Here is a 72,089-nt window from a genome sequence, read left to right as displayed (position 1 = left end):
CGCTCTCACACACCTCGGTTAATTAGCCGTGACCTCTTCTGCCAGAATACCATTGAAATTACCGTGGGCGATTCAACTTTCTGATATAATTATAAATTTTGCTTAGAAATTTGAGCCACTTCAAGTTGAATATCCACCAAATGTTTCACAACAATGGCATGTGTTCTTGCACAGTGAATCACAATCATTATGTACACCGTGTTCATCCTTGTATGGTTTGTAGCACCTTGCGCCTTGTATGCCCAGCACAGTGTGTGTGACACCTTCCACACGAGTATGAATTAGCAACACCTTAAGAGCATGGTATGAGTTTTTTAACTCTCGAAGTATTCTATGTGATAAAAATCGATTAATTCCTCGTTCTATGTTCCCCTTGTTTACGTTTTGCAGGTTTTTATCAGGCAAACAATGGTAGTCCTGATGATGATCCGTTATCTATGAAAGGATCGAAACGCCGTCGACAGTATATGTGGGCTTAACATTAGTTCACTATTATGTGCATAGTTTGTTTTGTTCCCCACATTTGTGAAGCAAGTATATTACAGAGTCCCTCTCTTGCTCCATTTTTTCGTTTACATGCCTGATGTATTTTGTATATGTTTGTATTGTCTCTGAGTCTGTGTAAGCACTGAGGATACAGGACTGTGTCCCACTGTTTTATTGTTTCCTCTCAACTGGTTATATGAACTAATTAATAAATCTTGCAAGTCCGGCTGGACTTTGTTTACTATTATAGTGCACATTGTGGCCTATAATTATTATTTCCACACATCCTTTTGTCAAGGACCATTGTTTTTCGCTAAATTGATACCCCAGGTCCTTGCCTACCTAGTGGGTTCCCTTGTTGTTTATAGTAGGGGGAAGAGGCACCAGCTGTGGGCTGTGTTGAATGCTGGGCCTCGCAGTCCCCCAGTAAGGCGCCCTGACGTTTGGGTCTCGAGAACCACTGGGAGCGTTCAGGAATCCGCCGACTGCGGACAAGCTCCCACCAGTGGCCAGACCACGTCGCCCGAAACAAGCAGCAATTGAAACCCTCCTGGGCTCGGTGAAACCTCCGTGACAGCAGCAAGGTAGAGTTGTAAGTGAGCGATATAAACGATGAACCCCATGAAATTTGCTGTCCTGAAGAAGGTGTTAATACATCAGTGAGACAACACCAAAACGCGTCGACGCACAGATAAATAGAACCCAACAGAAACTCAACTAGATAGCAGATATACCTTGATTTTGGATACTGTGATCTTTATCCCCCTTTTTTTCAAAATCGTATGAGGATATTGGGTCAGGATAATACAGTAGTAGGGAATACTTTTCACCTACAGGTTGTAGGGGTTGTTTTTGTGATTTATTATGCACTATGAAATTGTGGTAACTGAATGGTTATAACTTTTATAATTTATTTGTCTTTTTATTATTGTATATTTGAATGTAACATTGTAATTAATTTGCTCAAATTTGATAACACTGTATAAGTTTTTAATGATGCCTTTCAGACAGTGATCTGAATTTTAACCCAAGAAAAAATATCTTAATAAAACACGAAGAGTGTAAACGTCATATTTCTGTGTTGGCCTGATACATAATGATAATTGTGTTGCTTTAAAGATCGTTGTGTACGAGAAATAAGAGTGTGGAGAAAAGTGTGTGTAGTCCAGGGATTTCCCTTTGACTTAAAAAGGATCCATGCAAGCCACACCGCTAGCCAAGAGTCAGTACACGCACACCACCATCCACGCACACCGCCAGCCAAGCGCCATCCATGCACACTGCCAGCCCCTTGCGCCATACACGTACACCTCCAGTCAAATGCTATCAATGCACACAGTCAGCCAAGCAATATCCATGCACACTGCCAGGCAAGCGCCACCCACACACTCCACCAGCCAAGCGCCATCCCCACACACCGCCCGCCATGCACGGCCTGACTGGGAACTGCAACCAGCCCTGGCAGATTGCTGCTCGATCGGCCTTGGGAGGGGGGGAGGCATGCTAGTAAAAAGCACCCCTCCTGCTTTTGTTACTGGGTTCAATATAGCAGCTCTGCTGCAAAGCCAGTACTCACTGACAAAACCGCCCCCCACGGCCAGAAAACTGGACCCCACCCCTCCGGCCCACTGGGGAAACGCCCAGTGCCTGCTACAGCCAATCCGGCCCTGCAGCCAAGCACCATCCATGCACACAGCCAGCCAAGCACCAGTCCACGTACACTGCCAGACAAACTCCCCGCACATCACCAGACAAGCGCCGATCCACATATATATATATATATATATATATTGACTAACTTCAGTTTAGCCAATACAGGCTGATTACACAGAATAGTAGATCGCAAGGATTTATGACAGGGGTCAGTTGCTGCAAATGTAATGTATGCTGATGATATTTGATTGAGTAATGCTGCTAGAGTTATGCCCGTCATATACATGATTGAAGGTTGTAACATATCATGATACGTATTTGTACATTTGCACATGACCTGAGTCACTTATATTTATGATATTTCATGCTTTTATTATAGTTTTTAGGAGCGTTGTTGTATCAACAATAATGAAATGATTTTATCATTGGTCATCACATATTGTGAAATGAACTTTACGCAAAAACCGTCTCAATCCCAAATTGCGATCTTTTTATGTGTACATAGTCTGTTGTCAGTGGTATTTGACCTCTATTTGTTTAACCAATTGTAAACCATGTTAAATTAGTATCTGCACTTTAAATAGTAACCCCTCCCAGGCTGGCGTCATGTGACCAAGGCCTCTGGGCAGGCCGAAACGTTATGCTGGCAGGGCGAGCTTCACTAATAATAAATTACTAATTGCTCACTTGCAATTTTGGGTCGGCTCCTCTTTCCTACATCGTCGGCAAGCTCCGAGCAACTGGGAGTTCGTTGGTGTGGATGGAGTGTGCAGCATATATATATATATATATATATATATATATATATATATATATATATATATATATATATATATATATATATATATATATATATATATATATGAGACAATCCCTGCTTGCTCTCGCCTGGAGCCCAATCCTGGATACCACAGCGCAGAAGAAGAGAGGAGACCCGAGTGCAGGTGAGCAGTGTATTTTATTTTATCGGGAAGACGGCACACCTCAGCATGACGTTTCGGCCTTCACAGAGGCCTTGATCACATGACGCATGCGAGGGAGGAGGCAACATTTAAAGTACAAATGCCGGTCAGAATGTATGGTCATTGGTGGAACATGGTCACATGCAAAATGCCTTGTATCATAGACATAGACAACATTTCAGTGCTGACTGCTAGCCACATCACGGGATAATCCCTGATTTTAAATTTCATCGCAATGTGCAAACAGCTGTAAATAAAGTGCTAATGCAATACTGTCATTTTTAAACAATACAAGGTTCAAATCATGGGATAATCCCGAATTAAAAGATTTCCAAATGCAGTGCAAAATTGGCAATGTGCAACACGTCAGTAAAGTGCAAATAGTGTTATATGAATAATTGTAATCCCAATAAATAACAATTACATACATGATCAACAATACCATGATAAAATCAAGTGTAGAAAAATATATATATATATATATATATAAACATGAATGTACAAGAATATTCATAATTAATATATATACACAAAACATACACTATTTACACAAGATGAGACCTCAGGTGATCAGATTGTATGGCTGCATAAATGCATTAGCCTGTACACCGAGATCGCAGCATCCTGACTCCATTTTACGCACTAGCCAATCATATGTCTATGTTCTGCTAGAGGATAGAGAAGAGAGGAGATATAATCCAACCGCTAGGTTTGGAGAACATCGCAACCTCACTTCCCATACTAAGGCAAGTAACCATAAGTTGATCAACACCATTCCAGCATTTGACATAAGAGTGAGTAGTGTAATCAATTTTTTTGTGTGTTTTTTTCTCTCTCCATAACATTTTGAAAAGTTTTTTATGTATATTTTTATTTTTTGTGTTATTATACTTCTATCATTGTAGATGTTATACTTGGCGTTTGATATACCATCATGTAGCCTAAGCCTAGGCTACACTACACACTGAAACCATACGCAACACTAGACATGTACTGAACATCAAATTGGACCGAGAGTGTCATATTCTCATATCCAGTTGAACACCTTGGCAGAAAAACTTGATGGATAGATTTAGGGTGGATAGTTCAGAACCACTAAATACTCTATGTTGGTAATTCAGAGACAAGTGTAAAAGTCTTCCGTGGAATTTAATCCCCCCGGGGCTCGACTATCCATTTCTAGTATGTACCTAGTCTCCAGTTTTCTAAGGGCACCTTCCCTGTCTCCTCCTCTTCTTAATGGGCCCACACAATCTACAGCATAGTAACGTAGAAGGGTGCTATCATAGAATCAGAATCAGATAAGCTTTATTCGATTTTAGTTTAAAAATCATAAAAGCATCAACAGTGCATAAATAGAAAACGTAACATTTCATAAACACAGTAACAGATCATTGCAAAATTATTAAAACAAGATTAAATAAATATAACGAATAAGCTAATCAATGTGCGAGGGTTTCGTTGTCAATGCAACGACTCTAAGACAATATATTTATCAGTTACATCCTACCCTGTCAGTTTACCTCAAACTTATGAGTGACCTCATAATGGTGGGGTCTTAAAATACGATTTTTTTGACAAAAGTTCAGAACCATTAAAGGCCAAAAAGTTGGTTCTATGTAATATGTGGGGAGCACGGGTAAAAATCGTACAGATCCCAAATGCGGATGGTGCCGTGTCTTTCTTTGGGGGGGCAAAATCGTAAATAGGGGACAACATTCCTGTTTTTGAATTTGATTAGCACCAAGTCACCAGCGATGTCTTTGGGCAGCGTGCCTAACCATCCCACCCTCCTGACACTCAGGATACCACCATCTAATTCAGGTGGCAAAGGTCTATTGTTTTGTAGCCAGAAAATGACCTTATTTAACAGATCCTGCTGGGATTCGTGTGTTCCCTGGGTGAGGGCAGGAACCCCGGAGAGGACGGAGACATATGGGGCGGCTTCAGGAGGTAGGTTGATGCGTGGCATTCTTACCGGAGCGGGTCTAGCCACTGTATGAGTTTTTACCGCAGATTTTAAGATTACTTTGGGGCGTGTTGGGGTAGGCATACAGGGGGGCTGTATTTGAGTTACACCCTTTTTACTAATACCAGACTTATACTTTTCGGGGGCAAGGGGAGGGTTAGGGCAGACGGATATAGCCATTGTATTAGTTGGCGGAGGATACTTTCCGATTACTGCCTCAATGCTAATCAGCCTTTCCCCCAAGTCGTTGATTTTTATGATCAAGGGTGAGATGACAGCTGAAAACAGTTGCTCAATTTGGGCCAATAAAGTCAATTGGGGAGACAAAACAGGGTCATCTAATTTGTCCGCGGCCGGGTCCTCCATTAATGCTGTTGGGTTAGAGGGAGATAATGTTGCGCAGGTGCACAGATTTTGAGTACTAGCATAGTTCCCATTGTCAATTTCGATGTCGTGATTCCCTCTAATGTTGAGACCCAGGGGCGAAGCATTTGCTTGGTTGTGGACTTTATTTACGGGAAGAGCAGAGTGCCATGGGGATCCATTAGAATTTACACAATAAGTGCCCACGGTAGGAGAGGTTATGACATCAGGGACGTACTTTGTACCACACAGGGAGTTGAGTTCTTCCCAAATGGACATAATGTTTGTGATAGTAGTAAATACGCCAAAACAGTCAATGAAATGGAAGCAGCACAGTACTTCCTCCTGTGGCAGATCAAATGGGGTGGCCCGTCCCGTCCTCCTCGGGCCTCAGAGGGCCCGCCCTTTGCCCGGGCTTAGCCCCGGTCGCCCTCCCGCGCGCGATCCAGCGACGCGGGGGCTGCTGTCCTTTTCAGGCGCCTCCTGGCGCGCTGGTCCCGTGTGTGGCGAGAAGCGCCGCTGGGGCGTCTGGGGATTGTGGTTTCCACCCCCCGCGCTCCGGCCGCTGTTGTGCTATCATTGTTGTGGTGCTCCTTAAAATGGCGGGCCACCGGATACGCCGAGTCATTGGTATTGATGGCCCTTATGTGCCGGAGTATCCTCTTGTGCACCTGCAGCTTGGTGCTACCCACATACCGCAGGGCACACGGACACTCCAGCACATAAACCACATATTCACTCTTGCAAGTCACTGTTTCTTGATCTTGCGTGCACTAGGGCTGAATGGGACTGCATATTCTGTTTTATTAAGCCCGTGCTGGCATGCCTTCCAGGACGAGCACTTCCTGAAGCCTTTACTCTTATCAAGCCAGTTCTTCCGTGATAAAACCTCTGGGCTCGATTTGACTAATGCATCTTGCATTGAATATGCTTTCCTATAGGTGATTGATGGTGTGGCTGGAATTTTGTCACCTATAACGGGATCACATTTGATTAGGCCCCAGTGTTTAGAGATGATTTTACTAAGCGCCCTATGTTTCCTGTTGTAGGCCCAGATCAGTCTCACTTTCTGATCCTGGGAGGTAGTTGGCACGACAGTGACCTTGCGTTGCAAGGCTTCACCTCGTGACAGAGCATTTGCTTTGGTTATAGCCTTATCAACCACTGCAGTATTATACCCTCTCGCCAGAAATCTGGTCCTACTAGCTTGCTGAGCTAGATGGCATTGAGCTTCAGTGCTGCTCAGTCGTCTAATACGCAGCATCTCGCCATACGGGATACTACGTATGAGGTGGCAGGGTGATGGCTACTGGCATGGAGTATTGTATTTCCTGCCGTTGGCTTTCGGTACAACCTAGTTTCAAGTTTATCTCGTCCAGGTGAAACTGTCATGTCTAGAAAATGTACCTGTTCCCTACTAATTGTCGAGGTAAACTTCAAGTTATAATCGTTACAGTTCAAAATTTCAACAAAATGCTCAGCTTCTAGACGAGTGCCCTTCCAAACTAGGAACACATCGTCTATAAAACGATACCAACGTATAATAGACCGCCTAGCAATGTCAGAGTGTTCGCCAAAGAGGACCTGTCTCTCCCAGTAGCCCATATGGAGACAGGCATAACTGGGAGAGAAACAGGCCCCCATGGCTACACCCCTGACTTGCTGGTAGTATCTGTTGTTAAACATAAAGAAATTATGATGTAAACAGAATGAAATCATAGATAACAACATACGATTGTGATCCGCCATGTATATATATATATACTCAGATTTGTAATGCGCATGGCTACCCCAGTGACGCGCCGAGAAGAGCCAGGTCTTTATGGCTTTATGAAATGCAAAGTGATTCTGGATCCCTCTGATAGAAACAGGGAACTAATTCCAGAGTTTTGCCGCAAGCCTGCGGAAAGAGCGACCTCCGGCTCTAGCGCTCGAGACTCGAGGAATACTGACCAAGGCTTGGTCAGCAGACCTTAAGGTGCGCTGTGGCACAAAGAACTCTAGCAAATTAGCCAGCCCCAAAGGTACTTGTTGAGTCCGAACCCTGTGAGAAACACAAAGTGTTTTGAACTGGATTAGCTTTTCGACTGCCAAACATATACAGTTATCAAGCATGAGTCCACCCACACCATAAACCAATTGCAGGTTCACACACACCGCCAGCAAAATACCAGCCTAAGGTCAGTACCAGCAGACCATCAGCCAAACTCCAGTTTGCACACACGAATATATGGCGTTACAACGCAAACAATTACAACGCATGCCTTTACAATGCAGGTTTTACATCGCAGCTACCTCTACAATGCATGATTTTACAACGCAAGCCATTTGATCGCATATTTAGAAACTACCTTTACAACGCATTCCATTACAACGCATGCCATTACAACACATACCATTACAACACATGATACTTTTAGGGTAACAGTGGGGTAAGTGTAGGATAGTGTAGGGGTAAAAATTACTATTCCCACTCCAGTGAGTGCAACAGTAGGGTAAGTATTAGATAGTGTAGGGGTAAAAATGACTATTCCCACTCCAGTGAGTGCAATAGTAGGGTAAGTGTTGGATAGTGTAGGAGTAAAAATTACTATTCCCACTCCAGTGAGTGCAACAGTAGGGTAAGTGTTGGATAGTGTAGGGGTAAAAATTACTATTCCCACTCCAGTGAGTGCATCAGTAGGGTAAGTGTTGGCTAGTGTAGGGGTAAAAATTACTATTCCCCTGTACCCCCAAACCCATACCCACCCTAAAACAAGAAAGAAACTCCATTACTTACCTTATAATGCGTTGTAATGGCATGCGTTGTACTGGCATGCGGTGTAATATCTGCGTTGTAATGGCATGCGATGTAAATGCAGTAGCGTTGTAACCGTCGCATTGTAAAGGTAGTGCGTTGTAATGGTTGTTTTCCACACACACAAACTCTCCATGGTTTCTAGTGGTTTTCTGCCCCCGCTTGGGTGCAGATGAAAATAAAAATATCACTGAAACAGCTAAAATGTGTGCCTAAAAAAGGGCTGCGACCATTGCCTATGGGGCTTCTCACTGGCATACTGATATACATATCTCTGGTGCCTGGTGGGCTTTCTGCCCCCCCACAGGGGGCTGTTAAGGGGCTATTGCCCCAATCTGCCTTATCTGCCTTCTGGGGGGACAGAAAGCCTTATTTGGTGGTGGGGCATTAACATGTCCATTCTTGGCAGCCCCCACTCCTACGTATAAAAAAACAACCAAATCCCAGGTGCCAAGTGGGCTTTCTGCCTCCCCGAGGGCAGATTAGGGACTATTGCCCCCATCTTCCTCCTGGGGATGGCAGAAAGGCTGTGGCAATTTGTCTTTGGGAAGTGCTCAGGACGACCTGGGAGAGCTCCGGCTGTAAATAACACGCCTTCACAAAACTATAAGATCTAGGACAGCGGGGTCATCAGGCACCGCCCGCCTGACTCCGGCCCGGGGGTCCCCCGCATCACACATTATGCTGTTGACCCGTCTGAAACAGATCCCATAGAAGTGTCGCCAAAATGGGAGCTGGTGAGCGCTGAATCTGAACATAACCAGGTGGGGATCAGGGTGCGAGTACACACATTTCGCACTGCGGAGCTCTGCCGGCATCAAGCGGCCATTTTGTACTCAAGAGGAAGCCTAAGATGTAATAGGCTTACCATCTGGTTTACCTTCCACCTACTCTACCCGGTGAAAGGGGCTGTAGACACAAATATATTGGAACTGGCACAGCCTGGCGCTCCTGTGATAGTTCAGCATTTGCATCGCACCCATTGCGACCCAGCTAGCCGGGGCTGCCCTTTCCTTCAGTCATGGGGAAAACGGACATGAAGTAGTCCAAGCTGCAATTGAAAATAAGAGCCTTACCAGGCACACTGACTCGGAGCCAGACCTAGACACTGAAAAAGAGAGGGAACAGCTGAGAAAGGCTGCACCCCAGAGCCAGTACGGCTCTCAATACACTTATACAGGAAAATGGGCTAGTAGATATCTGGAGGCAGTGGAATCCCGGTAGAGCAGAAGGCACTTGCATAACTTCGCAGCATAATGCCTGGTCCAGATTGGACTACTGGCTGATCTCCCGAGATTTGGCAGCATGGACGACCGATGTTCGTCTGTTGCCCCAAACACTCTCTGATCACTCCCCCTGCCTGCTGCAACTCAAAATTCCAACGTCGTATAGACATGCGTTCACATTGAGGCTTCCCCCCACGCTCTATCAGACTCAGCCTTTCTTGAGGAAATAAAGAAAGATATAACTGACTACTTTGCGGTGAATGAGGGATCGGTATCTTCGGCGGGAACACTCTGAGAGCCCTTCAAGGTGGTTATTTGGGGGAACTGCATAGCTAAACAGACATGTCATCAGATCTGCAAACATATCTGGATTCACTAGAACTATTATGGATAGGTACACAGGGACTACCTGGACGAACCTTATACTGTAGATTATATTCTACAGATCATCAATAGCCTCCCTAATGACAAAGACCCAGGTCCGGATGGCATGATCACATCTTTCTATGAAACGTTTGGCACTTTACTAGCCCCATGTCTACTGGATGTCTACCAGGAATCGCTTGCCTTCCACCCACTATGCATGAGGCAGTGATATTAATGCTCTTAAAACCTGGCAAAGACCCAACGAGTCGTGACTCCAATCGCGCACTGTCTCTCATAAATGTAGACAATAAGACAGATATGCCAAACTCATATCCCAAAGACTGCAGCCTCTCCTCCCTCTTATTGCCAGACCAGACCAGTCCGGCTTCATCCCCGGCAGGTCAACGTCGCATAATTTTCAAACATTCTTTGTCCTGCTTCATTACCCCATCCCCAAACGCCAGCAGTGGCCGCGTTGCTAGATGCAACTAAAGCATTCGACTCTCTCGAATGGAGGTAAATGTTCACCATATTGTCTAGATTAGGCATTAGTCCTGCTTTCATTAAACAAATAAAACTCCTGTTTTCCGAGCCCACTGCCAGACTGCGTGTAAACAGTCTTCTGTCCGAGAGCTTCCCCATCACATTGGGCACGAAACAAGGATGTCCACTGTCCTCACTCCTTTTTGCCATAGCTATGGAGCCCTTGGCCACTCGACTCTGGCAACATCATGCTGATAGAGGGGTGGGATTCACAACTAGGGGCCTGATAGTCTTGCTATATGCAGACGATGTGACACTATATATCAGCAACCTGACAGAAAACACACTCCCTATACTTCGCGAACTGACCAGGTTCGGGGGTCTATCTGGTGTTCAAATTAACTGGTCAACAATGTTCCCCCTGACAGACAGACTGTACTGATCCCTTTACTCTTGATTACCCTCTAAAATGGGCTTATTGTCCGGTCAAGTATCTGAGGGTTTGGCTTAGCCGTGGTGTACAGGAGCTCTGGGAGATGAACTACGGTCGAACGATCAATTGACTGGAGGAGAGGATTAACGCCTGGTCTCACCTGCCGTTGTCACTGGCAGGCAGAATTGCCATAGCTACGTTGATAGTCCTGCCTAAACTACTATACTTATTTGTCAACCTCCCTCTCACTCAGTCATTCTTAAACGCTGTGAGATCCCTGATGATTAAACTGGTCTGGGCTGGGAAACAGGTGAGGATCTCTTGGGAACTACTCTCGCTGCCACTCAGGAAAGGAGGATTGGGCGCACCAGACATTCCCTTATATGCTTACTGTGCCCAGGCCCAGTTCCTACATTATTGGATACACCCTACTCCATTTCAGCCGCATGTGGCAATAGAACTAGATAGAGCTGCTCCTACCCCTCTGAATGTGGCGATATTCGCCAAATTCAAAAGACCCAAAATGAAATTGATACCACTGAAACGTTGAGATGGGTATGGGACAGACTTCACACCAGAGCAGGCCTGGAGCTGCTATACGCCCCTGCTGCCCTGCTGGCGTACAACCCCCAGATGCCAGCGCTGGCGGACCGGGGCGAGATGTCAAGAGCTGGGAGACGTGGCCTGATTACATTCGCTAATATATATCCAAATGACACCTTTGTATCACAGCCGTCGCAGAATGGGGAAACCAGTTCCCACTTCTCTGATTTGTTGTTGTATTACCGCATAAGGGCGTCCTGCCGCCAGACAAATAGTTCCTTTCCTGCTCCTCTACCCACATTAACTGCCTTAGAGCAAAGTTTAAGTAATTCATCCCTGTGCAGGCTGATAACACGCTTATATAATACGATGCAATGTACGGCCCGATCACGCAACAAAGGCCTTAGCCGGCTGGAATGAGGAGTTACCCACACCTTTGACTGAGGAGCAATGGGGTTTCTGTTGTGGTCAACTGGAGGCGTTATCTCCGAATTATAAACTCCGCCTGATCCACTTTAAGTTTTTGCATATGAATTATAGAACGCCTATCCAGCTCCATCGCATGGGGCTTCAGGAAGACAGAAACTGCTGGAGATGCCACTCTGCTCAGGCATCCTTCCTTCACTTAGCCTGGTCCTGCCCCCCGATTGCACAATTTTGGTCAGAAATATTCAATATGGTCAGTAAAATACTTGAGATACAGATGGAATCATCGGATCACTGACAAAATATCGAATACACAAATATAGAATTCAAACATATAGAATGCAAAAATATTGAATTCCTACCTACAAACAGGTAAGTACAAAAATATCGAATCAAAAATATAGTTTTACAAAATATAGTTAGTCAAAATATCGAATTTTTTTAAATGTCTTAAAAGTAATTTAAAATTAATTAAATAATAAATATAACATTTACTATTACCACTCCAGTGAGTGCAACAGCAGGGAAAGCGTTGGATAGCGTAGGGGTAAAAATTACTATTCACACTCCAGAGAGTGCAACAGTAGGGAAAGCGTTGGATAGCGTAGGGGTAAAAATTACTATTCGATAATAAACTACTTACCTTCAATTCGATATTTTTCACCACAATATTCTATCCATTCGATATTTTGTCCATTCTATATTTTGACTTCGATAATTTGGTAATTCTATATTTTGAATTTGATATTTTGTCTTGTTACTGGAATCATCACCTCTGCTGGGGTTCCTGGGCTACACGGAAGATGCCCCAACAGAAATTAGACGTCTTCTAGCTAAGTTACTCTTGTTGGCCAAGAAACGTGTAGCTATCAACTGGGGTAGGTCAAGGGTCCCAAAGGCCAAGACTTGGATTGTAGATGTCACATTCTGTCAAGAGCAGCTTAGCACCTTCTGGGCATTATTGCCGGAGGCTTCTAGGCCACGCAACATTTGGGGCTCTTTTCTGACATAGATCAGGGCACAGGTAACGGAAAACACGTTGCCACCTATGCCTCTTTGGTAAACAGGGCCGGTCCTAGCCATGGACGGTATGGGCAGCTGCCCAGGGCCTCGCGATCAGGGGGCCCCGCCGCCGGCCCTGCAGAGTAGACCGCACTGAGCATGTCAGGCCTGACATGAAAATGCGAAGCGCGGCTGCACGCACTAGCGCAGGAGGCATTTAAAGTGCACCATCACCACCACCACCTAGCTTAGGGCATCAAGCACTAAGGGGGGAGACCAGGAATAACCTGAGCGACGAAATGAACCTGTCCCTTTGGTTTAACATGACTTCTCTGAAAATTGATTTTAAAAACACAGAAACAACAAAGGAACTTACTTAAAAAAACATAAAGAAAAAAAGTTCAGTCAGCAACACTTCACTATAAGAAACAAATATTTGCTGAGCGCGCCAACCGGCAGCACTCAAAGTACTTTATTCAGTAGCTCTGAGAGAGGTCCCTCCATGCGCACTACCCACCGGACACATAACTTATATAAGTGACCCTCATTTCACTTATACACCGTGTGGTAGAGGCAGGCACACCAGCACATTTGCAGAGCCAGGAGCCTGGCTTGGCCATCACATCTATGGTTAACGCCTTCGTGAGTGGGGCAAGTCACATTCGCAAAGAACTGCAGAGCAAGCCCCAGCTTCCAGGCTGAGCACAGGCGCCCATTTTAGGTATTTTATTTAAAGGACTTTCATTTTAATATGTGCTTTCTGTCCATTTCAAAGCACTCTCATTCCTCCCCCTAATCTTGCCAGAAAATGGAAACAGAGGCAAAATATAGGGTAAAGTGAATATCCGGCCATTTTCATTTAGGGGAGGGGAGAGGCCATGATTCAAATGTCTGTCTTAGTTCGAGTCGAGATCCACCTTCTGCTCCATACGAAAAGCGCCCGATGCTCCAATGGCACACTGATGGGAAAAGTACATTTTCACAGATACCATTACACAAGACCTCCAGTAGCGCAAAAATAATCTACTCTGTCATTGTTCGGTACTCTGCCTGAACTTCCTCCTCAACTGAGACTTCGGCAGGTTGGATGTTTAGGAAGCTAACCTGCCCAAATTCTTCAGTTTATTGTCATGCGTACAGATTTGTGAGCAATCGTTCCACATTTTGGGGACGAGTAGTCTCTCCAGGTAGTTCAAGATCTTTGTTATTGACACTCCCATTGTAATTATGCGGCAGGGGAAGATCAATTTATGTAGCAGGGTTTACTAAAGTATGCACAAAAAAATGCATATTATGTGGCACAATGTAGCATATTTCGTAGCAGTATTGCTGTACAATTTTCCACTTTTTACACATGTTAACAGTGTATATGTTTCACCTAATTATTGTCAGTTTAAAACCAAAATACAACAATCGGCCATTGAAAAATGGCCATCCTGTGAGGCAAACAGCCTGTCGCTGTGCGGTAACACGTGGTAAAGTATTTAGTCATTTTTGATTGGTTCGAGCTAGGAACAATTTACTAGGTGACAGAGGGAGTAAAATCTTCAGAATGTGCAGAAGATGATGGATTGTGTGATAAATCCATAATGATGTGGAGAGCACAGCCGCCTCAGAATCGCATAATTCTAGATGTCCTGGCTATAGACTTACATCCGAGTAAGGGATCCGGCAAGTGTTACACTCATGGATATTTGCTCACCTGTTTTCCATCCCCTCCACTTTTTGTCCATGTTACTGATATCCACATTAGTTTGCTTCAGTGATGCCAAATAACTAAGATCAAAAGTCCTGCGAAGTCACTTTCTGTGATGTCACTTCTTGCTACACAATATGCAATTAGAGGGGCCTTGCATCTTCCCTTTCGCCCGGGGCCTCAGAAGGCCTAGGACCAGCTCTGTGGGTAAATATTACTAACACATGCAGATCTGGATGACAGGTGGAAAATTGGACAAGCTGGGCAGGCATTGGAACTAAGCCATATGCGCCATGGAAAGTTTTGACCAGGTGACAGAATGTATCCCCTATTAGCTTATGTAATCATTTATGCTGACTCTGAAGTGGTGTCAGAGGTTGTCATGTCTGGTGACCTCCATATGCTGCATTGGGTTTTTTCCCCTATGAAGTTGTTTATCTTTCTTCTTCTTTGTTTTCCTTTCTCGTCCTGATGTTCACGAATATGTATTCGCTATAAAATGTTGGTAATCCTTGCACTAACTTGCTGTTTCTGGCATTTGTATGCGCTATACTTAAATGCAAATAAACAAACTAAAAAACAAATTAAAAAAGTTTGTACGTGGACAATTAAATTAACAGGAATTAGGTGTAATTTTTATTGGGATTAGGGTATGTGAATTCATGCAAACGGTTAGAGTATCAATAGATACGGTTCCGGAGATTAGATACTGCTCGGGTACAGGGTTACGACTTTAAAGTAGAGGTGCTTTTTAAATAAGGTGTGGGTAATTTGCAGAAATATAATAATAGGGATTAAAGGCAAACATGCACGCAAATTCGACTAGGCTGTACTCAGAGAGAGGAGGCGTGCAGAGGATGCAAAGTAAGGAGAGGGGCATTTGCAAGAACAACAAAGGTAACAATTCAAAGTTTTAGTCCAATGTCAATTTTGATAGAAATTCAGAGGAGGCTTTTTTGAGGCTGGGTGCAACAATCTGAGGATGCAAAACTGTAGAGAGAAACAATAATATTTGCTTGTGAGATAGTGCTACAGTAGGTATTTTTGATTAGCAATAAAATCAGGCAAACGGTCTACCCCTGAAAGGCTACCGCTGGATCATGGCTTTAGCAAGGACAGCTGATCAGCTCAGGGCTAAAGACATAATGACCGGACGTAAGAATAGAGCAACACCGAGAGGTTTCAGTTGAGCTTAAAGGCAACAGTCACATGATCATAGCAAGGTGGAGAGAGTTTACGGGGTAAACAATGCAAACTTCGAAAAGGAGATTCTGCAGATGTTGGAGTGAATGTCTTCTGATGTGGGATCTTTATGTTGTGGAAACATCTGTTCAGATTTTCATGTCCTAATTTGAGCTTGATAAACTTTAAAATATTAATGGCCATATAATGAACAGTTGCACAGGTTGAGCGTCGAGCTGATCGCCTGTTTGTGCATTTGCAGTTCTAAACCGCATACATTTAACTCGGAACTTCTCCAGGTGAATGCAAGAGAAATAGACATCAAAGCTGGGGAACAGAGGGGCTTATTATGATGCCACCCGCCATCATAACGGTGATGGGACCGCCCGCCAGACGTTCGGCGGTCCCACCAGCCCAAATAGGATGCGCCCGCCATTTTACCATTGCGGATGGTGCTGCTGGCTGCATCACCTTCCGCAATGGTAAAAGAACATGCAGAGCATTTACCTGCATCATGTGGCAGGTACCACGTAGTGCCTGCCACTTGGTGCAGGGAACTGCAGGGGGTACCATGGGTGCCCCCCAGTGCACCCTCCCACCCCCCACAGAGGGGGCTCGCAACGGGCCCCCAAAGCGTATCCCCGCCAGCCTTTCCGCCTTGTCGCCATGGAAATGCCTGTCCAATGCCCTGATCCTAATACTGCGGACGGTGCCTGCTAGACACCGCTACCATATTAGTGGCCCAGCTCCGCCCGGCAGGCAATCGTAACGATTGCCACAGGCGTAAAAGTGCCGGACGGACTTTGCGATACCCACCGCCATCCTAATATGGCGGTGGGTAATTCTCATTACGATGGTGTAACAATGGCCACCGCCGGCCCGGTGGTGGCGATCGTTACACCATCATAATGAGCCCCAGAGGGAGGCAATCACTGCTCACTGTTTCTGAGCTGTAGTTTCGTTTCTACAGTTGGCGCACTAATTGGGAGATATTGTGAGTTAAATGCATGGACATTACACAAAGCAAAAGCATAAAAAGTGCCACATAGTTCTGCACTAAGGCCAGCGCAGCCATTCATGATAGGAAAACCTAACTACAGTAGAGCACACGTTTTAAACTGCTGGAACATTATCCGCAACAAAAAAAAATTCGATTTGTCCTTGCCCTTGCAAAAGTATTTCCTTCTTGTTCACAAATGTATATGAGTTCGGGCATGTATTTAATCTTATATCACCCGTGATTTTTAGAACGCAAACACTTGATGTCCTTGCAGTCAAAGTCACCTTAAGGAATTGTTGATTCTGATTACTTGGTCGAGATATGGCACATAAGTAGAAATGTACACATTCTGAGGAACCTCTGACGCACAAGACTTGATAAAGAAATGTATATAAATGTTTCCTCCCAGATTTAATAGTTCTAGAACCTTCCAAGAAGATGAGGCTCTTTCTCGTGCTGGTTCTGGCCGTCTGGCATGCAGGTAAACGAAGAGGGGGAGAGAGAGAGAGAGAGAGAAAGAGAGAGAGAGAGAGAGAGAGAGAGAGAGAGAGAGAGAGAGAGACATGTACATTGTCTGCATCACAGCATCTTGGAAATAAGGCATAAGGTTTATAAATGGCAACATTTGAGAACAGATAACGGGGTGATTTGAACACCAAAATGATGGGAAATGTATTGAAGATTTAAATAAAGCAATAATTAGCAAGAGTGTTGTGCTGGACTGTAGGGTGGGCTGGCATTCAGGCACCGCCAGAGGGCCTCCGTGGTAGAACCAGTGTGTGCTGTTTTGGTCCTGTTACCAAAGAAAAGGTAAACAAATTGCCCTATCAAACTGGCCTCTCTAGCAGTACCAGACTGATGACAGGCCAATCAGTGCTTAGCATCAGAAATCGAGAGTGGCCTTTCTAGACTGGAGTGTTGGCATGGGTGCAGGTCGGCTACACTTTCAGTGCATGCACCCATACAGGGCTGTAGGATAAATCTTGGGTGCTCCCTGTTTTGCTGGGAGGGTGTGACTGGAGGAGAGGTGTGAGGACTTCCAGCTGCAGAGTTAACAAGCATCTTTGAAGATTTTTTCAAAGTGGCAGGAGGTCTTGCAACCTATGAAAAGCCTTGTCACATCAGACCCTGAGGTCCAGAGGTGTGTCCCAGGAGAGCGAACTTTTACACTAAGTAAGTACAGCGGCGTAGGAAAGGGGGTGCAGTGGTTGCAGGCCGCCCCGGGTGTCATCACTGAGGGGGGTGACAAAATGCCAAAAATATGTGTTTTTAAAATACAAAAATTACACTTGCAACTGTAAGTATCTTATTTTTCCTACTGTCTTTAATAATTTCAATGTGGGGAGGGGGTGACAAGAAAGTTTCTGCACCGGGTACCACCTGGCCTTGCTACGAAGCATGCTTTGTGCCACTTTATTGTACTTTGAGTTTTGATTATTAATCTGCCCTCTTCTTTTCATTGACAGTCAATGGAGACGGCGCAGGGTTTAGATTAGAAATGTCTGAATGAAGGATCCTAGCCATGAAAGACACTAAAGCAGGGGTCTCCAAACCGGTCCTGGAGGGCCGGATCCATGCCAGATTTTTTGGATATCCCCATTGAGATACATGTAGTAATTTTAAAAATCTGGCATGGATCCGGCCCTCCAGGACCGGTTTGGAGACCCCTGCACTAAAGATTAGGGACCAAGTCGAGGGCAATAAATGCAGGTGTTTAATGCAAAAGTGGTGTGGTTGCCTGTCCACCTGTGAATGGGGCAAAGAACAGCATTCTGAACCAGGCTTGTAGCCCGGAGAGTATGTTGGCATGCCTGGCCACACTAATGATAACATAATAGAAAGATAATGGGCAGGGATTACTCCTAGAAATTGTCTGAAACAATCCTGCAAGGCGGTAAACCTTGCAATTCATTTTCCTTTGTGTTTTTTAGGATAGTATTTCCCTGAGCGTTCTTTCTGTAAAATATTTGAAACTGTGAATTTTAGGCAAATTGTGTCCACATCGTTGTTTGAAAGGGAACACAATCTTGGGGTTCGCCCAAATAATTTTAAGAAGCATTTGTGTTTTTTTGCTGTTCAAAAGCACATTGAATCAGTGACAGCAATACACAAGCACTGGCAACACCAATCAGTCTCGTTTGCTAAGGTTGAGATTGTGAGTGAGCAACAGGGTGAGCTTTGCCAGTGCCGACAGGCATGGTAAAGGTATATAAAATCAATTAAAATATAATTTTTAATATTTTCAATGAATTGCTTTCTAATCTTTTGAGATGGCTACATAAATTGACCCAATATAGAAAATGCCCTCAAGTGCTGCTGCAATATAACACATATATATATAGGATAGGATATGTGTTTGTAAAGCGCTCGATTGCTGTGGCGTCTTGGCGCTGGTTTGTATGGAAGTGGTACAGCCGATGTTACAGGGGCTAGATTGAGGTAAACAGCCAAGTTTTCAGTTCTTTCCTAAAGGATTGTCGATTTGACTGAAATCTCATGGCTGTTGGCATTTTGTTCCATAACTTTGCTGCACAGTTTGAAAAAGTTCTTCCACCCCATCTCACTCGCCTAATCCTATCAATCGGGAGAAGGCCCAGATTACTGGATTTTAGGGTGCGAGCGGGGGTTTACGGCAAAACATTTTTTGGATGTCCTTAGCCCCTACCCCGTACAATGCTTTTTGAACCAGGCATAGAGCCTTTAATTCCACACACTGCTGCACGGGGAGCCAATGCAGTGCTCTAATTCCTGCCGAGGTTGATTGACCTCTAGGTATATTTAAAAGCAGCCTCGCAGCAGCATTCTTTAATGACTGCAGCTTTCTCATCTGGGTTTTATCAATCCTTAACAGCAGAGCATTACAATAGTAAAGTTTAGATAGTAAAAGAGCCACCACCACTGTCTTTTGTAATTCCTGCGCAATGAAAGGGAATATCTTTCTCAAAGTTTTTATTAGAAAGAAGCAGGAAGAGGTAAGACTATTTACCTGAGTGGAGAAGTTTAGCTGGCTGTCAAAGATGACTTCGAGGTATCTGACCTTGGGCACGGGGCTGGGGCATTCCCCGGCTCTCACTGGCCACCAGGAGTCATTCCACAGGGATCGCCCCTTACCAAACTTAATAACCTCTGTCTTATCTGTGTTGGTTTTCAGGAAGCTATGGTTCATCCAGGTCATGATCTCAGTAAGGCACGCATGAAACCTAACATCTGTGTCTTCAGGTTGTTTGGCTATTGAGATTACAAGCATATGATACCATGGCGAAACTATGCTTCCTGACTAGTCTGGCCAGGGGAATGACATAAATATTAAACATTGTTGGTGATAGGGCTGATCCTTGTGGAACCCCACAGGGAAGATGGAAACTGTCTGACTGCATGCCATCCCAGTGCAAGCTCTGCTCCCTCCCCTCCAAAACGATGAGTGGAGGGTCAAAGCTGAGCCCTCGATCCCTACTTCCTGCAGCTGCTGCACTAACACTGTGTGGTTCACAGTGTCAAAGCTGCTGACAAATCTAATAGTACGAGGACTGCTCTGCACCCTCTATCAACTGTTCTGCGGATCTCCTCAGTTACTACAATCAGAGCAGATTCTGTAGAGTGGTACGACCGAAAGCAATGCTGATTAGAATCCAGCAGGTTGTTGGTGTCCAGGTACTCAGTCAGCACCTTATTCACAACATCTCCAAGATTTTAGCTGCAATGGGTAATCCGGCGATCGGGCGATAGTTCTTGGGCTCCAAGGGATCTAGGGTGGGTTTTTTCAGGATTGGCATATTCATTGCTTTCTTCCAACAGACTGGGTAGCTACCTGATATATAATATATACATGTATATTCATAGACAGATAGATAGATAGATAGATAGATAGATAGATAGATAGATAGATAGATAGATAGATAGATAGATAGATAGATAGATAGATAGATAGATAGATAGATAGATAGATAGATAGATAGATAGATAGATAGATAGGTAGGTAGGTAGATAGATAGATAGATAGATAGATAGATAGATAGATAGATAGATAGATAGATAGATAGATAGATAGATAGATAGATAGATAGATAGATAGATAGATAGATAGATAGATAGATAGATAGATAGATATCTTACATCACTTTTTCTCTACCAATGCCTGAACCAAAAGGAGCATTTACCTCCCTTTACCTCTACCCATCCCTGAACCATCAAGATTCCTTACCTCCCTTTACCTCTACCAGCCCCTGAACCCTAAAAACTCCTTGCCCCCTTTGCTTCTACTCACTCCTGAACAAATACCCTATCCTTTAACCATTAAACCATCCATTTTTATGTGACATACAAATTGTCATTTAAAAAAAATACTTACCTACCTTGTCAAGGTCTGTTTTGTAAATGGAGCTAGCCCTTTAAAAACGGGAAACATCCTAAACCACGATAATTGAACCAAGACTCACCTGAACAACGAGGAGAAAATAACGAAGACTGCTGAACAGCGTCAGCCGGAACTACGAAAGGCTGAACAACGAAGTATAACAAAAAGCTAATGGTATGTGTAATGATGTTCTTTTCCTTCCCCCAATAACTCTCGGAGTCGGGTATCAGCGTTACTCTCTTTATTCAGAAGTAACATACAAGGAGCGCATAGCATGTCCTTCGCCCAGCCTGCTCGCGCTCTAATGCCGCGCTACGCTCTCATGCCGCACTACGCGCCTCGCGCCCCTACGTTGCCATACGTCACGTAGCCACGTGACGAACCACGTTAGCGCGCTCACTACATATCTCCCCTTTTTCCAACAACTATATGTACAAGTCCTGGCTCATGTCATAGTCTCTGAACCTCGCTGGTGGGACCACCGCCCTGCCCCTTCTCGTCAGTCTTACCGGGGATGGGGCGGTAGTAGCTGCTTCTCCTTGACCACCACCTAGCGCAGCTGCGCTGGTCTCTCTCTGATCTCTGTCCTCTTCAATCTGCTGCTCCCCACTCGCCTCTTGATCCTCTTGCCTTCTCTCGCCAATGTCTAGATCCTCTCCCCCATACTCACGGGGGTTATCATTGCTGTTCTCTCCTCCTTCATTTCCATTACCTCTCCAGCGGAGTATTTTGTTGCACCTGGCCATGCGGTCCTGTGACCACACATTGCCGTCACTTAGCAAGGCCGCCCTGCCCTTGACTTCTACTACTTGTAGGGGCTTGCTGTATTTACTTTCCCCCTTTTTCTGCAATGTGGCCAGTCTTACTCTCACCCATTCTCCTTTTTCCAAAGCTGTGTCCTTCACATTCCTCCGTGCGTCATAATGTTTAGTGTACACCGCTTGTGCTCTCTCCAGGTTGGCTTGCACCACTGCCGGTGACCACTCACTCTTAATTACTCTTTCTTTCCATATTCTGTTGTCCTGAGTGAAAGGCTCCCGGCCTCTAAGGATCTGGAAGGGACTGTAACCAGTGTTCGTGGGCGTTATCCGGTACGCCCACACCATGTGCCAAATCTCTGCTTCCCAGTCTTTGTTGTCTGAAATCGCCGCTTGTATCGAGCCCATCACCACTCTATTAAAACGCTCCACCAAGCCATTGCCCGCTGGATGATATATGGACGTGTGTTTTGCCACAATTCCGTTTCTCTGCATGAACTGAGACCATTTCTCAGACCGGAACTGAGGTCCATTATCGCTGAGGACACACTTTGGGATGCCCTCTCTCACAAATGTCTCTGCCATGAAGCTCACTATCATTTCCGTGTCCATGGTTTCTTCAATCTTCAATTCCGGCCATTTGGAATAGCGATCCATCATTACACATATGTACTTCTGTATTCCCTGTGCGTTTAGCACCGGACCTAGTATGTCTATGGATAGTTCCTCCCACGGATTTTGTGGAGGATCTATTTTTCCCAGGGCAGGGCGTAATGGTTTCAGCGTTTTGTCTGCGCCCTGGCACCTTGGACATTCTCGAACGTGTCTTTCCGCCCTTAGGTCCATTCCGGGCCACCAATAATTCTGCTTGGCTCTTAGTTTCAACTTCCCCGCACCCAGGTGGCCTTCGTGTAACATGTCCATTAATCGGGCGATCATTTTTTCCGGAGGTATGACTCTCTCCCCTCTGTAAACAAATACGCCCTGGTCATCCATAGATAGTTCCTCTCTCACTTCGAAGTAGGGGACGAGACCTCGTCCCGTCTTGCTTTTGTCCGGCCACCCTCGTACAATGTGTGACTTCACTTCTTCTAGGACGGGGTCCTCTTCGTAGGCCAACTTCCATTCTTGCTTGCTTATGGACGTTTCTAGGTCTTCGGTGAGTGCAACCCACTCTTCCGCCGCCTCACCGCCTTCTACGCTGGTTTCCATTGCTGCCGCCCGGCTCAGGTAGTCTGCCACCTTGTTCTTATTCCCTGGGATGTGCTCCACATCATATCGGAATTCCATCAATTTGAGCGACATTTTCGAGATCCTCGGCGTTGCATCTGCGTGTCCGCTGGATGTGAGTACCTTTAGCAAGGGCTTGTGGTCGGTCCTCAACCGGAACCTGGTGCCCCACAGGAACTGCCGAAACCGGGACATGGCCCACACCACTGCTAACATTTCTTTTTCGATCACACTGTACTTTTTTTCAGTGTCATTAAGGGTGCGGGACGCAAAGCATATTGTTTCCACTCTCCCCTGGCCGCGGTCTTGCATGAGGACTGCGCCCAGTCCTTTATCACTGGCATCCGTTGTGAGTATTGTGCTGCCTTGGGGGTCAAACCCCTGTAGAGGGATCGCCCCTGCCACTTCTCTTTTTATCCCCTCAAATTCCTGCTGGGCTTCCTCTGACCACCGGAATTCACTGTTCTCTCTGGTTAGTAACCTCATGTGATGGGTCTTTGAGGCGAAATGTTCTATGAACTTCCCATAATATTCTGCCATGCCCAGGAACGACCTGACCTCTTCTTTGTTGGCCGGTGAGGGTGCGTCGCAGATTGCCTTCACGTTTTCCCTCTTGGGGGTCACTCCTCGTGCACTTATCTCGTGGCCCAAGTACGTCACTTTTTCCATTCCTATGCGGCACTTGGCCCACTCTGCCGTGAGGCCCTTCCTTTCCAGAATACTCAATACCGCGTCCAGTTTCTTGTCATGGTCGGCTTTGTCGCGACCCATCACCAATATGTCATCTTGGAAGTATTGAACTCCCCGGACGTCCTGGAACAACTGGTGCATTAGTTTTTGGAACACCGCAGCCGCCGAGGCTAGCCCGAACGGCATGCGGCGGAATCGATAGCAACCGAAGGGAGTTATGAATGATGTCAAACTGCGACTCTCCGGGTGTAGTGCGATCTGATGGTACGCCGATGTTAAGTCTATGGTGGAGTACCACTGAATGCCCCTTGTGCTGGCCAGCATTTCTTCTATCCGGGGGAGAGGGAACTTCTCTACCACTATGTTTTTGTTCAACTCGCGCAGGTCTACGCATAGACGGACCTTGCCGTTGGGTTTCTTCACCACCACCAACGGCGCCAGCCATTCGGCACAGGTGATCGGTTCGATGATTCCCCTCTTCTCTAGCTGCCGTAGCTCCTCTTTCACGTCTTCCTTCACTGCCAATGGAATGTTCCTCACCTTGTGGGCCACCGGCACTGCTCCTTCTCTCAGTATGATCTTGTGTGCGAATTTGTCGAGCCTTCCTACTGATCCGCCAAAGACCGTGGGGAACCCCTTCATCCACCTGTTCGTGTCCATCTCTTCCTCCGGCTCCGTCATCAATATCTGCTCCTTGCCACCTGGGTCCAGTTTGATCCCCAGGTCTCCTTGGTCGAGCCACCCCAGGACAGAAGGGCCTTTCTCGGAAACATATAGTTTACACCTGGCCGCCCTGCCCCTGAATTCGAAGTTCAGCTTTCTGCATCCGGCCATGGGGATTCGATCTCCATTATACGTGACGGGGCGTATGTCCAGCTTATCCAGCTCGGGGCCCAGTTGCGGAGCAAACTTCTCCTCCCATACTTTTCTTGGAATTATGGTGTAGGGTGACCCCGTGTCTGCCACCACTTGGACTTCCACACCCCCTATCTTCATGTCCATGATCGGCTTCATCGTCCTCTTTCCGTCGGTGCCTCGGCCTTGGTTGTTCACGCTCAGGATTTCATCGTAGATGCAGAGAACAGTGACCACCTCCTCTTCGGTCACCTCGTTTGGCTCCTCCGCTTCTTGGTCCACGTACTTGACTGCGTTTTTGGAGGCCTTCTTCCTGCACGCTTTTTCATAATGGCCGACGATTCCACAAAACATGCATTTGGCGCGAAGCGCTGGGCACTTCCGGTCGTGCGCCTCGTGTGTCCAACTGCCGCATCTGTAGCAAGGCCGTTTATTACTTCCGGCTGGTTTTCCGGAGTGGCTTGGGCTGTTTTGCCATTTGCTCGGGCCCTTATCTGGTTGTTTCCGCGCCTGGTGATCTTTGTGGGGTTCTTCATTGTCCACCTTGTTCACCACCCCGCTGGGCACGTTCTCTTTCTTCGTGGCCGCTGCACACCTTCGCGCCAGTTCGGCTCTCTTGACTATCACCAGTACGTCCTTGAGCGAGGTGTCTCCTGCAGCCCATAGCTTGTCCTGTACGTTCGTGCACGTGGTGTGCATCACCACTTGGTCTTTTATGAATTCGCTTTCCCAGTTTGCGTACTTGCATGGGGCCGCCAGTTTCCTTAACGCCGCTACATACTCTTCCACCGTTTCCCCTGGTAGTTGTTTCCTTTGTTGGAAGTTAAACCTGTCCACTGAGACGCATACCGAGGGTTTAAAGTGTTCCTCCAGGTCTTCCATTGCGTGAGCATACACGTCATCGTCGTCCGTCTCTCTCTTCTTAGGTACCAAGCTTTTGTAGATCCTCAGGCCTTCTGGGCCTAGGTTTAGCAGCAGTATGCGTTTCTTTCTCGGCGGTTTGAATTTCTCCTCACTTTCATCTTCCAGCACTTCTATGAAATTATCTATGTACTCTTTCCAGTCCTCCCATTTCATGAGTGGCTCCCCTGGCCTGGGAAGGAACTGGACTGGCGCTATCGCATAACCCGCTTGTGTGGTCATCTTTTCGCCCCTGGATGTGGGCAGCGCACTTTCCAGGCTTCTCGGGCTCCCTGGTGCACTGTCTTGTTCCTCCTTGTTGAGTAAGGGTGGAGGGCTGCTCCTTTCAGCCCTTTCCTGTTCAGGTGGGGTAGCCAGTGCGTTTGCCTGCGGGCCTTGACCGTGGCTGGTCTCCTGCTTCGGGTGTGTAGCAGTTCTCCGCCCTCTTGGTCACCGTGCGCCCACAGTGCTCGGCTCCTCGTGCTGTTGGCTGCGTCGCGCTCCTTGTGGTGCCCGGTCAGGGTGTGGTCGCTGTGCGTTCCCTCGGGCCTTCCTCGCTCCCTCAGAGACTCCGCTCCGTTCCGCCGTTCTCCGCGTAGTCTGCGCGGTGGGGGTCATGGGTCGTTATCCCACCCTCGTCGCCACTGTAATGATGTTCTTTTCCTTCCCCCAATAACTCTCGGAGTCGGGTATCAGCGTTACTCTCTTTATTCAGTAGTAACATACAAGGAGCGCATAGCATGTCCTTCGCCCAGCCTGCTCGCGCTCTAATGCCGCGCTACGCTCTCATGCCGCACTACGCGCCTCGCGCCCCTACGTTGCCATACGTCACGTAGCCACGTGACGTACCACGTTAGCGCGCTCACTACAGTATGCGTTGTCAAAACATACTAACGAGTGGTTCACGCAAAAAGTATTGTAAGTACAATGGTGCCATCTAACGGCCAAACACGAGATGTATCATTTTGTGGTTTAGGAAGTCGTGCTAAAAAAGGTAGTGGTTAAGAATAGCTCATGGTTAGGCTTTAGTGGTTAAGGCAGTCGTGGTTTAGGCAGTCGTGGTTTAGGCAGTCGTTGTTTAGACATACAACATATAAAAACATATACCAATTGAAACAGATAATTCAATCGATCTCTGATTGCTTAACGCATTCAATGCCTTTTCTTTCACAGTAATTATTGCCTGCTGATTATTTTAGGTTATTTATTTAGAGAGCCATCAACAGGAGAGTTTTGTCAGTCTGTGCTTCCAGAAGTTCCATTGGCCCGTCTCAGATTAATTCTACCTGCAGAGTCTGTTTTTGGACATTAGTTAAGTAATGTGATGCTGATTGTACAGCTTCTAAAGTGCCAAATGCTTCTCTGGGATCGCCTCAGAGTGCTGGGAAGGTGGAATCCAGTAGTAAAATGTAAAGTTTACGGGTTAACATATTCTAACTAAACCCCCCAAACCTAATTAGACATTTACCTATTTATTTAGGTGTTTAGTCTTCTTAAGATAATTTCAACGTGTTGATGTGAAGTCGAACAAATAACAAATCATTTTAGGTTAAACCACTGGCTGAATACACCACAACGCAGCGAATTACACTATCTGTTCTTCCATTGCACAGACTGCGTACCTTCTGTCTCCGAATGACCCACACCGAGACTGGTAGGTGATAAGTTTGTTCTTTTATTGGTATCTCCGTGCCCACTTGCATGTCTGTTCCCTCTGCCTTCGTCCAGTAAAGTTTCCCGCGCCACTCCCTGACCAGAAGTGGTGTCCTGTCTCTGTCCCCTCCCCTAGGTCCGAGTGCAGGGTCCTAGAGCCCCCGACGGATGTACCATGTTACAACGCATACCATTACGACTACCTACTGTTACAACGCGACCATTACAACGCATACCATTACAACGCATAGCGCTTTGAGGTGCTGGATAGTGGTAAGTATAATTTACTATTCTAACTCCAGTCCCCGTGGACACTAGGGAAGGTGTTGGATAGTAAATTATACTTATTCCCTATCCTAGAGCGCCCCCCAGCGCAATGCGTTGTAATGGTATGCGTTGTAAAAGTTGCGTTGTAACAGTAGGTAGTTGTAAAAGTTGCGTTGTAACAGGTGTATACCGCCCCTGACACGAGGTCACTACACCTTCCCTTTCCATTCTATGTCGCCCCCCCTTTAACCCACTCCTCTCCTCGACTCTCACTTCACCCCATGGCATTAGTGCAACTCGCGCTGTTTCACCTAAACTGCTCTTGTGTCTGCAGTGCTGGAGAAACATCGCATCACATGCTGGATGATTTCTGCATCACTGGAAGCACCTTGGCACACAATATTACAACTTCCTAGGGTATTCTGTTTTCAGGCACACTGAAGGCACCTTGCACAAAACATAAAACATTACCAGTTCAGATGTTATTCTATTTTCTGGCGCACCGACAGCACCTTGGCACAAAATATTACCAGTTGGGATATTATTCTGTTTTCTAGCACACTGACAGCATACTGGCATAACATATTACAAGTTCGGATGCTGTCCTGTTTTTCTGGCACACTGACAGCACCTTGGAACAAAATATTACCAGTTCGGATGCTGTCCTGTTTTTCTGGCACACTGACAGCAACTTGGAAATAATTATTACCAGTTTCGATGGTATTCTGTTTTCTTGCACACTGACAGAACCTTGACACAAAATATTACCAGTTCGGATGTTATTCTGTTTCCCGGCATACTGACAGAACATTGGCATAAAATATTACCAGTTCGGAAGTTCTTCTATTTTCTGCCACAGACATTTTGAAGTGCATTACCTGGCCTGGGATCAGTGGTGGACATTATGGGATTTTCAATATGAACTCATTTCCAGGTGCACTGTACGTAACAGACAGGTACAGCTGTGCCTGTACAGATGTCTTTCTAGTGTGCCCCATGTGTTTTGCTTTGCCACACAATTATTTATATGCACATAGATTGACTGCAGTACTTTGCACCTCTCCCTGAGTTCGTAGACCGACTGCTCGTCTCCTCTACTCTTTTTGCTTATTTGGCCTGTGTCACAAGTGTTTGATGCGCTGTATTCCTGGCTGTAATATGAGCTACTACTGAGTATTCAAGAGTAAGACACAGTGCATCGCCGAAAAAAGCTTTGTGAGTTACAGGCCCCTTGTGCTGGTGACTCTGCTTGCATTCAGCCCTGTATTCTCTTCTCTGTGCTCTCCCTTGTGCTCTTCTTTCAGTGGTGTGGGTGCAGCCGCCGTTGCCACTGCCAATGGGCATCTTTTTTATTTATTTTTTATTTCAAAGGATTTTATTAGAAGAAGTTTTTACAAAACAGTACAGAGTAAGCTGATCGAAGGCAACACTGGTAAATGTAAACATACGTATCGGTAATAATACATACCGGTTTGTTACGGCGCTTGTGTGCTGGTTATACATAGGTTGCTTGAGTTCTTGTTATTACATACCGGTCATATACTGGGAGATGTGTGGAGTGCTTGCGTTGATCACCTTGTAGACTATGCAGGATGTGTTGAAGGTGTTGCATGGTAGAGGGAGTCAATCAAGGGGGTTCTCGAAGGCTGCATGTGATTCACCTGTACCTCCAGAGACATCTGATGAAGTAGACCGTAGAATAGACAATGGTATTCAAGGAGGTCAAGTTTGATTTATGGATACCAATCAGCAGGACTGACGGAGCCTCCAGTGAGATGTGGCAGGACCAGTGTTTGAGGAGGTGTTCTCATTAGTGCAGGTAGAAAGACCTCAGCGCTCTACTCAAGAAACCCACAGCGGACCCCACCGAACTCAAGAATTACCGCCCCATCTCGCTCCTCCCGTTTCCAGCCAAAGTCATCGAGAAGACCGTCAACAGACAGCTTGCCGCCTTCCTCGAGACGAACGGATCCCTCGACCCCTCACAGTCTGGGTTCCGAGCGAACCACAGCACCGAGACCGCCCTCATCGCCGCCACCGACGACATCCGAGCCCTGAGGACAACGGAGAAACAGCGGCCCTCATCCTCCTAGACCTGTCCACAGCCTTCGACACTGTCTGCCACCGCACCCTAGTGCAGCGCCTCAGCAACGTCGGAATCCAGGAGAAGGCACTGGAATGGATCATCTCCTTCCTCGATGGAAGAACACAGAGAGTCCGCCTACCACCGTTCAAGTCAGAGGCCACCGAAGTCATCTGCGGCGTCCCCCAAGGATCCTGGCTGAGCCCCACCCTCTTCAACGTCTACATGAGCCCCCTCGCGGCCATCGCACGCCAACACAACCTCAACATAATCTCCTACGCCGACGACACCCAGCTGATCCTCTCCCTGACCAACGACCCCGCCGCCGCCAGAGCCAATCTGCACGAAGGGATGAAAGATGTAGCCGAGTGGATGACAACCAGCCGCCTGAAACTGAACTCAGACAAGACGGAGGTCCTCATCCTGGGCTCCTCGCCCTCCGCCTGGGACGACTCCTGGTGGCCCCCCGCCCTGGGCACCGCACCCAAACCGACGGACCACGCACGGAACCTGGGTTTCATCCTGGACTCCTCCCTCTTCATGACTAGGCAAGTCAACGCCATCTCCTCATCGTGCTTCAACATCCTACGCATGCTACGGAAGATCTTCTGGTGGATCCCCACCGAGACCAGGAAGACCGTCACCCAGGCCCTCGTCACCAGCCGACTGGACTACGGCAACGCCCTCTACGCCGGTACCACCGCCAAGCTCCAGAAGAGACTCCAGCGGATCCAGAACGCCTCAGCCAGACTCATCCTCGACATCCCACGAACCAGCCACAACTCCGGACATCTGGGAGACCTGCGCTGGCTTCCCGTCAACAAGAGAATCACCTTCCGTCTCCTCACCCACGCACACAGAGCCCTACACGATCAAGGCCCGAGCTACCTCAACAACCGAGTCAACTTCTACGCTCCCAAACGCCACCTCCGCTCGGCCAATCACGCCCTCGCCGCCGTCCCCCGCATCCGAAGAGCGACAACTGGAGGAAGGTCCTTCTCCTACCTGGCCGCCAAGACCTGGAACTCCCTCCCGACCGACCTGCGCCTGACCCAAGACCACCTCTCCTTCAGGAAGAAGCTCAAGACCTGGCTGTTCGAGCAGTAACGGCTCCCCCCCCCCAAGCGCCTTGAGACCCTACGGGTAAGTAGTGCGCTTTATAAATGTCTTTGATTGATTGATTGATTGACCTTCACTTTTACAGTTGGTCCCAAGAAGATTTTGGGGCAGATTTACAATAACATATCAGCAGGGATGCGCCAGTTATTGTGAGCCACGGCTCTGCCACCATGAATGCGCCGCATTTACAATGCGGTGCACCATGGGGCAAAAACGACACAGATGCGTAACGCATCTGTGCCGTAAAGGCGGCGCATTGCTGGAGTTGCGTCGCAAGCATGACGCAGCTCCAGCGATGCTCTGGAGAGCCCTATCTTTGCAATGCTGCATCAATCCTTACGCCTCCTTCAAGCAGGCGCAGGGTTTTGACGCAGCATGGGCTCAAAAGTGACTGAGTGAAATCTTGTAGATTTCACTCAGCCACTTTTAGGAGGCGTTCCTGCGCTGGAACGCCCGCCCCTGCGCAGGAACTCCTACTTCTGGCGCAGGGCTTTACAACGTGACGCATCTCCCAGATGTGTCACATTGTAAATACCCCGCACCATGGCACCTCTCTTGTGCCGCCGCAGCGTCACAAAAGTGACTCAACAGTGGGGTAAAAGAGGCGCAAGGGGCTTGTAAATCTGCCCCTTTGTCTTTTGGATGATGTGAGTCCTGAAGCTGAATTTGGTGTTGATAGTATCACCCGGACGGTGGTGATGGGACCATTTTTAGAGTGGGGAAGTGGCCAACGACAATACCTCACTTAAGGCATATGTGATCGTTTGTCTTTGAAAACACAACAAATGCTGACAGGATATTACATCGAAGGACCTTTTTAGTGTTCATTGTCCCTCTAAACTCTTTCAAGTTTTTATGGTGGTGATGCAGCATCAGTGCCACTGCACCAGGACAGTGATTCATGGGCTAGACAACTCAAGATTCAATGCTGAAAGCCAGCTTTGCAGTGGCTGCTACTCCCTGACACAGCTAATGAGTACACATTTTGTATTTGTTGAGTTAAGCTTCCGGTAGGCTTTTGCTATCCATGCTTGAACGTGGTTAGGAAGTCTTTCAGGCATGGAATGTTACTCCTTGAGGCTTCTACATGTGGCGCTTAGGATCTTCAATACCCTCATGGGATTTGGTGTCTTTGTTGGTGCATTGGAATCCCAAATGCCTCTTTGTACAGGGTAAGGATTCCAGGTGAGCTGATGTGGCCATGGTGGATACCACAGGATTAGGAGAAGACTCAGCTTTGGGGGAGCTCATCAAAGAGTTGGTTTCGGCAATCCAAGTATCTTTCTCTGTAAATAACATGAAGGAGTGCAGGGTTACCACAAGTCAGCTACTTTATTCTTAAAGAAGATCCCATCCACCCATTCACCAGCTTGCCTGGAGTAACTGTCACTGATTCCTCTACACATTCCATCACCTGGTTCTGATGTGCTAGGTGACATCATGGTGTTCCATCAATACCCAGGTCTGACAGCCATCAAGCTACACAGCTACCACACACCACCCTTTCCTTAATACATCAAACAGATTATAGTTCTCTTTTTTTAACTTTACACACAATTTAAAACTAAGAACAACACTTGTAAAGATACACAAAGTACCATAACACGAGGGTGTCTGTGTGCAGGGGAAGATTTTTTATGTACAGGAAAAGTCCCCCTTCCTGCACATAAACAATCTTTAAATGCTACTTTGTAACTTCTATGTGTGCTGCTTAATGCAGCACACATAGAAGTTGCAAAAGGGCATTTAAAAATAATTATTGTTTATGTGCAGGAAGGGGGACCTTCCTGCACATAAACAATCATTGGCCTTTTGCTGTTTTCATGTGTGCTGCACAACACAGTCCACATGAAAACACCAAAAACTAGGAGAAATGAAACATATCTCCTCGTTGCGCCAGGGTAAGACCAGGTTTTCCCGGGTCTTAAGTCTGCAACCTGCCTCCTATTTACACCTCCCTTGTAAATAGGGGGCAGCGTCAGAATCAATGGGTGTTGTGGTGGAACGCCTACAGCAACACCCATTACCCTCCCGTTTCACGCTAAGCATAGTGCGAAAGAGAGCCTTATATACAAGGCACGTTAAGCCCTGTTAAGTGGCTTAACGCTGCCTTGTAAATAAAGCGAAGCTCCTTTCGCCACAAGAACGTCGTACAAAGTGACGTTCTCGTGGCGATAGGGGCTTGTAAAAATGCCCCACAACTTCAGTGAGCCCAGATTATAAATAGAAATCTCTTAACATTTAAAAGATTTCTGCACATTAATTGGTCTGTGGTGTGTGCTCACTGTTGAATATATAGCATCTATTTGTTTCAATGGCTACAGAGTTGATTAGCCCAGAAGGTAGTCCTGAACTCAATGCCTAAGATTTTCAACAGGGTGCTGCTTTTTAGGGTCACATAAAAATATCTAGGTGGGCCCACCTAAATCTGTGAAAATAGTCAATTTCAATTTGATTGCCTAACAAGAGACTTGCAGACTGTCTGCTGCTGGTAAATCATGATTATTTTCTACAAGATTGGGCATTTACCCCCAGATATGCCAGCTTTTCCCTGACCTTCATTGAATTACGGTGCACAAAAAAGTGTTATAATTAAGACCTTTTAGAGCACCTACCCTAAATGCTTTTACATTTCTCTTGATTTGTGTTTTACAGGTGCATACCCAACAAAGGTAGAAGATGTCAATGATATAGTCAATGGCTTCAACTGTGCTAAGGGCAGTGTGCCCTGGCAGGCCTATCTGACATACAAGACAAACGATGGAGACAAATTTTGTGGAGGATCCCTGCTCAATCAGTGGTGGGTCATATCCGCTGCACATTGTATGGGGCTGTGAGTATCATTTATGGACATACGTTGAGCCTAAATGTGTTTAATAGAAGACATGAGATCCATTTATCTCAAGCACATTTTCCCCTCAGATCTTTTTACTTGCTCATGGCAATCTCAATGTGTAACATTTATAAAAGTACATACGTGGTCTGCAAAATCAGTACCTGAGTTAGTTGAACTGTTTTAATATTACTTTGATTTTCCAAAATTCATGATGAGAGATATTTTATGATTTGTAGATAACTGAAGTTTATCACAAGGTATACCATGCGGTGCACATTAGTTATGTCTATTACAAACTATCAATCAACAGCCTGAGAATTTGATATCCAACCACCACAACAAATGGAAAAATGTAATCAACCATCTATTATTTTTCCGACTGTCTTCTAGTTTAGATGGATTACCAACCTGGGTGGCATGCCGCAGGTGTATCTTTAAACATTTGTGACATCTAGCCTGCTAGTATAGGAGCCAATACACAAACATATTAGTAATCATGAACCAGTAAAAGCATGGATACTTACGGGTGAAGATGCATTACTTTGTGCTATTTGCGTAAATTACCACTAGTAATACTAGACAGCTGCACAAGGCACAAGTTTCCAGGCTCACTACTGGTAATACTGGTAATGTCATGTGACATCTCCCGCGGCCCACAGTTCCTGCTGTAGGTAACTCTACATAGCGTAGAACTACCCATTTCTTTTTCCTTTTTTTCTTTGCAAGGAAATCATTCTTCCTCTTAGAGAAAGTCCTTTTTGCAACCCTCTCACCAAGTCTGAAAGTGATCTGTTCCCCTTTCCAACCTGGAAGGAAAGTTGCCCCAATCCTTGGCTGCAGTGAACATTTACAAGACTAACCACATATTGTTCTGCCAAGTTCTCATCTTTTGCCATCCATTTACTACTGCAGATTTCTTCCCACTTGGGGCAGAGAAATTCACATTAAAAAAATCATTACACCTACCAGGAATCCTTTTGTGAATTTCTGGTAAATAGAAGCATTTTCAGCTACAATATATACACTTAAGACCGAAAAAGCCTTTAGGATTTTGCCTCATAGTGTGCTAATGATAGATTATGTGCACATATGTTTTACTAAGGAGCTGGACTGGAAGCAAGTGGGCCCACAGTGGGAATGACTGCAGGGCAAAGTTATTAAAGCAACGATTATGCGCCAAGGAAGAGAGAAAGCCAAAAGTTCTAATATGACAAGATGTTTAAGACATTGACACATGCATAAAATACCCAATATTTAATTGAAAAGTGCAAGAACACAACCTATAGCAGAGCCACGACCAAAACAGTTTGCCCGTGAGCAATGTGGATCAGCAAAATGTAAACTAAAGTTGTCAGAAAAATCAGGGCCCTAGCCAGTCTGGCTGTCCACCATGGATTCAGCTCTCTGGCCTGTGCTGCAGGGCTAACAAGCCTCTGCCCTACCAACAAAAACAGATGACCCCAAGTCATTCATGTCTCTATGAAACCCCAGTAGGATTGGGAAAGATGGGATTCTCATCTAGAATTTACCTTACCAATCTCAGGAATCCCAACTCAAGCCGGTGAGATCTTTTTACCTGCATAGAAGTGTGGAGGGAAGATTTCCAATTTTCATTACTACAACTTTACAAATCCAAATAACTTTCCGAATCAAAGAATCACTGAGTACGAACTGAAGCTTAAAGATGTATTACAAAGCCAAAAACAACTGGATGTACAAACATCTCAGCAAAAGATTTAGGAAATAAATCGGCACTAATACAAACATAATCCTACACAGAAGTCTCAAACGACTCAGGATGAAATTCAAAGTCAATTCAAGCCCTACTTAACATCCCTCCCAGGCAAGAGTAAAGATGTTAGCAGTGAAGACTTCCTAATAAGTACACTCACTCTCAGGTAAGTAGCCTAAGCTACAGAGCTCGTTCTAAGATGCACCTTCGTACAACCCACTCTGCCCTAAGTTCCTCCAAATCTACTCTAAGACTGCCTACATCCTGCTCTTGATCTGCTCAAGACTGCTCTCCAAGATGACTGCCTAAGACTGCCCTCAAAAGACTGCTCTCCACCCTCAGGGTGCGGTCCCTAATACAAAATCCCAAAACCAGCAAACACGCCCTAAAACACGCCCCTCTGGCATGTGTCGGTCTGTGGAGTTTTCCAACATGGCACTTCTCCATCAAAAGTCTGTTGAGGTGTCCTTGGGTCCCAGGCACCTTCTCCGCTAAATGTTTCACTCCCGCATTCTTGTAACCTCCTTTGCTTTCTCGCCTGCCGTCCTAACTCCTAAAACAATTAATTATTTCACCTAACAAGCTCCATGGCCTTGCACCTGCAGACCGAGCTACATAAGAAGCTGCTTTGCACACATTCTAAGTTTCATTTCAACATTGCTGAGGCAGCCTTTTCCAATGAGAGATCATTTCACTAGCAACTAAGGCTAAGCAAAGAAATTACAGTTAAGCCTCTACTGGCTTCTTAATGTCCCAGGCCTTTACACGTTTAAATGCATTTCTAATATAACATGAGCATTGCAATCCAAATTCATTTCTAAAACATTGTTAATTTCACCTCTAAAATAAAAGCATTTCCTAACGTTAGCATCACTCCTTTCTACATTAAGCAATTACACGTGCAACTTTAATATGGCACGTCTAACCAAATGCAACACTTTACATGTAGAACAATAATTTCTCGTCATTAACTAAGGCACATTCTTTAGTAAAGGCACTTTTTTAGTCTTCAATTAGCATAAGCACACAACTACATAGTGCACTGATTCCAGCCTAGTACTACATTACTAAAGTCGCACATTTAACAGGTTCCTCTAAATATGTGGGTGCTGACTAAGGACGGTTATAATGCACCCCTACGATTTTCAGATAACATGGCGCTCTCTCAGTTTGATGCTGTATATCTAAGAGTTGCTGAACCTTTCTCTGGTCCCTTAACAGCGCGTGTGATGAGGAGTATAATACCAGATCAGGTACCACAAGAGAAGGCTGGCTACATGGTAGATGTGGAGGTGCAACTAGGTGGAAACTCAAGTAAACATCTGTCGCCAATATATTTTGCATAAATAGAAGTGAGAGGTTTAAAAAAGTTTTTATTGAGAGATTTTTCAAACATTTGATCTGACCATTGACCTTTACTTAATAGTCGCATTGCTTCTCCAGACCAAGGCCAGAGTGAGTTGGCCACACTTTGACAGTCTATCACCTAATTAATCAACAAACCGACGATCAAATATTTTTTTTCACACATGCAATACAGAATTGTTTCACTTTCAACACTGACCTGAGACACTGCTGTTCTGGCTACATGAGAAACACTACAATAGCACCTACACTAACCATGGTGGTATCTTAATTAATCTACACAAGGACACTTGTAATAATGGACTCCTGTGTATGCTCTCATATTACTGAACTATACAGGTTAAGTTCACCTGCTGCTCAAACCTACAAACAAACTTATTATGAGAGGTCATACTACAGTCTGCCATGAATAGCAAGCAAGTCAATGTTGTTGACAGAAGCACTTACAGCCTCCAAACACACACTTAACATCACACACCCAAAAGTAAGAGATAACATTGGAATCCATAATAAAAGGAGTCTCATTGAAAAGTTTCCTAATCACTGGATTCTATAATATCAGAAGTATTACTAAAATCAAATCTATCAGAGCTGACTTTTCAACCTTCCACAAGTACCTGGATTTAACACAGAAACGTCTGGAAGTGGTAGAAGGCAGACTGGTTAGAAAGGTAGATTGCGACCAGGATATCTGCTACCTGCGACAGACGTGACAATGTTCAATATTCATGCTGCACTAGTTTATAAGGATAAGGGCCCTTCATTTTCTTAACATAAAGAAATCACACTTACCATTCCTGCAGGAACCCCACTTGTCAGAGATGGAATCCCTGGAATTAAAAAGTTGACATTGTCCCAAGGAACCATGTGAGAACACTAGCAATTATCCCCTGGCAGTACAGAAATCTATGGAGGCTTTGCTCCTTTCACTAGATGCTTAAACAGCTTTCAATTGGCTAGAGTTGACAATTATACTAATTTATGCGCTCTGTAGACAAAAGCTATTAAAACCCCAAAAGTAGGGGAAAACAATAATAGAGGTCTGGAGTGCAAAGTTAATCAGAGCAAAGAAATGAAGAGCAAAAAGAGAGAGTGAGAGATTTCTGAAATGTAGAGTGAAAAGAAGGACATAGTAATAGAAGGAAAAAACGGTGACAAGAAGCAAGAGTCAAAAGGATGAAAGGATGGATGCAAGAGTGAAAGGTTTGATGAATGGAAGGATAAAACTAAATTTGCATGAGTGGGTGAAAGAAAGTTATGTTATGTTATTACTATTTGTAAAGCGCAACTGTTACCAAAAAAGGTGTCCTGGCGCTAAGAGGGGGCCCAAAGAGGAATCAAGCCAGACAAAGAGATACGCACATCAGTTAGATCAATTTGTGAAAAGCCAGGTTTTTAATGTCTTCCTAAATGCAAGGAGGTTGGTCATGCTTCTTAGAGAAAGAGGAAGCGCATTCCAGGCCTTTGCTGCGTTAACTGTGAAACGTCTGCCCCCCCAATTGGCCTTCTTCCCCCTAGGTACTGTCACCAGTTTGGCATCAGAAGATCGTAATGTTCTAGTCGGGGTGTACCATTGGGTGAGTCGCTTAAGGAATTCAGGCCCTATTCCATGAAGTGGCTGGAATGATGAAAGGCTGGATAAATAGGTGGATAGATTACTGGATAGCTGGATGCAATTGTGAAAGGATGTGTTGGAGAATTAATAAATGAAGAGTGTGTTGGTGGAGGGAGGAAAAAAATAGATGGATGGATGGGTAAAAGGATGGATGAATGGTTGGAAGTGTAAATAGAAGGATGGATGGAAGACTGTAATGATGAAAGGGTGGATGATGGAATGGTGAATCGATGGATAGGTGGATAGAAGCATGAACAGATTGATAGATGGGCGCATGAAAGGCTTAAAGAATGGAAGAATGGAGAGATAGATGGATGGAAAGTGGGATGAAGGACCTCATCTAGAGTAGGTAGGGCTTACTCGCTTCACTCACCTGATAGCATTTGCGGCATGGATCAAAGTGGAGGGTATTTTGGTTTTATGCTACTACTCCATTGCCTGTTGTGCACATTAGAGGGATGGAGGGCGACTATGGTGTGACTTTGTTTGCAAGTATTTTCTCCATCAAGTCTCCCGCTCTGTCTCTTTCTTCCATGTCTGTCTCACACACTCTATGCCTTCCCCTTTAATATTTTTATCTGTTTTTCTTTGGTAGACCCGGTACCATGGTAGTCCACCTGGGTGAATATGTCCTATCTGCGTACGAAGGCATGGAACAACGAATCGCTGCTGCTAAACAAATCCAGCACGCAAACTACAATCCCCAAACTTTCAATAACGACATCATGCTGATCAAACTGGCTCAGCCGGCACAGTACAACCAGTATGTCTATCCGATTGCGCTGCCGACCAGCTGTGCGGCCACCGGCACCTCGTGCACTGTGTCTGGATGGGGAAACACTGTAACCAATGGAGGTAAAACTGAACGAGTCTTCTTGGTTGGAGTCATTATTAACAATTGCATGATGTTTGCTTTGTTCTTCTGCAGCAATATGGGCATTGCTTTTAAATATGTTTTCTATGTACTCTGCTGCCCATCTATCTATATATGTATGATCTTCAGTATCCAATTTCTGGTAGAAGAGTAGATGAAATTCCAAAAGTCCAAATTTTAACACTCGATAGATTTTAATATAGTGTTGCAAACCACACGTATGTTCCTTCTAAGCACTATTCAATGGCACTTAATTTACTGATCTCAGAAACAGGGAAGACTATGGCCTGATTACGAATTTGGTGGTGTGGAAGCCGGCTGCCACGCCGCCAAACCCGACTGCCTGATTACAGGTTTTTTTGTGGCCTGACGGGCAGGCAGCGTGGCGGTCCCACAGTGGTGCAGTTTAAAGGCTAATAAGTGAGCCTTAGAACTGCACCACAGCAGGACTGGCAATGCATGTTCCTGCAGTCCATGCCATGCAGGAACTGACGGGGTGCATGCATACAGGGAGGCACAACATGTGCCCCCCTGCATGCACCCCCATGTACAGGGGAACAGGAGGCCCGAAGGGCCCCCTTTTCGTGGCGGGCTCACCTCCATGAAAGACTGGCGGTGGGTAAACTAGTAAAATGCATGGCGGTGCCTCTGCGGCACCACAATGCATATTGCTTCCCCAGACAACCGCGCCACCACAAGGGTTCACGGATCCCTGGTGGTTGCGGTTGTCCCAAAGCACTCTGACCGCTGTACTCGTAATATGACAGTCAGACTGCTGGTGCGACAATTCCCGACTGCTACTGCACCTCTACCACAAGTTTGGCTGTTCTATGGACCGCAAAACTCGTAATCAGTCCCTAAGTCAGCCTTGCTACCATTTGGCCTCGTAACATGATTGTCACGACACACAACAGCAACAAGCCTTCTACTCACTGGGAGAACTTTAAAAATAATGACACCAGGCCAAGATAAAGCAAAGATTTCGGCATCTTCGTGCAAGAAAATGAGATCAAAGCCATTCCATGTATGGCTGGCTTCAAAAAACAGAGAAGCAGTGTATCAACTAGAAAAAAGCTTTCCCTTCCTAATCTTTAATGAAATATTCGCAGGAATCTCTTGCTATCTTCAACTTGAACTGCCACCTATTGGTAGCTGTGGGCACTAATATCCCAAGAGGCAGTTCAGTGTTTATGCTGTAAATCTGTCTCTAGCTAAGTGTGCATCATGCAGGCGTCAAAATGGAACCCCAAACTCCCTGAATAACGTGTGTCTACTTTCCTCATCACATTCTAGTTATGCCATCACTAGTCACTTGTGAGGTTGAAAATGTAATTACTACTATTTTATAATGATAAAAACATGCATCAAAGTTCTTTTTTTTTTTTTTCAAACCCGTTTAACCACAATGGCATATGTAGGTACAGCATTAGTGCACCAAACATATTTCAAAAGAATTAAGGTTATGAATATGGCATCTTCAATACACCCCATGAAAAAATCCAAAATAAAAGTGCAGTCCTGGAGGCGAAGTGAAGTCAGGGTGGAAATTAGACAGAAGGTTTTACTCAGTGGTACGTGGGCATCTACATATGGGGAACATTGCAAGTAAGTGAACGGATCTCATAGGTACAGTGGGTCCCCAGCCACTCTTGGTTACTGGTAAGGGTGGTGTAATAGATGGGGAGCTCCTCCTGCTTTCTGCCTTTAGGGCAATGGACTCATGAAAGGGTCCCCAAATGCCCCTGCGTCTCTCTCTGGGTGCCTGAATAGACACATAGGGACTGATTATGATGTTGGTCGGAGTTGCCCCCGAAGTACATCTCTGGGGTTTCCGTACCGACTGACCTCGGGATAGCGGTTAGAAACCACAATTACTGTGTGACGGCAAATGGTGCGGCAGTTGGAAACCGTGCGCAGCACAAGCTCCCAGAGAAACGGGAGTTTGTGGAAATCCCTACACTGTGTGGCAAGCCCCTCATGGAGTCTGCCACAAAGTGTAGGGCTTTTCAGGGGGGCACCATAGATGCCCCCCCGGCCAAAAACCATTGGCCACTGACAGAAGAGGACTGTGCTTGGGGTCCCCAAAGTCATACGACAGGCTTTCCATGTTGGAACCCCCCACAGGGAAAGCCTGTCGGAAACCGACATCATAATCCCGACGGCTGAAACACCATCCATAAGGGATTATGATCGTTTTCCAACTGGCCGATAGTCTCCTTGAGCACGGTCGGAAGCCAGTCAGATTGACCGGCCAGTTTAAACTGCAACCGCCTTCTTTGTAACAAGGCGGTTGGAGGTTGAACCATGGATGTCGGTCTTAAAGCCTCCGACCAGCGACCAACCTCCAAATGAGGCCCTTAGTTCTTAACTCTTTCACTGCACACAATAATTTCACAGAGTCATTCCTGGGGTATGGGGATGTGCCCCCTCATTCATGATCTAGCAATCCTACAATGGGCAATAACTAACAGTAATGCCACCAGCTTCCTCCTGTAGTAGGGAACTTCAGCGACGCATCCCAGTAGTATGGGGAGTGGAGCACATGGAATTCTTACAGAGAATATATTATTGATAATATGAACAATCTCCAATCAATAATCATGCACAAGGGGGCATACATTCCCAGGTCCCTTTTTTATTTAAAAGGTAACCGATATCCAGAATGGTCTTATGGAGGCTAGAGTCAACAACACTAACCTAACTTGCGAAAGTTCCAGTACTTTCCGGTTCCCGTCTTTCTCTAGGGATCTTTTGACACCAGGTACAGGCAAGCCATCAGCAGGGTTGCAGTCCTTTATCCCACTAGACCAACCATGGCTGATGGCCCTCCTGGAAGTCAGGTGGCGTCAAATTCTCCACACTTGCGCCCGCTTTTTGGCATTCCCTACCGCTCCCTCTTAGATCCTCTTCTCACTATCTTGAGTTCTGTAAAGCGCTGAAAACATTTCTTTTTGCTCAAGCCTTTTCACAACAGTAGTCCTGTCCTTCTCACTGTCCCATGATGGTATCCCCAGCGCCAAGAAACCGCGTGGTAGTAGTGCGCTCTATAAATATTTTAATTTCAATTTCAATTTCAATTTAATTTCAATTTCAATTTCTGGCTTCCATCAATTCAGGTCACCCTTAGACCCTCTTCCCCAGCCAAACTAAGGGGGAGTTTTATCAACTTTTCACGTAGCACAAAGCAGCAGCCGCAAATGCTGCACTGCGCTATGTGAAAAGGAGAGAGTAGGAGGGTGCCCTATTTACTAAAATAGGGCACTCTCATCCCCTCTCACTAGTGCCGGTGCTAAAATCAGCTGTCGTGCGCCACGAAGACACCTTTGCGCCATGGTGCAAGAATGTCTCTGTGAGTCTAGCATAGATTTTGTACTGGAAGGGTACCCTTCCAGTACAAAATACTATGCTGAGACTCACTTCAAACATTTCCCCTATTTGTATGCGTGCTGTGCAGTGCAGCACACATGCAAAGTAGGAAAAGGAAGGAGAAATTAAAGCATTTCTCCTTCCTTACGCCTACTTCATAAGGGCGCAGCTTTCTCCCGCTATCTAATTTACTTAGTAAATTAGATTTAGCGTGAGAAACCTTGGGTTGTTGCATGGGAATTCCCATGCTCTACCCGTGGTAGACCCCATGGCACAAAGTAATGCAAAGCAGTGCTGTCAGTTGCTTTGCATTACTTTTCTGTTATTTCCAGTGCTAAACAAGTTTAGCGCTGGAAAAGTAAATTGGAAAAAAAAAGATTTTACGCCGATTTGCATCACTTTTGTGACGCAAAAACAGCACAAAATCTTTGTAAATCTCCCCCTAAGTATGTTAAACCCACAAGCATTACAGCCAGTGTTGGAACTCCTGAACACCTCCCTAAACGAAGGGCTGCTGCCTTAGGCCTGGAAGCATGCTATGGTGCTCTCTTTGCTCAAAAGCCTAACCTGGACTCTGCCAATCTGTCCAATGTCAAACCTATTTCATTACTCCCTATCTTCTCTAAAATACTGAAGAAACAGGTCAACTCTCAGCTGACCGCCTTTGTGGAAACCCAAGACACCCTCCACCCTTCTCGGTCCAGTTTCCAAGCAGGGTTCAGTACTGAAACTACCCTCTTGGGAGTCACTAAACACATTAGACAACTTGTGGATTCTGGCGGCACAGCCACTCTGATCCTATTGGATCTTAGCACTGCGTTCAACACTGTGTCCCATGCTATTCTCTTAGACCGACTGATCCTTCTGAGCATTTAGTGCTCAGCTCTGGCATGGCTCTCCTCCTTCCTGTCCTTCCTGTCAAACCGCACGTTTCAGGTCTTTTCAAATAATTCAGCGTCAAAAGCTCTACCTCTCTCCTCGAGCTTTCCCCAGGGCGCTAACCTGAGCCCGTTGCTCTTTAACATTTACGTCTGCCCACTAGTGGACCTGGTGGAAAGCTGTGGGTTGCCCCTGTTCTTCAAAGTGGATGACACCCAGAATATTTTCTCTCCGTCATCAGGACAAGCACTCAAATCAGAAGATGTTAACTTGTGCCTCAGCCTGGTCACCACTTGGATGAACACCAACTCCTTAACCCCTTCGAGGCTGATGACGAGCTGGGCTCGTCATGGTGTAGCCTCCTCGCACACTGATGACGAGCCCAGCTCGTCATGTAAAGTGCGTTTTTTAAAAAGTCAGCATACGAGCAGAATAAGAGCAGCGCGCATGTGGTTAAAGTTAAATTGCGACAAGACTGAGGTTATGATAATGGGCAAGAACCGCCGACTTTGGGGCCTTCATCAACAGCCGGCCATGTTGGGAATTCCACCTATCCCCACCAATAAAGTAAAGAACCTTAGTGTTTTGCTAGACTCCACTCTATCTATAAAGCCTCAAGTTACCAAAGTGGCCTCAATGTGCTTTGCAACCTTAAAATGGCTAAAGAAGATACTGTGGTTTCTCAGCTAAAAGAACTATCTTCCAGGCTCGACTACAGCAACATTCTATACATGGGGACTGATAAGGCATCCTTAAAATGCCTATAGGTGGTTCAGAATTTCACAGCCATGCTCCTGTTCCACCTTCCAAAAAAGTCTTTCACATCGGGGCTTCTCCAGCATCTTCATTGGCTCCAAGTGACCAAGCGTATCTATTTATATGCTTAAGATCCGCTGCCACTCAGGACCTCTGTACTTGCAGAAAAAGGCATTCCCCTAAAATCTAGCTCACTCCCTGCAATCCAGTAGTGGTTCCTGTTTATTGTCCAAAGGGCTAGATATGTTCACGTGGGGGGGCAGTCTTACTCTTTTCTTGGTCCCAGACTATGGAACGCTCTTCCGGCGTCTTTAAGATGCTGCAACACTGCGTTCACTTTTCGCAAGGAACTAAAGACTTGACTGCTTAGCTCCTAATAGACAGATTTACCGGCTCTCTAAGCGCTGGGAAGCCCTGTTAGGGTAGATATGCGCTATACAAGAAGGCTATAAGAAAGGTGTATAAAATAAAGTGATGGATAGAATTCTTGAATTCATCTCAGCTACTGGTAATTACTCAGGCCGCATCCCAATCCATCATTATTAGGTACACCATGACATAACAGTTTGGACCCAGTCATATGCACATCAGTCTTGACCCTACTCCAATGGAAACAGTCCAGTCCAAACCACCAGGTCAGGCCCTGCCTGAACCGGAACACAAGCAACCCAGTGCCAGCCCAGCTGACACATTTCATTCCTTATAGGAACTTCATCAGGGCAAGACTTGTAAATAAAGCACCAACATTTGTACCAAAGAGCAGTTCATCAACATTTTATTGATCATGATACCTTTATCTTTCATTAAGTTTCCCTTAAGTATCTGTTTGTGAATATTGTTGCTTTGAATTATAATCCCATCTTTAGGATAGTACATTTATTCCTTTAAAATACATCTAGAAAACTGGTCATACACTATTCGTTTTTCTGGACATTTAAGGGAAATTTGATGGAAGATAAAGATATCGTGATCAATAAAATGTTCACTAACTACTAATTATTTATGTTGGACTCGAGTTTTTGAGAGGTTGACCCTACTAGAATGTATACTTTTGCAATGACGTTTGGTTTACCCACTCCCAGCGCCTGTTAGGTAAACTCTTATTAATACCTCCCAGGAGGAGGGGATCATGTCATCTGAATTAAAACTATTGGTAGTAATCCGTCTCATATAGAAAACCTCAGTGAGCCCCATAAGTAAAAGGTTACTATTATCAGGTTTTTTTATTTGCCCGCCCCCTTCGAATATATGGAGAGAGATATTAACCATACCGCCCTCCTTCCCCGATTGGAAGATGTAGGCATTTAGGGCAGCAGTGGCTTGCCCTGTTGGGCGCAAACTCTCTACTCTCGTTGTTCTCCACCACTTTTTTAATTATACCAATAGTGAAAAAAAGTTTAATATTCACTTTTGATATAATAAAAAATGTAAGCATACGTCTGATGCAGTGAATTTCCTCATGCTGGCGCTGGCCGAGTGAGGCGTCCGCTCCAGCCCTCAGACAGATTTTTCCGGGTTGATGACTTCTCATTTTTGGTCTTGAGGGCCTAATATGCTCCGTTGTGAGCCCATTAGTGATGCGCTACAGGTTACCCCTGGAGCTTGAGGCTCAAGACCTGCAGTGCCCTGGGATATTAGGCTATCAGGCTGTCACCCTGATCCAGTATGTACAGGTTGGGCTGGAATCAAGACCCTCATTGACCTCACCCCACTATGGAGGCACCTCTGCCAAAGTTCTGGATTATTGGACATATCAGGGGCAGAATATACCTCTTTATTACGCATTGTAACCATGCATACCATTACCCCACAAGTCGTAACAAGGGGCGCTGTATGTTGGAATAGTATAATTTACTATTCTAACTCCAGTCTGTGCGGACAATAGGGACGGTGGTGGATTTTAAATCCAACACCTTCTGCCCCCTCCGCAAGTCGTTGTTCCGACTTGCGAAGTAATGGTATGCTTGGTTACAACGTGGTTGTTGTAACGACCCGTTGTAATTCCCTGCGGGGAAAACTTTTTGTGGTAAACGGTGTTTACCATCGGGAGACCCTGGCTAATCCAGGTATTCTCTGCATAGAGAGCACTCAAACCAAAATGCCGGTGCAGGCACGTTAGAGTTTATTCTTGGGATAAAGTATACCCATGGCAAAAGGATGGCATATTAGAGGTAATTCTTGGTATTAGGGGCACCCATGACAAAATGCTGGCCCTAGCACAGCGTAAGTAATTGACAGAAATGTCCTGCCATCGGCACATTTCGGAACAATGGGGATAATCAGACAATTAATGAGTGACCTGACAGAGCCTGTGACTTTTGAGCAAAATTATAAGAAAATGGTGCTTTTAAATGCATTATCAGACCCACATTTTTTTTTTTACTGGGAGAGCCTTGCTCCATAGGAGGAGTTGGGTTTGCTTGCTTTGATTTCTTGCTGAAACCCGGAGCCACTATCACACCTTACCACTTTTAAAGATCACCAACCGCCACTAATTTAGGGCACTACCACTGTATGAATTAATTTATTCTGATTTAACGCTATAACATGGCTGGTGGCTGAAGACCTGTGCTCCTGCTACACACGATTGAACCAAATAGGAAAGGATCTCTGGTGAACTCCCTCAAAACCAGACCTTGAGTCGAACCCTGTCCTTCCACTGAGAAGCCTGTCCTTAAAACCCACATCTACAAGCACTCTGTGGGATGTCTCAACCCTCCTGTCACCCTGCCTGCCTCCCCTCACCTGAAATAGCCAGGTATAATATTTTCCACATGCTAAATATGTAATCTATGCTGTTATAGGTTGTACATTAGTACTGTCTTTGTCCAATTTCCATCCCTGTCCGGTTAGTGCCTAGTGGTATCATCTGAGGTGACCCTTAGGTCAAGCACAGGAAACTCAGCCCTTCTTGCTCGAGGGGTCTATAAATTGTGCCCTCTTTAAATTATGTTATAGTAATACCTGCTATATCAAGTGCCTAAAAAAGCAAAAACTGTGATATGAAGTGATGGGTAAAAGCATGCTATTATTATTCAAATAATAATCACGAGCACCTCTCTATGTGAACACTTAACTGCCTTTGTCCTTAAGTACCACTTTGTTGCTAAGTTTGATGTTGATTCTAGAAACTGTGCCTGCTCAAAATAAATAACTAAATAAATGTGTCTCTCCTTCCAGTGGTGAATGCAAATGTCCTCCAGTGCCTAAACCAGCCGATCATCTCCAGTGCGCAGTGCCAGCAGGTCTATCCGACGGAATACACAAGCAACATGATGTGCTCCGGCTACATGCAGGGAGGACAGAGCGCGTGCCACGTAAGAATAACAGGCGGCCCTGTTCATGGCTGCAGTGCAGTGCTTTGCACTCCACAATACAATGTGGGGGCAGTTTGTGCATGAGTGGGCGCCACCCTTACGTTTCCCTTATTCTGCTGCACAGCTCCACACTCTCAAAGTAACAAATGGGAAAAAATGGGCATGTGAGGTGGGCTAGTGGTCGCCCTCGGTTTATGACGCATACACTTTTATCTAGAGATGGGCTGCACTAGAAGTGCGTTGGAGAGGTGCAGCTTAGCCTGGCTACCTGCAGCTCTCCAGCAGCGTGCTGTAAATGTAAACGTGTGTGTCTTGTAAAGTGCACTGCTACCCGGAGGCGTCCTGGCGCTATAGACCACTGGGGAACCCGTCCTGGCTTTCCCTGTGAGATGTTCCCTCCTGGGTATCTTCAAGGTGAAACCAGGCATCCCCGGCATTTGTGGGGGGCCGTTGTGGAGATGAGGCAAGCTAATGCCCAGAGTTGCCGAGTGTGGTCCCTGGTTAGAGTAGGCACTGAGGCAGAATTGTCGAGTTCGCTGACCCTGGTTCACGACCCTGCCGCGTCGGGAATTGAACCCTGGTCCCGGGACGTCCCGGGACGTCCTCTGCTTCCGGGTCTGCCGCCTCTAACCAGTGAGCCACACCACTCCGCTGTACATTTATGTTTACGTTTGGGGGATTTGTACAGCGCATGGCTACCCAAGGGCTTCCCAAAGCTGAAGAGAGGAGGCAGAGGTGATAGGAAAAGAAAAATCATGGGAACAGCCATGTCTTAAGTTTTTTCCTGAAACTATGTCCATCTTTCAGCAGTCTCAGTTCCGGGGTCATTGAGTTCCAGAACTTAGGGTCCAGGACGTCAGCACTCCACAACCAACGTCATGGAGTCCCTCATACTTACAGTGTAATTGACAATGAAGGGCCTGTAAAGCAAGTCGGGTTTTCACCCAGTAAATTATCTTGGTGCTACCAGAGTTGCTATTATGTGCCATGGATAGGGGAACTGTCCTATGTGGTGTAAACTAGAGAGGAGGTCTTTATGGAGAGACAATAAGCATTTATTCAGCATTGGATCACTCAGGAGCAGATTTACTAAGGGCCAGATTTAGATCTTGGCAGAGGGGAATACTAAGTCACAGATGTGATGGATATCCCATCTGCCATATTACGATCCTATTATATCCTATGGAGATCGTATTACGGCAGACGGGATATCCATCAGGTTTGTGACGCAGTATTCCATCTGCTGAGATTTAAATAAGGCCCTAAGTGTTTGCACCAGCAACATTTCACATAATGAGAGGCAAACAGTACAAAGTCTTGCAAGGGTATTTACTTTCTGATGAAAAGGGTAGTTAGTGCTAGAAAACGACCTTTTCATGATGCAAATAGTCCTTTGCACTATTTTGATTAAGGAAGCACTATTTGGGTGTATCTTGTGCAGAACAACCACCCGTTAGTTTGCCACAAAGCCCAATGTACTAAGTTAGCCAGGCCGAAATTTGGATAAAACAATTAGCCTCCATCAATGTTAATCATTAAAGTTATTGGGGTTATGAAAAACCCAAGCATCACGCAAAGAACAAGTATAGCAAGTGAGTCCTGCCCATTAAGCAGGATAGCGGTACTGCTGTGGTATGTAGCTGGTGGTGCATTTTTTGTATTTGATGTTTTCATTGCATTAATGGTGGATTTATTTCTGAGCACACTGTCGCAAATATATTAGTAAAACATGGTGTGGTAGAGCACTGACATTTACAGATAGCAAACTTACCATTGAATTGGCCACAACCTTTGCACTGAAATTAGGTCTTACTAATATCACTACTTAGAAAATAAATTCAAATGTGTTGAAATGGGTTTTCAGAAAATATTTACCATTTGCACATCACCAAGAAAAATGATTTGATTTGTTTTGATTCTTTGTTTTCATCCACTTCATAATTACTGTATATATATTTTACACGGTACAACCTTTCCCTCACAGTCTATGTACCCAAGCAAATATGTGAGACAGATCTTTGTCAGTTCACTTTACAAAATCCTCTTACTTTGCAGTTAGAGAAAGACTCCCTGTTAAAAGAAAAAAGCAGCAATTTGTCAGAAGACAGCCTGACATTTGACCCTGTCTTTGAACACACAGTAAATGTGACAAGATAAAAACAAAATACAAAGATATTTTAATTTCTCATTCACCGTCCGAACGACAGCTTGGTTTTTTTAGGGGTACTGCAGCCCCCACCATGTCCCTACTTTCAGTACCTATGCGTGCAACCAGGGAGAGATGTTTTAATTGTACCAAACATTCCACACATTGTATGTCTTCTGCACTATGCAGCACAGGTACAATGTGTGGAATTTTTCTGCGTAATACCAAGAGGCAGTTCTTCGACGAAAAAATCAAAAAGTCCTCCAACTCCGCTAGAGAAACGTTCCTTATCATGAAGGAACTGCTCAAAGTACCGGACCCTCCCTCAGCTCAAGACACCTCTGAGGACAAATGTAACGAATTGGCAAACTATTTTGACGAAAAAATTCTAAATATTTTAACCACCCTGCCCCAAATCAACAGAACAGACCCAAACTGTCAACCAGCCAAACCAGCCATCCACCTGGATACTTTTGGTCCGGTGTCAGTGGACGAAGTACTCAAAACTTTGGCCATCATTAAAAGTGGCTCCCCTAGCGACCCGATACCCATGCGTATCCTAAAAATGATTGCACCCACCATCGACACACCTGTTACCGACTTTATTAACACCTCGTTGCTTCAGGGAGTGGTTCCTCCTGGATGGAAGAGAGCCATTGTCAAAGCCCTTCTTAAAAAGCCGCTCCTAGACCCAGCTGATTTGGCCAATTATAGGCCATTCTCCCTACTCCCCGGAATCGGCAAGGTCACGGAAAGGCTAGTCAATAAAAAACTATCCCACTTCCTGGAATCCAACGGCCTGCTCTGGAACTCGCAGACTGGCTTTCGCCCTGGACAGGGTACGGACACCGCCCTCTTGGCAGTAGTTGAGGAGGCCAGATGCATTCTGGATTTAGGAGGATCAGTGGCAGTGATCCTCCTGGACCTCAGTGCGGCCTTCGACACTGTTAACCACCAGGTCCTCATCCAGCGTCTGACTGACATAGGGGTGGTAGGAACGGCCTTGTCCTGGCTCACGTCATTTCTGAGCAATCACACCTTCCAGGTCTGGGAGAGTAACACCCGATCAGCAGCAATTCCCCTCCAGTGCCGGGTACCACAGGGCTCCTCCCTTAGCCCAACATTATTCAATGTGTACATGTCCCCACTGGAGGAGGTGGTCGCCCCGTTCGGAGTCAAAATCGTGAGCTACACCGACGACACCCAACTTGTCGTTTCCCTATCTCAACCTGACCAAGGGCCGGGCACTCTCCACACCTGCCTATCAAAAATATTCACTTGGATGGGCGAATCCTCCCTAAAACTAAACGGGTCTAAGACCGAGATCATGCTACTAGGGCACAAAGGATCCACCCTCCCTCCGAACATCTGGCCCGCCTGTCTGGGGGAGCCCCCATCTCCAAAAAAGGAGATCAAAAGTCTGAGGGTCTGGATGGAAAAGGACCTATCCTTTAAGACCCAAGCCAAAAAAATAGCGGGAGCCTTCTTCGGCCTCCTCCGATCGGCTCGGAAAGTCCTACCCCTCCTCCCGCAGACCTCCCTCAAGCTGCTCATCCAAGGACTGATACTGTCCAGACTGGATCATAGTAACGTCATCTTCCTTAGAGCACCGGAATCCACCCTCAACAAGCTCCAACAGATCCAGAACGCCGCAGCACGGCTTCTCACGGACACCCCAGCCAGAACATCAGCCAAACCAGCACTTAAACTGCTGCACTGGCTCCCAATACGAGAAAGGATAAAGTTTAAATCCCTTTGTTTGGCACACAAACTACTACAGGACAGGGACCCCCCATCCTTAAAAACCTAGTCGTGCCCTACAAAGCCAACAGACCACTGCGCTCAGATCACGAACGCCTAGTCGCAGTGCCCAGAGTTAAAAAGGCACGTACAGGAGGACGGCGATTCTCGGTTACTACAGCCAAACTGTGGAACTCCCTTCCTTTTAAACTCAGGAGCGAACCTTGCCATCTCCGATTTCGGAAACGCCTGAAAACCCACCTTTTTCCTTGACCCCCCCCCCCTATTCTCCCTGTCTCCCCCTCTGGTATCTCTGTCTTGGTTTTTAGCGCTGGGATGCTTCCGGGTTACTATGCGCTCTACACACCCACATTCAATTCAATTCAATTCAATTTGTCTAGGCATTTAATTTTGTACTGGAAGGCTATGCTTCTAGATTAAACCCTGTACTAGACTGTAAGGGCACACCCAATGGTTGATTTGTAAAATAAATAAGTGCCAGGGCTTTCGTCAATAGGCAGCATGCACCAGCCTATTTCTCCTGTTGGCGCTTGCTAAAACAGAACCAACTACTAACCATGAAAGTGGGGAGAGGATGAGGCGTAATGGCCAGATCTGCCGACTTCGGAGCTGTGGAACCAAATTCAAGTATCAGCGTTGGTTCAACATCCTGAGATTCTGGGCAAATCACTTCAAATCCCCGTAAATGAATGTGTCCTTAACTGGGTCTCATGAATACCGCTGATGTTGATGATTAAGGGCCGGTGCTGAGTAACGGAAACCACTGGCTCAAATTAAGCACTGGGTACACCTTTGCAACATGGTGGAAAGGTTGTGTGTGGTGCTAGGCAGTCTGTTTGTGGGCCAGCACAGGGGAAGAGAGCTGATGAAGGCCATGTTTTAACTGTTACTGCTCTGGGATCTTCTACAGGTTCAATGGCTCTTCAAGATAATACCTGAGAGCATTGTAGAAGGCCTACACCGCACATGCATCTTCCAGTTGCAACTCTTCTCCGAATATTCTAATATGATGTCAGAGACATCATCCTGCCAAGCTGATGTTACACAATCAAGCCAGCACCATACATACTTACACACAAACCCCAAACACACTAGACTAATGCTGTCCCACAGAAAATACAGCCAGTGGCACCAGTAAAACTGCATAAAAGCAATGGGATCTTAATATCAAAACCAATTGCAGGCTTGTCAGAATTTAGCGTGAAGGCTATGACCAAACCTTAATGTGGGACACTTTGTATGCTTGTTCCGTTATTTCCATGTATCGCTTCCACCTCTTTCTAAGTCTTTCACCATTTCATGGTGTAGTCATGTAGGGTGCCTCATTCTTAATTAAGACAGCTGTATTACATTCAATTAAAAATCTATACACAAATGTTGCTTAAGGTGAGTGTGGCCAATGGACCAAAAAATGTGTAAGTGAGATTATTCAGGGCAATGACTTTGTCAGACAATGTTCTTTAGACAATATTCTGACATACAGCGAGGTCTTAGACCTGCAAGAGCGCGTCTATGGCTTTCTTTGACAGTCAGACTAACTATAATGAGGTCAGTTGTTTCTTCTTTGTGTTTCATGGGGGCCCTCTGCCCTCTTTTTACCCTAATCCTTTGGCCGCCCTCTGGTCACCTATTGGGCAGCCCCCATTTTGAATAATGCGCTCCAATCATAGCACGGCATTTTCGCAGGCTTCTGTCCTGCGACCTTGGTCCCTCTCCCGCCTCTGTGCGGGTTCCCTGTGGGCCCTGACTGGTCCCGCTTGTCTTTCTCTGACCCACGCTACCTTGCTTTAGATGCTTTGTGGAGGACCCTTTGGCCCAAAAAAATCATGATACACAGTATATATTCCTCTTGTTATTAAACCCGTTTAGACTTTAACTGGCATGTGCAAAGCATTTGTATGGCACTGTAAGATAAACATTACCAAGGCCAATAGTTTGGTATTTTGTGTGGTGAATAGGTTTTCCCGCTCTTTCCTAACTCGCACTACATGCTGTTGCACCTTATCAGGTAGCTACGTACTTCATCCATTGAGGACCAAAGTGAAACAGGGTGTCTCCAGGCCTCATTGGCTGCATAGAGGAGACGCAGCCTGCGTCACGATCCCAGTATGCCTTGCGGCTCCTCTAAAACAGTGACTGCGTCCAAACCCTGTATACTGACTGGAAGTGCAAGAGTGCAATGGAAGCCAGCACAAACCAAAACAGCTTCTAATGTTGTGATAGCTTCTGTGTGACCAACTGCAGCAGTCTTGGGGGCAAACATGGACATCTGAGGAGCCACGGAGGTTTATCTGACTAGCGAGAGCTCAAGAAAGCAGCATAGGAGCGCATGGAAGATCCATAGAGCACAAGAGATTGATTCGCAACGGGGCCTTTTTTGCAATGGGTGCACGAGTGGATAGATTTGCCATCAGAGGCACTCGTTTGGGCACAGGAAAAAGAATTAAGAAAACGCCTTAATCTGCTTTACATTGGACAGGTGGTACCGGTTCCATCTCTGCAGGTACATGTTTTATCTTGAAGGCTTGACATATAAAACGCTTACTGAGAGCCAGGCAACGTGCGCCATAAAGCGCTCTTTTGTGTAGGTCAGGATATGGGATGTGCTCTGCCATTTCTAGTCTTATGGAATACTGGAATAGATAAACACTTACTGCACGCACAAAAGACTTCCTTTAAGACCAGAGGGCTGTGTGTGTCTGCAACACCTGCGAATTATGCAGCCCTCCGCAATAATGCTATAAATATGCATATGAAAATGGTGTCTTCAGCTTGTAAGCATGAGGACCTCTAACCTGATCAATTTCAGCTTTTCTTTTGGGCAACCCAGACAATTGCGGGTACGTTGGAGCGAAAGTGCCTGCATCTGGCTAAAATGTATAGTTTTTAGAGAATGCATTGGTAGTGATATCGACCAGATTTGACTGATGTCTACATTAGTTAATAAAAGCCATGAACAGAGAATTTAGGTATCTCAGATGACTGCATTTTTGAAATATTAAGAAACTTGTTGAAACATGTCGTTTTATAAGGTACAATATTTCTGTTTGTGTTGCAGGGTGACTCTGGAGGACCCCTGGTGTGCAACGGACAGCTTCAGGGAGTTGTCTCTTGGGGGTACGCCTGCGCCTCAAAAGGCCTCCCACCTCTGTACACCAAAGTCTGCAACTACAATGCTTGGATCAATGATGTCATCTATTATAACTAATGCATTGAAAGACTAAGGGAAATGTGACGCCACCATTGACATAAACAGGCAAAGACACAATCATGCATACATTACATCCTACCATGGTATCCCTGAATTATTCAACACGAAGTACCCCAGGTGGCCCTGTCAGAAATGAGATGTACCCACTTGTTGATGTCATACGTTCTTCAGTGTCTTCTCAGAGGTAGTGAGCACTATATACGTCTACAATATGAATCAAATATTTAGCTCACGTACTTATATCATTGTTGCTTCTATTACACGATTGCAAAAGAGAACCTTGAATGACTTACGTTGAACATTTTGTCTGAAATGTCAAAACACACATTTGTAACCTTAGTGAAACATGTACAACACTCATGGTGAAACATGCTGTACAGAAGATGTAAGCTCACCACTGTAATTAAGTAGTTGATCTGCATTAAATATTGCATAGAATTTAAATGGGCTTTTGTGCTTTTGTTAAGTGTATTTCTGTCGGTGTACCAGTAATGTAATCCCTGATGAAGGCTAGGTAGGTGTGTGGTAGCCATGCTGTGTGTGTGTGTGTGCCGGAAGATGAAGGGAGTCTGACAGTTCTGTGATTGACTTGACGGCTCTGCAGATGAAGCAAGTGTGGAGGCACAGGTATAATATAGGGGATGTAGGCCCTGTGTGGGGGGCTGAACTCTTAGACTGTGGGGGCGGCCTGCCTGTGTGTTAGATTTGGTTACAGTCAATTTATATGTAGAGGGATGCAGACTATATTTGGAGGCTCCTGGTTCTGTTTCAGAAATCAAAACACTCAAAAATAAATGGAACACAACAAAGGAAAGAGACAAAAACGCGTATTACTATTTAGATAATGAACATCAAACATAGGCTGGAACATAGGTCACAAATCATGTCCTGTGACCAACAATGAGCATTACCTTTGCTTGAACAGGTAGTTCATCTGAGCCGATACACCTTGTTGGAGTAAGATCTGGATTTTTGGCAGCTGAGCCATCAATCAATTAACCCCAGAAGCTGGCCCTGATCATGGAATATACTGTGAATGAAAGACTATCAGCTAGATTCATCAAAGTCCCGATTTGCGAGTCCTTAATAGCGATTATTAAGGAATCGCTATTAAGGACTTGAAAATCGGGATTCATGTAGAAATCGCAAAAAAAATTGCAATTCCTACAGCCTCCTTATTTGCGATTAGCAAATTGCTAATCGCAAATAAGGAATAAGTCCCCATTCATTCCTATGGGCCTAAGGCCCATAGGAATGAATGGGGACTTATTCCTTATTTGCGATTAGCAATTTGCTAATCGCAAATAAGATGCGATTTCAAGGGTGCAGGGGTGTCCAAAGGACACCCTGTAGCACCCCTGAAATGTGAATTTACACTGATGTTGTGCACACACATGTCCAAATGACATGTGTGTGTGTAACATGCAACTTAGAAAAATGCATTTTAAAGCATTATTCTAAGTTTTTGCTATTTACCACGAGGTTTGACTTCGTGGTAAATAGCGCTCCTAAATTGAGAATTCGCAATTTTTAAATGCTTCATGAATAGCATTTAAGGAATCTCTAATAGAGATTCCTTAAATGCTAATCCTCGCAAATATGCGAATTCTTTATTAGCGAATTTTGCATTTGGGATGATGAATCCAAATGCAAAAATTGCACTCGCAAAGGGCCAGATTCTCAGAATCTGGCCCTTTTGCAAGCGCATTTCGCTTGATGAATCTGGCTGTATGTGCTTTAGTCTGTCGCGAAACGCTCTGCTAGAGTTGCAGCTCTACAACTCCAGCATGACTGCACAGGAAGAGACCAGCTCAGTAGAAGGTGTTTTCGTTTGCAAGGCATAAACCCGAGACAGAAAGAGAGAGCAACAGCGCGCACACACACATGGCTAGAAGCAGGGCCGGACTGAGAACAGAAACCGGCCCTGGCCAACTGCTCAGCTGGCCCCCCCTGGGGTCGGGGGAGTGCAAGTGAGCAGTTTGCGACAGCCGGTTTCGGCCGATTTTGTTACCGGGGTCCGACATTGCCAACCCCCAGTAACAAGAAAGGCACCCCAGGGGCCCAAAACTGGCCCCCACCCTAGCGGCCTACCGGGGAAACGCCCGGGGCCGGCTATGGCCAGTCCGGCACTGACTAGAAGCTGGCGGACCCACTGCTGCTCGGGGTTGCGAAGACAGAACTCTGCAAATGTAGACGAGAGGTTCTGGAGGTCACACAGAAGCTCTGTGGCAGATTCATGAGGTCACTCAAGGTCAAGAGAAAGCAGTGTGAGGGAAGTTCGGAGTGCAAAGACTGCACCTTCTCTAGTACACACAGGTAGTAGACTTCCTCTTGGTAATTCATAGGAGAGAAGCATCCACTTCCTGTCTCTCTTGACAGATAAAAGTGCACTTTGTTTACATTAGAAGATAACAACTACAGAATCGCATTCAACATAGTCGTTAAACCATCAAATGCTCAGATCAATGCCTCTGCCAAATAATAAGCAGAGGTAACACAGGAATGGAAGAATCCAGAAGCTCACCTGGGAGTTAGAAAGGGAGAGAGAAGAATTAAAGATGGCGGGGCAAGTAAAAGGAGCCCCAGTACATCAACTCAGGATACAGTTACCAAAATCACCCTTATCTCCTCTGAAATATAAATAGAAGGGGCCACTTCATACTAAGCCCAAAAATATTAATAGCTTAAGTACACATTTAACAGCCAGGAAAGGTCTCATAATCTTACTTCAGTGGGGCAACATCTTCTCTCCTCTCGAGTCAAGAAAGTCCACACTGCACCTGGGTTAGAAAACATGAACATCTTCTGTTCATCAGACACGTCAAACCAGTGCTTAGAAGTGCCAGGGCACCACACATTGCAACTATGTGCACTGCCAATAAGTGTACCAACACAACTACTAACCATCACACTCCTGTAACTGTAACAACTCAGATAATTCCAGGCCCCCAAAGCTATAAGAATGGCTTAGGCGGCAGGTAACAGTCATTTTCAATCTATATTGAATTAATAAGCAGCTGTTGTGTTAATCTCCAAAATAGACAGGCAGCACCACCATGTAGCAGACTGACACAAGCACCGGTGTTGAGAATGAAGTACCAGAAGCCACGGGCTCAAATTAAGCACTGCTTTCAGAACCAAAGACGTGTTTCCCATCCCATGGCAATCAACAACCTTTTGAACACTTGGAATTCTTGCAGTGTCGCAAGATTATGCTCTGAGAAAATCGAACACAAGCTTCATTAATCAGTATCTTTGTTACATCTGTGCACATTATTCTTTATCTTTAAATAAGAGCCACAAGACTGCGTAGCACGTTTTCCTCCTTTGTGGGTTTTTCCTCCAGACGTGAGTCTCGGGTTCACTGTGCCACTGGATGCAAGCTAGCCTGGCTGATGAGGGGTGATACCCTGAAACTGGTCCCAGGATGCTTGTTTCTGGTCCAGGGAGGACCTAGCTTGGAAGTTTGGGCTGGACTATTCCCATGAGGAGCAGGGCCGAGACTGATTTGCATATGGCTGGGTCTATACTGGGGTGGCATGTTGAGCAAAAGAATGATGGATTTAACCCAGATCTCTTGACTGGGGGGTGAATGTTTTATTTGCTCCGCATTCCACCTATCATTTGTGTGCATTTTGCTTGACATTGGGTGGCAAGCAAGTTGGCAGCTATGCTTCTGGTGTGCTGCCCAGCGTGGCATGAATATATTTCCTGCACATCAGATAGGACGCAGTGATCAAAGGCCTGCAACACCCCACTCAGCATACTGGCTCATCAGAGGTGCTGAATGTGCAGCTGAAGCACCAGCATTGACCTATATTTACTGGAGAGGGCTGGTGTGGTAAGAGGGTCTGAGGGATGTTTCATTGAGTGTCTCCACACTCAATGATCCTCCGGAAATCCTGCTGTTAAGATCCTCTTTGCCCTCCAAAAATCGAGTCCTACATAAGGATAAATTATATTTCTGATCTGGGAGAGGTCCATCTGGTCTGACTGCTTGATATATACTCTGGCTCTCTACGGTGGTAAGTGCAGAATCCCAAGCCTGCGGTACAGCAGAAAAAACTTGCAGGCACGCCTCATATGATTCCAGTTGCTGAGACTCTCTGCTATGATGCTGTCTGTGAGAGGTGGAATGCACTATAACTCCCTTGGGTCTGATGTTGCAGCTTGGGCAAAACAGTCCCAACTTGACTTGGGTAGCAGGCACTCCGCTAAAACCTAACACCATGACTTGTGCGGAATGCTGATGGATATGCAGGCCAGTTGCCCCATGCTCTGGGCCAAACCTTGTATCATTTGTCCTCCGATGGACCTTTCTAGTCGTCTGCAAGGTGATGGGAGTTAACATTAGATTAATCAAATTTTAATAAACAGTATAACCCATTTGGCAACACAATAAGGGCCAGGAATCAGTAACTGTAGTTTAGAAGATTTATTACAAATTAGCAGTCAAGTTAAGGTACACAAATCTCAGCACCATGCTGTAAAGTTACAGAATAACAACTGGGAAAACCGACCTCCTAAAGAAATGTAGGGGTACCAATATTAGGCAAACAAGAAGTTCAGTCAAAGAAATACAAATGATCAATAGCAAGATTTGATGCTCGGAGAAGAGTTTCTGGTTCTCTTTTCTATAAATAGGCACATCTAAAACCATCTAGGTTAAAATCCAAACTAAAGAGGATGGTTTTATCTAAAATGAAAAATCTCAAAAGTTAGGGAAACTCAATAAAGGAGAAAAATAGAATAATGCAAGAAAAAAAGGAAAATGGAAAGGTGTGTCTAATAAGTAAGGATGGTTTATTTATCAAGTCTTCAAATAATTGCTCATTTAATATGGTTAAGGCACAAAGGGACTGAATACATTCTCCAATCCTACAGTGAATGCACTTTTAGTGATGCAACATGTCACTTTAGTCATTAGATCACACAGAAACATGTATTAAAAGCATGTTTATGTTAAGAATTCGTGATGTGTATAGGTGGATCCTAAATTATGCTGCACCAATCCCCCCTCTGATGGCGAATCAAGCCATCACATCAAAATAGGTATTTCGTATCTGATGAACAAATCACAATCTGGTTGCTTTCATTATTTTTCTTCTGGATTCCTCCAAGAATTTCATGTCTTTGCTTTGCCTATCTTCCAGTTCTATGTCTGCTCTTTTCCTCCTCAGTCCCTTTTTCACTTGTGCACGTTAATATTCTTTATAGATCACAAACAAGAATAATCCGCAAAGAGCAATTATCTCTAAGGGTTTCAAAATGCTTTAAAAATTCCTCTTCCTCAGTTTTCAAACCATCTGCCTGCAGAAAATCAATTCCCCATTGCTTCCCAAGCAGCTGTTGCTTCTAACCTTTCAAATCTCACTTTAAGTCAGTAATGTTTTTAATGTAATTTTTCAAATCCTTACTTTCGGCTTGAATGTAAGTACAGCATTGTTGAACTTATAACATCCGATAGACTCTGCCCACTTTTGCGAGAAGGACGTCTAATGCAAGTCTATTCTGCAAAACCATGGATGTGATTGCAACCATTTCAGTATCCATTACTAAAAATCCCCCAGCTGTACTAGTAGACAACGTATTAACTACAGTAGAAAGCTTTCTAATCGTGTGCAAATTTAGCATCACTCCCACAGATGGTATTAGAGCAGCAAAGATATCTCCTACAATTTCACTAGCACCTTTCTTTGTTCTCACATGTTGTTTCCATGTTGGATCATCAAGTTGTCCCACATGATAGATGTTTGGAAAAACTATTCCCATGTAACACTCCCTTTACCATCTCTAGGTAACCTATGACATGCATTGTGCCCACAAATGTAAAAAATTCCAGAAAAAGCAGGATCTTGTCCATCCAAGTATAACCCCCAATTTCCATGAACTTCAAAGGTATGATTACGCTCACTATTTCCCACATCATTTGCGTCAGTTGTGGATTTTCTAATGAATATGTATAATTTCCCTTTGTGTTGCCAATTTAAAGCTAATGCTGCTAAATTTCCCACTAGCCTACGCTCACTTTCCTCTTTAGCCCATTGAGGTACTTTTTAATGATTTGCTGCTTTAGCTAATATTTCTCTTCGGCTATCTTCCTACTGAAGCTATGAATTTATTATCTACACGTGTTAAGGAACAAGTTAAATTATGTGTGCATGAGCATTGTCTAATGCCATGGTGGGTCTAATGAAATGTCCCACTATCTCCATGTTTTTAGCATCAGGCTGAAGATTCAAATGCTTCAACACAGGAACTTCTGAAAAACCAAGTCCTGATTTGAGTAATAGTATAGAAGGTAACCCTTTCCATTGAATAACCTCAGCAATAAACTACAGGTAACTTCATATGTCAAGGGGCGGTGATGGTATGTTATCCCATCAGCAACTTCTGCAGGTAACTGCATGCATAAACAAACTAAGGTGGACTGACCCACTCACAAAAGCGACTCACTCGTGTTTTGATTTAAATGAGCGCCAGAAAACCATTTTGTACATAATATCCCCTGCTCTAAACCTTTTATTGAAGAATGCTTGACACTAACACTGAAGGAGAATGTCTTTGAGTTCGGAGATAATTTATATTTACAGACTAAGGGTGTAAGCATGGGGGCTTCCATGGCACCCTCCATAGCAAACATCTATATGTCACTCTTTGAATCTAGATTTATCTATAATGAAATTGCCCCCTTCTACGAGTCTGTCTCCCATTGGTATTGTTACATCGACGACATCTTTTTTGTATGGACCGATGGGGAACAGACTCTGGAAGATTTTCTAACATGGCTGAATCTGACTGACAGTAATCTACACTTTACTGCCCATACTGATAGATGGAGGGTCGAGTTCTTGGATATATACATCAGATGCAATAATGATGGGCACCTGGAAGTTGATTTATATACTAAACCAACTGCGAGAAATACCTTGCTACATTTTAAAAGTTACCACCCCAGGTGCCAAAAGGACAGTATACCTTTTTCACAATTCCTAAGGGTACGGCGCAATTGCACCAATCTTAAAGACTACGATACGCAATCAACTGCAATGAAGAAAAAATTCTTGGAACGAGGGTACCCTCACCGGCTGGTAAGGGAAGCCTACAAAAGGGCGCGTTTTTTTGATCGCGACTCTCTGTTACAAAGTCAAAAACAAAAAGAAGAACAGAAACTTATCTGTATTACCAGACATTCTACATTAAATGCTACTATTAGACAAGTAATCAATGCAAATTGGCACTTACTCAATATAAATCAAGACAAAAATAAACTGGCAAAACCCATGTTCGCCCATCGGCGCAACAGGAATCTGAAAGACCTAATTGTCCGATCTCGCTACTCTAAATCTACAAATACTCCGTTCGTACAGAAATCGATAGTTGGTAAAAACGGAGTTAAAGGGACATCACGATGTGGATCATGCCAATCTTGTAATTCCATCATTACAGGTGAAACCGTGACCTTCAATGGGGTCACCATTGAAGCCAGGGAACTATGTACCTGCAATACTTGTAATGTAATCTATTTAATTGTATGCCCTTGCAATTTAGGTTACGTAGGTGAGACAGCGCGAAAAATAAAAACACGTCTGACAGAGCATAGATCCGCAATTAAAACAAAGAAACACTTGGCACCCATGGTCAGCCATTTTATGGAGTATAAACATTCACCATTAGAAATGAAATGGTGCATTTTAGAGAAAATCCACACACCAGAGGAGAGAGGCGGTGAGAAAATACGAAAGAAAAAGGAAGTGTATTGGATTTTTACCCTTGGTACCTTTAATCAGGGACTAAATCTTGATATCCCGTGGGAAAATGCCATTACTTAAAGAACTCTGTATATATACCATCTTTTACATTCTCCCATGGGTACTTCAGTTTTCTGTTTACTAAGTCCGATAATACTGTAATCCTATCTTAGTCGTGGAACACCTTTTTTTCGGGTCCCTAGAGGATTCTAAATAAACATTATTGAATTACTTTTTTTCATCCGCCTACATATTTTTTTCACTGTGCTTGCGTGCATTTCTGCACCATCGCAATAGTAGCGACGTATATCTTTAAAAATAGGAGGAGCTAGTCCTTACTACCTATTAGAAGTCCCTATATATAGACCAATTGGTCTTCATTTCTTATCTCCTTTCCGCGGTGCGAGCTGAGTTGCCGCCATTGACCACGCTCGTCTGTAATCCTGAACCAGGTACGTTTCCCTTTGACGCGATAGCCGATGTCAGTAACGGATCGTTTCAAGTATCCCTTGTTATTTTGTGTCACTTTTTCGGTTGATACACAATTTCAATCGGACACATTTAACCTCTAGGTGATGTTAAAACCTGTTCTTTGTCGGGGTGTATTCAGACGCCGGCTGTATGTCTATTCAGTTGCGAACCGGAGGAAGCATATTTTGGGTACAATTAACTTTCAGGTGTTCACAATAACCTGCACAATGTCAGCGTATATTTAAACGCCCCCTTTTTTATGCCTAATCTATAGCGGACCGTAGTAAGCATATTTTTAAAGAAAATATATGCGTCTCACATGCTGCATTTTCTTTGCAGACCCCATTTGAATATTGAACTTTGGTTCCGCTGGATAACAATATACCTCTGGCGTAACGTTCACTCGCACTGCTGTTTTTCGTGAATTTTCAACACGATCAAACAGAGCCTGTCAATTTCAAGTACGTATAGCTACTAAAATTCTGAGTTACTTTGGAGCCCAATTTGTAACTATTTGACGTTTTAATAACTGCTCTCGTTTTTCTGACTGACAGGATAATCGATGTCACAATGACACGGCCCGTCGTGTGTTGCACCATCCTTAATTATATTTATTTCTGAATCCTCTGATGTCATTTTTACGACTTTATTTTAACTGTTTCAGGTAAGACTGTAGGACTCTGTAGCTCTTAACCTTGACATAGTCGAATCTGCAGACATATGTCGATACCCACAAACCAAATTCTTATTCCTACAGAATCGACAAGGTAGTGGTCACCTTCAAAATGAGGATGTAATTGCCTGAGCTATACCATATGTTTGAAATCTGAAATACAGGTAACTTTGAAATAGGGAACAGTCAGACATATAATCATGAGTATGAAATAAACCCATGCATACATCTATTGTAATATCTCCTCTTTATAGATAGCAAAGACGAAACGAGAATTCCGTGTTTATTTTGGCAAATTTGGAATCAATTTAATCTGAAAAAAACGGATAGGAAGTATCAATAGGTACGTCTTCTCTATGGCACTTCTTTCATTTTGAGTGTTATATCTGGCCTCGAGTACATAAAGATTTAGTAGATTAACTGGCCCTCAATTCAGCAAGACTAAGTAGACATATACCCTCCATATATTTACTATGTGTAGATACATAACAAATCTCTCTTTTGAAGGTCAAAAATAGAGAAGAACACAGCCAATAATGTGCAGTTTCTGTATAATATACAAGTAGGTTAAAACTCTGTCAACGGGAATTACGAGTGGTGTGTACAATTAGAAAAAGGTGTAGACACTCTCTATAAAGTCTGCGCTTTGACTAGATAAAGGAGTGATATAAGCTGTTTTGTACAGTTTATCAAAACATAAATGAAATGAAATCTAGAATACTTGCTTGTCTTTTTCTGTCCTATTCTTGACTCATTAACCCTTTTTCTTCTTTTCCATTTTTAAAGTCTTGTAAATGTATTAGTTAGCAATACTTAATTGCCATAAACTAAAATGCTTAGCGATGTTCTCTCCCTGGAAAGGGGGAAAAAAAAGATAAATAATGTATACCATTTTATGTTTTTGCAAAAGGGATCTGAACCCCCAAAGATACGATAACAGTGTTGCATAATGCTTGCATTGGTTTATGATTTTTTGTGTCCTTATTTTGCGGTCAAATATGTGTCTGTTGTAAGAATTGTCTGGCTTCTTTATTTGATTATAACCATCATATTTTAAAGAAAGATTTAATTGTCTGAATACAAGCGAAAGGATTCTAAAAAATATTATTTTTTTAATTATAGAATAAAGCTGATGTTGTCCTGATGAAGACGCATTGTTTGCGTCGAAACGCGTTGACACTGAAAAAACATCTACTTTGACAATCAGCCGTGGGAACCATCATATATATTTTAACCTTTCCCTTGAAACTAGAGATTACAATAACTTGAATACTGTACTCTCATTTTATTACTTTTATATAACTTTTTGTATTTGATTGAACATGTCTATCAATTTTTACTAATGTGATTAAATTTTATGTATAACTATATTTGTTGTTTGAAAAATCTTTCTTTTGCTTGTGTTCATATTTACTATAATAATAAGTTGCCAGCTGTCTACATTGTTTTTGCCTGGATGCTCTTCTTTCTATCAATTGGCACGGGAGACATATCCTGACTCCCTAGGTTTTCTGAGGGTGGCTGAGGAGGCCCATATATGTAAAGAAAAATAACTTTTTTTTTCAAATTTATCGCACGGTTAGCGCCCGGTCCGCGCACCGGGTAGCGTTCCGGAAAGCGTAACAAGAGAAAACCAAGGGAAATAGTAAAATAATATTTTAGAGTGCTTTGAGGTAGGGTAGCTCTGAATAGAGCTGTTGTGTTGTGTGGGTGATGTAAGTACCAACATGTAGGTACCAATGAAGAGTCTAAAATTCAATGTACACCGTCTCCTCTGTAGATATTTTGTATGTTCTAATATGGGTTATTTAAATGTAAATGTGTGGAAAAGCACTTCATGCTTTAATGCAATTGTATTTTTGAACTGATTGTTCGTTCCTCTTAGTCCTCCTCTTTGGTTTTTTTCCCCACAGTCTTCTTCAGCATGATAGTTGATAAATTTGTTCCCTCAAAAAATTTATATACATAAAAAAATTATATTAAATACATATAAAATATATTTTTCCTTTAAAAGAAGAATACATTTTACAGCTTTTGATATTTGCTATTAAAAAACCATTGAAATTCACTGAAAAAACCATAGGTTATAGACCATATATAGTTAGGAATTAGCATTTACAAAACCTTGAAAATTCACTGAAAAATCATAGGTTATAGACCATATATAGTTAGGAATTAGCATTTACAAAACCTTATTTTACTCACACAAAACCATTGAAATTTGCATATATATAGTTAGTTGCACTAACTATATATCGCGCACCCGCAATCCACTGCTGATCATGTCACATATTACATCATTCATGACATGGTCAGTGACATCACTGATGACATCACTGATGACATCTCAAATGACATTACAACGCATACCATTACAATGCATGCTATTACAACGCATTATAAGGTAAGTAATGGAGTTTCTTTCTTGTTTTAGGGTGGGTATGGGTTTGGGGGTACAGGGGAATAGAAATTTTTACCCCAAAAAAAGGGAGCGACCATTGCCTATGGGGCTTCTCACTGGCATACCGATACACATATCTCTGGTGCCTGGTGGGCTTTCTGCCCCCCCCCCCACAGGGGGCAGTTAAGGGGCTATTGCCCCGATCTGCCTTCTGGGGGGACAGAAAACCTTTTTGGTGGTGGGGGCATTAGCATGTCCATTCTCGGCAGCCCCGACTCCTACGTATAAAAAAACAACCAAATCCCTGGTGCCAAGTGGGCTTATTGCCTCCCCGAGGGCAGATTATGGACTATTGCCCCCATCTTCCTCCTGGGGAAGGCAGAAAGGCTGTGGCAATTTGTCTTTGGGAAGTGCTCAGGACGACCTGGGAGAGCTCCGTCTGTAAATAACACGCCTTCACAAAACTATAAGATCTTGGACAGCGGTGCCATCGGGCACCGCCCGCCTGACTCCAGCCCGGGGGTCCCCCGCATCACAAATTATGCTGCTGACCCGGCTAAAACAGATCCCCTAGAAGTGCCGCCAAAATGGTAGCTGGTGGGCGCTGAATCTGAACATAACCAGGTGGGGATCAGGGTGTGAGTACACACATTTCGCACTGCGGAGCCCTGCTGGCATCAAGCGGCCATTTTGTACTCAAGAGGAAGCCTAAGATGTAATCGGCTTACCATCTGGAGTTATACCACGGCACTATTACCTTCCACCTACTCTACCCGGTGAAAGGGGCTGTAGACACAAATATATTGGAACTGGCACAGCCTGGCACTCCTGTGATAGTTCAGCCCATTGCGACCCAGCTGCCCTTTCCTTCAGTCATGGGGAAAACGGACATGAAGTAGTCCAAGCTGCAATTGAAAATAAGAGCCTTACCAGGCACACTGACTCGGAGCCAGACCTACACACTGAAAAAAGAGAGGGAACTGCTGAGAAAGTATGCACCCTAGAGCCAGTACGGCTCTCAATACACTTATACAGGAAAATGGGCTAGTAGATATCTGGAGGCAGTGGAATCCCGGTAGAGCAGAAGGCACTTGCATAACTTTGTAGCATAATGCCTGGTCCAGATTGGACTACTGGCTGATCTCCCGAGATTTGGCAGCATGGACGACCGATGTTCATCTGTTGCCCCAAAAACTCTCTGATCACTCCCCCTGCCTGCTGCAACTCAACATTCCAACGTCGCATAGACGTGCGTTCACATTGAGGCTTCCCCCCACGCTCTATCAGACTCAGCCTTTCTTGAGGAAATAAGGAAAGATATAACTGACTGCTTTGCGGTGAATGAGGGATCGATATCTTCGGCGGGAACACTCTGAGAGCCCTTCAAGGTGGTTATTTGGGGGAACTGCATAGCTAAACAGACATGTCAACAGATCTGCAAACATATCTGGATTCACTGGAACTATTATGGATAGGTACACAGGGACTACCTGGACGAACCTCATACTGTAGATGATATTATACAGGTATTCAATAGCCTCCCTAATGACAAAGACCCTGGCATAGATGGCATGATTTTTTTTTTTGTAAATATCTTTTTATTGCAGCAAGATCAGTGATACATACAGTATGTTCGAGCCATTTCCCTTGGCGCTCTAGGAATGCGCGATTCCCCCACTTCCATGTTACACAGCCATTCAGCTCACACCCCGGAGGTTGAGCGGCAATACCATGGGGGGACAAGCCGCCCCGAAGAACACTGTGTTGGAACATAGCCACCAGGTGATAGGGAAATGGCAGCGCTGCTTTTCAGCCCTCACGCTCCCCGTCCCGCAGCCCACGTCCAGTTGAACCAAGAGTCACTCTTCACCCCTGCTGGACAGCCCTCCCCCCGCCCCCCCCCAACTCTCCCCACCCCAACTACCCCCCCACTACCCCCCCTGCCCAGAACCTGCCCAAAACCACTCCGCCCTCTCCCGGACCCCCCACCCCCCGAGGCGTGCTAGAGTACCACCGAACCGAGCCCTCCACCCTTGGCATAGATGGCATGATCACATCTTTCTATGAAACGTTTGGCACTTTACTAGCCACATGTCTACTGGATGTCTACCAGGAATCACTTGAATCCGGTTGCCTTCCACCCACTATGCGTGAGGCAGTGATATTAATGCTCTTAAAACCTGGCAAAGACCCAACGAGTCGTGTCTCCAATCGCGCACTGTCTCTCATAAATGTAGACAATAAGACAGATATGCCAAACTCATATCCCAAAGACTGCAGCCTCTCCTCCCTCTTATTGCCAGACCAGATCAGTCCGGCTTCATCCCCGGCAGGTCAACGTCGCATAATTTTCAAACATTCTTTGTCCTGCTTCATTACCCCATCCCCAAACGCCAGCAGTGGCCGCGTTGCTAGATGCAACTAAAGCATTCGACTCTCTAAAATGGAGGTAAATGTTCACCATATTGTCTAGATTAGGCATTAGTCCTGCTTTCATTAAACAAATAAAACTCCTGTTTTCCGAGCCCACTGCCAGACTATGTGTAAACAGTCTTCTGTCCGAGAGCTTCCCCATCATATTGGGCACAAAGCAAAGATGTCCACTGTCCTCACTCCTTTTTGCCATAGCTATGGAGCCCTTGGCCACTCGACTCCGGCAACATCATGCTGATAGAGGGGTGGGATTCACAACTAGGGGCCTGATAGTCTTGCTATATGCAGACGATGTGACACAATATATCAGCAACCTGACAGAAAACACACTCCCTATACTTCGCGAACTGACCATGTTCGGGGGTCTATCTGGTGTACAAATTAACTGGTCAACAATGTTACCCCTGACAGACAGACTGTACTGATCCCTTTACTCTTGATTACCCTCTAAAATGGGCTGATTGTACGGTCAAGTATCTGAGGGTTTGGCTTAGCCGTGATGTACAGGAGCTATGGGAGAGATGAACTATGGTCGAACGATCAATTGACTGGAGGAGACGATTAACGCCTGGTCTCACCTGCCGTTGTCACTGGCAGGCAGAATTGCCATAGCTAAGTTGATAGTCCTGCCTAAAGTACTATACTTATTTGTCAACCTCCCTCTCACTCAGTCATTCTTAAACGCTGTGAGATCCCTGATGATTTAACTGGTCTGGGCTGGGAAACAGGTGAGGATCTCTTGGGAACTACTCATGCTGCCACTCAGGCAGGGAGGATTGGGCGCACCAGACATTCCCTTACATGCTTACTTTGCCCAGGCCCAGTTCCTACATTATTGGATACACCCTACTCCATTTCAGCCGCATGTGGCAATAGAACTAGATAGAGCTGCTCCTACCCCTCTGAATGTGGCAATATTCGCCAAATTCAAAAGATCCAAAATTAAATTGATACCACTGAAACGTTGAGATGGGTATGGGACAGACTTCACACCAGAGCAGGCCTGGAGCTGCTATACGCCCCCGCTGCCCTGCTGGCGTACAACCCCCAGATGCCAGCGCTGGCGGACCGGGGCAAGATGTCAGGAGCTGGGAGACTTGGCATGATTACATTCGCTGATATATATTCAAATTACACCTTTGTATCCCAGGCGTCACAGAATGGGGAAACCAGTTCCCACTTCTCCGATTTGTTGTTGTATTACCACATAAGGGTGTCCTGCCGCCAGACGAATAGCTCCTTTCCTGCTCCTCTACAAACATTAACTGCCTTAGAGCAAACTTTAAGCAATTCATACCTGCGCATGCTGATAACACACTTATATAATACGATGCAATGCACTGCCCGGTCAAGCAACAAAGGCCCTAGCCAGCTGGAATGAGGAGTTACCCACACCTTTGACTGAGGAGCAATGGGTTTCTGTTGTGGTCAACTGGAGGCGTTATCCCCGAATTATAAACTCCGCCTCATCCACTTTAAGTTTTTGCATATGTATTATAGAACGCCTGTCCAGCTCCATCGAATGGGGCTTCGGGAAGACATGAACTGCTGGAGATGTCACTCTGCTCAGGCATCCTTCCTTCACTTAGCCTGGTCCTGCCCCCCGATTGCACAATTTGGTCAGAAATATTCAATGTGGTCAGTAAAATACTTGAGATACTGATGGAATCATCACCTCTGCTGGGGCTCCTGGGCTACACGAAAGATGCCCCAACAGAAATTAGATGTCTTCTAGCTATGTTACTGTTGTTGGCCAACAAACGTGTAGCTATCCACTGGGGTAGGTCAAGGGACCCAAAGGCCAAGACCTGGATTGTCGATGTCACATTCTCTCAAGAGCAGCTTATCACCTTCTGCGAGTTAATGCCTGAGGCTTCTAGGCCACGCGACATTTGGGGCCCTTTTGTGACATGGATCAGGGCACAAGTAACGGAAAACACGTCGCCACCTATGCCTCTTGGGTAAATATTATTAGCACATGCAGATCTGGTTGACAGGTGAAAAATTAGATAAGCTGGGCGGACATTGTAAGTTGTAATTGAGCCATATGCGCAACGGAAAGTGTTGACCAGGTGACAGAACTTATCCCCTATTAGCTTATGTAATAATTTATGCTCACTCTGAAGTGGTGTCAGAGATTGTCATGTCTGGTGACCTCCATATGCTGCATTGTTTTTTCCCCTATGAAGTTCTTATCCTTTCTTCTTCTTTGTTTTCCTTTCTCGTCCTGATATTCACGAATATGTATTCGCTATAATATCTATGTAATCCTTGCACTAACTTGCTGTTTCTGGCATTTATATGCGCTATGCTTAAATGCAAATAAACAAATTTAAAAAGTTTGTACGTGGGAAATTAAATTAACAGGAATTAGGTGTGATCTTTAGTGGGACGAGGGTATGTGAATTCATGCAAACGGTTAGAGTATCAATAGATAAACTTCCGGAGATTAGATACTGCTGGGATACAGGGTTATGACTTTAAAGTAGCGGTGCTTTTTAAATAAGGTGGGGGTAATTTGCAGAAATATAATAATAGGGATTAAAGCAAACATGCACCTGAGTTGGACTAGACTGTACACAGAGAGAGCAGGCGTGTAGCGGATGCAAAGTAAGAAGAGGGTCAATTGCAAGAACAACAAAGGTAACAATTCAAAGTTTTAGTCCAATGTCAATTGTGTTAGAAATTCAGTGGAGGCTTTTTTGAGGCTGGGTGCAACAGTCTGAGGATGCAAAACTGTAGAGAAACATTATTATTTGCTTGTAAGAGAGTGCTACACTAGGTATTTTTGATAAGTGAAATGACTTGAAGTACAGTGGATTGTAGTAGAAAAAGTAGTTTATTCAAAGTAACAACCCCAGGGAGATCCAAGGACCAACTCTTTCAGTAACTGTTCATCTGTGTACTGCCCCCTGGATTCCACACTCTGGAATCCAGTGAGCACAGCGACCATAGAACATTACATCATTACAAAGATATAACATATCTCCCTTTCTATAGAAACAACAAAACAAAACCTAAAAGAAAACAAGTATATATGCTACAAACTTACATCATGTATTAGAGTGCCCAAATCATGAACAGATGTAATCCTTCATCCACACAGGTTTACACTTAGGTCTTGCTTCTTATATTCCATTGTTTACCATCATCTAATTTCACTATGTTACCAGTCACTAAAATAATTTGTTTTGGTTTAGACCATTTAGAGGAACCAGGTTTCCGATTTCCCATTAATTGTGAACGTACCCAATCACCAACCTTAAATGCTCTACCACTACAATTGATTTTTGAATTATGGCTTTGAACATATTTGTTTTGATATTGTCGAACTTTAATTGCTAAATTCTTACCATCAGTTACTTTTGGACAATTTCTAGACATCCATGTGGGTTTGACTTTAGATCCAGCCACACGCCCCTTTAATAAGGAAAATGGAGATATTCCTGTAGCTGTATGGGGAGTATTTCTATAACACCATAACATCTCCTTAACAGCATCTTTGCAGTCATCATTATTGTTGCTGGCAAGTTGGATGCATTCTTTCAACACTCGGTTGAATCTTTCTATCAAACCATTTTCTCTTGGATTATATACAGAAGTAGTAATGTGTCTTATACCAACTTTGTTAAGATAAGCAGAAAATTCCTCTGCTATAAATTGTGGACCATTATCTGATAAGATAGCACTTGGATAGCCCTCTCTACGAAAAATTCCTTCGCAAAATTCAATAATATTGGAGGCCTTGATATCCCTAACAAAAGCCACTTCAGGCCATTTAGAATGAAAATCCATCAAGACAATTGCAAACTTATTTTCAATACCCTTAACATGAAATGGACCACAAATATCAATAGCAACTTTGTCCCAAGGCTTGTCAGGAAAAGGAGTAGCAGAAATGGTAGTTTCTTGGGATTTGTGAGATTTGTCACTAGACATACATGCTAGACAATTCCTAACGCATCTGTCTATGTCTTTGTCCATTCCAACCCACCAAAAATCATTT

The 72,089-nt window shown here is 44.8% G+C and overlaps 1 protein-coding gene across 1 annotated transcript; it reads left to right on the top strand.

Moving 5' to 3' along the window:
• Window positions 1–17,013: 17,013 nt before the first annotated feature.
• On the top strand, window positions 17,014–54,738 carry LOC147707745 (trypsin I-P1-like). Its single transcript, XM_086925239.1, has 5 exons — window positions 17,014–17,068; window positions 33,152–33,329; window positions 38,640–38,899; window positions 47,100–47,236; window positions 54,202–54,738. Exons 1-5 carry the CDS (start codon window positions 17,026–17,028, stop codon window positions 54,349–54,351), a joined length of 768 nt encoding a protein of 255 aa, XP_086781365.1. The 5' UTR covers window positions 17,014–17,025; the 3' UTR covers window positions 54,352–54,738.
• The last annotated feature ends 17,351 nt before the right edge of the window (window positions 54,739–72,089 follow it).

This window comes from Lissotriton vulgaris, chromosome 6, assembly GCF_964263255.1.
Source record: "Lissotriton vulgaris chromosome 6, aLisVul1.2, whole genome shotgun sequence".
Taxonomy (NCBI): domain Eukaryota; kingdom Metazoa; phylum Chordata; class Amphibia; order Caudata; family Salamandridae; genus Lissotriton; species Lissotriton vulgaris.
The sequence above is the reverse complement of the archived record's forward strand: the minus strand, read 5'-3'. Positions and strand labels throughout refer to the sequence as shown.

Excerpts from the sequence above, each read along its gene's own strand:
- LOC147707745 (XM_086925239.1), top strand. The coding sequence starts at position 17,026 with ATGAGGCTCTTTCTCGTGCTGGTTCTGGCCGTCTGGCATGCAG. Across the intron at positions 33,330-38,639 it reads GCTGCACATTGTATGGGGCT|ACCCGGTACCATGGTAGTCC; the intron begins GTGAGTATCATT and ends TTTCTTTGGTAG. Across the intron at positions 38,900-47,099 it reads AAACACTGTAACCAATGGAG|TGGTGAATGCAAATGTCCTC; the intron begins GTAAAACTGAAC and ends CTCTCCTTCCAG.